At 37.8% G+C, this 72,089-nt stretch overlaps 1 non-coding gene and 1 pseudogene across 1 annotated transcript; one reads left to right on the forward strand and one right to left on the reverse strand.

Annotated features, from left to right (window-relative positions):
- Positions 1-17,313: 17,313 nt before the first annotated feature.
- Positions 17,314-17,395, reverse strand: TRNAS-GCU (transfer RNA serine (anticodon GCU)). The gene has a single exon. It is a non-coding gene; the product is annotated as a tRNA-Ser (tRNA).
- Positions 17,396-22,551: 5,156 nt separating this feature from the next.
- On the forward strand, positions 22,552-24,396 carry LOC114118706 (aurora kinase B-like; annotated as a pseudogene).
- The last annotated feature ends 47,693 nt before the right edge of the window (positions 24,397-72,089 follow it).

Below are 72,089 nucleotides of genomic sequence, written 5' to 3' on the forward strand. Positions count from 1 at the left end.
CACAGAATTCTTGGAAGGCAATTTGACAATTTCAAATGACATACTCCTTGATTCCTTTTCTACATATTTATTCCACATATTTTCACAAATTCAAACACATATTTATATTTGCACACCAATTATAGAAGTATTTTCATTATCAAGATAAAGATAAAATTATTTCTAAAAATTATCTAAAAATGATCAAATTAAAGAAAATATACATAAACAATGGAATAATTTAGAGCCATTAGGAAAAACATAGCTTGACTATGCTTAATGTAAAAACTTAATAAAAACACGATTACAACACAAATTCATAAATATGTTCCATGTTTTATGAAGGGTGAAGTGAAGTGAAGTGAAAGTCACTCAGTCATGTCCAACTCTTTGTGACCCCAAGGACTATACAGTCCATGGAATTCTCCAGGCCAGAATACTAGAGTGGGTTGCCTTTTCCTTCTCCAAGGGATCTTTCCAACCCAGGAATCAAACCAGGGTCTCCTGCATTGCAGGTAGATTCTTTACCAGCTGAACTACCAGGGAAGCCCTATTTAAGAAGGATACTAGTGCATCTGTAAACATACACACACATATATGACAAACACAGATAATAATTTTCAATTTGTATGTATAGAAAATATATAAAATTGAAACTGTTAATAGTGACTTCTTTGGATATGAGATTACATAGAAAAAAATTGTGTAACATTTCATATTCAATGAATGGTTTTGACTGATTCATGTATCATTTATGAAATTAAAAATAGAATACATTTTAAAATGGAAAAAAGACTTTGTAGTAGGTCAGGAGATGAGATAGAATGATAAATAGGGACTGTGCTCTGGAAGCAGAGAAAAAAAAAATGTTCGACCTGGAGGAGTTCATTATGGAAGGCTTCCTGCAGGAGAGGCCATTTGAATTGGTTTTAAGGACAAAAGTATTTATTCATGTAAAGAAGCGCTATTCCAATCAGATTTGCACTTTAAACAATGTCTCTAACTGAATGTGAACATTAAGTTAGATTAGAGAGGTTTTTCAGAGGTCATCCATGATAATAAAGTCCAAAATCGCTCACTCATGACTCTGTGACCCCAAGGACTGTAGCGTGCCAAGCTCCTCTGTCCATGGAATTCTCCAGGCCAGAACACTGGAGTGGGTAGCTGTTCCCTTCTCCAGGGATCATCCAAATTCATGGATCATACCCAGCTCTCCCGCATTGCAGGCGGATTCTCTACTGTCTGAGCCACCAGGGAAACTCAAGTAATTTCTTACCCTAGATGTATGACAATGGGAATAGAAAAGATACGTTATTTGAACCAATTCCTTGATGGAAATTGTGTTAGTTTTCCATTGTTACTATAACACATAACCATGAATTCAGCAACTTACACTACACCATGCATTATCTCATGGTTCTATAGATCTGAAATCCAGGTGCAGCTTGGCTCAGATGGGTCTTCTGCTTAGTCTCAAACAACCAAAATCAGTGTTAGAATTCCCTTCAGAGGTTCTGGGCTTGAATCTGCTTCCAAGCTCAGTTGTTGACAGAATTTATTTCCTTGCAGCTGGAGAAATGAAGTCCCAGTTTCCTTGCCAGCCATCAACCAAGGACAAGTCTTTAACCCTAGAGGCTGTCTGCATTCCTTCCCATGTTTTCTCTGTGTCTCTCTTCTCACCTCAGTGGATCTAGTCCTTCCCTTCCTTAGCATCTCTCCAATTTTTCCTTCTGCCTCATATTTTTGATTCTAGCCAGAGTTCATGTGATTAGATTTTCCCTATAAAATAATCCATAATTATTTATCTATTTGAAGGTCCAAACTTTAATTATATCTGCAAAGTCTCCTTCACTACACAATACATGTGATGAAACATGATATATTCACAAGATATACGAATAATATGGAGACATTTTGAGGTGGCCATTACTCAGGGGTTTTCCTGGTGGCTCAGACTGTGGCTCAGACAGTTAAGAATCTGTCGGCAATGCAGGGACCTGGGGTTTGATCCCTGGGTCTGGAAGATCCCCTAAAAAAAGGAACAGCTACCCACACTAGCATTTTTGCCTGGAGAAGTCCATGGACAAAGGAACCTGTCAGGCAATAGTTCATGGGGTCAGAAAGAGAAGGACACAACTGAGTAACTAACACTTTCATTACTCAGCCTACCACAGATGGGATGTTCTTGGCACATAGTGAATAACTGATAAATCTATGGCAAAGTCAATCACTTCTCACTGTCTCCACTGCTACCATTCTAATCTAAATCACTGTCATCTTTTACCTAGACTAATTCAAATACCTCTAAACTGATTTCGGTTTCCATCGTTAATTAAAATAAAATTTAAACATGTTGTTACCATGGAAGTGATCTGACCACTTTTGTCTGAGGTTTAACCTTTGCCTCCCCCTCAGTCACTAACCACAGGAGTTTTCTTTTTATTTTTTAAACCAAAGATTTTAAAGAATTTTAATTGTTTCATCATTTTACTTAGAATGCTTCCCTATTAGAACTTTCTTCATTTAGATCTCAGTTTAAATATTCCACTCTTAATGAAGACTTCTACAGTCTTATTATCTAAGCAAGGAAGCCTTCATCTTGTTTCTCCTAAGTCACTCTGTGTCCTATTTCCTGCCATATTTCTCTCATAATATTTACTATCAAAAATCCTCCCACTTATCTACTTATTTATATGTTCACTCCAGATGCCCATGATTAGAATATTAATGCTGAAGGAGCAAGGTCCTGGTCTATCTTGTCCACGACTTTACCATCAGCATCTAAACTAGTACCTGACACTATTTGTTCTATAAGTGAATAAATAGATGGATGAATTATTCTTTAAATTCCCCTTCTACTCTAAAGAAGAAATAAGAAATGGAAGTGACTTAGAGATTTAGGGGGTGCTGTGCATTGAATGATGTCCTCACAAAAGATACATTCAAGTCCTAAAGCCTTGGTACCTATGCAGATATGATCAAATTAATGTGAATTCACACTGGAGTAGAGTGACCCCTTAAGCCAAATGGCTGATGTTCTTTTAAAAAGAGGGGGAGATACATAGAGGTGGAGACACACAGGAAGAACGCAGGGTAATAGCAGAAGCCGAGATGAGTGATGTGTCTATAAACCCAGGGAGACTAAGAATTGCTGGTGACACCAGAAACTAAGAATAAGGCATAGAAGAGATTTCATCTGAGAGCTCTCAGCAAGAGCATGGCCGTGTCCACAGCTTAATATAGGACTTCCAGCTCAGAACTTTCAAAGAAAAAATTTCTATTGTATAAATCCACCTAGTTTGTGATATTTTGTTATGGCAGCCGTAAGAAATGAATACAAGGGCTATTTATCAAGATGCAGGTTTACAGGTCTGAAATTGTTGTTTCAATTGTAATGTGTCAGCTTTCAGATATTTGCAGGACCACCTGAAACACCGTAAAATGTTGCCTTATCCAAGCAGACTCATAGAAAGCATAGCTGTCACTCAATGCTAAATTTTACTAATGATTCACAGTGAATATAAGCAAACTCCAAGCATGGATGCGACATTGCTTTTGGAGGAATCCTGAATCTGTCAGATTCAGGTCCCTAATGTCCTTTGCTTACTTTGCTGTTGGAGTAATGGAACTAATAGTAGAGAACTGACAATATATCCGTGAATTACATGCTGGCCCAGAGAACACTGTTTGGATCCAGGCTTTCTTTGTTTTGTATATTCACTTACTAGGGCTGCCATAACAAAATACCACAGACGGGGTTACTTTAAGAGAAGCGAGAACTTATTTCTATTCTATGAGTTATGAACATGTATATGAATATTCATACTCTCATAGTTTTGAAGGTTGAAGTCCAAGATCAAGGTGTTGGCAGGTTCAGTTTCTCCACTGGCCTCTCTCCTGGGCACCGTTCACATGGACTTTTCTGTGTGTGCATCTCTGGTATCTTGTCCTCTTCTTCCGAGGACACAGTCCTACTGGATTAAGGCTTCACCCTTACAAGCTCATTTAACCTTAACTGCCTCTCTAAAGGCCTTGTTTTCAAACGCAGTCACAGTGGCTAGTGCTTAAACCTTGAACATATTAATTTTAAGAAGACTCAATTATATGTATCTATATATATAATGCTAATGTATTTATGTATATTAAAATATATATTATCCATTTAATCATTTTTAAGGAAAGTTTAATAGCTGCTCTCAATTTTTGTTCAGAATGTCATTTAATTCAGCTGATATATTTATTGAAATATAATTGACAAAATTGTGATACACTTAAAATATGTGTTATAATGATGGTTTGTTATAAATGTATATTATGAAAAAATTCTCTCCTTTGACTTCAGTAATAAATCTATCACCTCACCTATTTTCTTTTCTGTTTTCTTTTTTGATGATAATATTTAAGTGCTACTCTCTTAGGAGATTTCAGACATGCAATACAGTGTTATAAATTATAATCACCATATTATTCATTAAAACCTCAGACCTTATTCATCTTATAACTGAAAGTCTGTATCCTTTTGCCAGCATCACCCTATTTTTCCATCCTCCTCCAGCTCCTGGTGACCACTTTTCTACTCCCTGTTTCTACACGTATTACTTAAAAACATTTCCTGTATAAGAGATACCATACAGTTTTTGTCTCTCTGACATATTTCATTCATTGCACAATGTCCTCCATGTCCATCCATATTGTAACAAATAATAGAATTCTCTTCTCATTGAGTGCAGTATAATACTGTATTATATAAAGTTACACAATTTATCTTTTCTGTTTTATTTTTTAATTGGAGGAAAATTGCTTTGCAATGTTGTATTGGTTTCTGATGTACAACAATGTAAATCAGTCATAATTATACATATATACTCTCCTTCTTGAGCCCCCTGCCCCTTCCCCCATCCCATTCCTCAATGTCTTCACAGAGCACCAGGCTAGGCTCCCTGTGTTATACAGTAGGTTCACACTAGCTATCTGTTTTACACATGGTATTGTGTGTGTGTATATATATATTAATGCTACTTTCTCCATTCATCCCACTTTCTCCTTCCCCCACTGTGTACACAAGTCTGTTCTCTACATCTGTGTCTCCATTCCTTCCCTGCAAATAGGCTCAACAATACCATTTTTCTAGATTCCATATATATGTGTTAATATACAATATTTGTTCTCTTTCTGACTTACTTCATTCTGAATAACAGGTTCTAGGTTCATCCACCTCACTAGAACTGACTCAAAGTTATTCTTTTTATAGCTGAGTAATATTCAGTTGTATATATGTACCACATTTTCTTTGTCCATTCATCTGTGAATGGACATCTAGTTTGTTTCCATGTCCTAGCTATTGTAAACACGCACATTTTCTTGACCCATTCATCCATTGATGGACACAAATGTGTCAATGACTAATGAGGAAAGACATGTCCTATGCATTATCACATACAGAAAAAAGTAAGACAAGCCTTTTTTTTTCCCCCAAGAATTCAGGCTGTGAGATGAAAGAAATCATATAATACCTAACTCAGTAAACATGCCATAAAGGTATAAAGCAATGTGTAAATTTCAAAACAACAAACAAAAAATGTCCATCCAGCTGTTTGGAATCAGCGAGAGGTTTAGTAGAGGATCAGAGAAATCTTGGAATCTGGGAAGACACAGGTGTTACCAGTGGAAAGAGTGACTGCGTGAAAGTCTTCAGTCAGAATTAAGGTCATTTTTACATGCTTAAAAAATAGAATTTTAGACTACTCTATTATAATAAATCTCATAAGAGTTTTGGACCACTATAGCTTAAACTTCATATTTTTAAACAAAAACATAAAATGGTTTCAGAGTCTTTTTTTTTTTTTTCAATTCTTATAGTGTGATAAGGCCCATCAGGGCAATTTGTAAAGGAAATATCTAATTTTGTGAAGGCATAAGTTGAAGTATTCACAACAGTCTCCTCAAGTTCCAAAATTTATTGAACGCTAGGGAAGTAGAAGGACAAAGAATTGTCTTTACACACAACTAATTCTAATAAAAAGCTCATTTTCTCTAGGTTAAACTGTACGAAATTATCACTATCTGGATATTTTTTGACCTATCAAACCCAATCCCATGTGGTTCAACTTAACAAATAAAATTCCATTTATAAATTATAGTTCTGCCTCCAAATACTGCAATCAAGATATAAGTTCCATATGCAATTAATCTTGTCATCCAAATCAATAACAGAGCAATTATAACTTAAAAACTAAGTTTTAGAAGTCTTATATGCTGAGGTTAAAGTCATGTGGAAAATAATATGCTATGCATTTAATGCAAGATGATATCAACTTAGGTTTTGCTGTATTCTTCTAAAGGACAGAATTTAACAGCAAAAAAAAAAAGAAAAGTTACATTTTGGATAAATCATACACTGGCCCCAAAATTTTCATAAAAATAACTTTCTACCACTTTTGTTATAATTTTTAGCTAGCTTATGTAGTAACTAATTACATCTCAATAAAAAGATCCAATATGGCATTCAAAGTACATTAGTGTTGTTCTGTTATACTACTAGTCTCTTTCCTGGGTGCACATTAGATTTAAAGGATCATGCAGCTGGCAGAGAATAAGATGCTATTATGAAACAGCTATTTAAGTGTGAATTGTTCCTCAAGCTGCCACGGGTAATAAAGGACTTACAAGAAATTTTCTCCATTTCAGATTAACAGTCTGGGGAGAAATATTTTCAGAGTCACTTAAGATGTAGCGTACTTTCCTTTAGTTCATAAAAATTACCACACCTCCCAAAGCACATTAACCCAGGGAGGTATCCTTGAGCTTTATATCTCATAAACTTTATCAAAGTCATTGACTTCAAGATCTCTCGAAGTTCAGATTTTACATTTAATCTTTTTTTTTTTTTTTGGCCTCAGTGGAAGAAGGCGAGGGTGGGATGACTTGAGAGAATAGCACTGAAATATGTACATCGCCATATGTAAAATAGATGAAAAGGGCGTGTTCAGTGAACGAAGCAGGGCACAGAAAGCCTGTGCTCTGGGACAACCCAGAGGGATAGAGTAAGCAGGGAGGTGGAAGAGGGGTTCAGGAAGTGGGGGGACGGGTATACCTGTGGCTGACTCATGTTGATGTATGGCAAACACCATCATGATATTATAAAATAATTATCTTCCCATTAAAATAAATTAATTAATTTAAATCTTACATTCAATTTCTAAACCTTAAAAAAAAGGCATTTCTTTCCTTCCCTTTCACACCTAAACCTTTTATTGTGTTTGAATAATCTCTTCTTTATTAGTTTGGGCAAGAGAGAAAAAATATGAAAATACCACCTTTCCTGTAAGTGTTGAAAATTCTAGGTACTTGGTTTCCAACCTTCTCTGTACTTGAATTTGTGAGCATGTGACTTAGGCTTCTTCAAGCAGACGTAAATTGCCTGACATGGCGTCAGAGCTAATGACAAACATGGAAGGTGCTACTACTATCAATCTCTTTCTCTCTCTAAGTGTGTGTGTGTGTGTGTGTGTGTGTGTGTGTGTGTCCATTGGGTCAGAAAGAGTCAGACATAACGGAGTGACTAAGCATAGCACATGTGCAGACCTGCTAAGTCACTTCAGTTGTGTCCAACTCTTTGCGACCCTATGGACTGTAGCCCACCAGGCTCCTCTGCCCATGGGATTCTCCAGGAAAGAACACTGGAGTGGGTTGCCATGCCCTCCTCCAGGGGATTTCCTGTCCCAGGTATCAAACCAGCATCTCTTGTAACTCCTGCATTGGCAGGCTGATTCTTTATCACTAGCACTACCTGGGAAGCCCAATATATACACAGATGTTGATATATATCAATATAGCTATAGGTACCTGCTATCTATCTAATACATATTTCCATCTCCTAAAGACATCAGGTTTTCCTGGAGTAAAAGAAGCATTTTAGGATTTGCACAAAGCCACAGTATAAGCGAGGTCAAAGTGCATAAGAACTAGTTTTCTCTTTTTCTGATTAGGTTAGTTTCTTTGTTTCTACAGTTGATTCTCTGTTTTCTTATTTTGTGGAATGTACAATTGTGGACATTTCTCAAAATATTTTCTTCTGCTCTATTGTTATTAAATGGGCATTTTAGCTGACAGGAGAAATCTATGCCCATTTTTCCCACTCAAAGCTTGGGAATACCTAGTATCTGGAGCCTGGTAGGCTGCAGTTCATGGGGTAACTAAGAGTCGGGCACAACTGAGCGACTTCACTTTCACTTTTCACTTTTGTGCATTGGAGAAGGAAATGGCAACCCACTCCAGTGTTCTTGCCTGTAGAATCCCAGGGACAGAGGAGCCTAGTGGGCTGCCATCTATGGGGTCACACAGAGTCGGACACGACTGAAGTGACTTAGCAGCAGCAGAGCTAATAAAAAATAATCCTTTATCAGTGATCCTTTTGATAAGTCGCTTGTCTATGAAAGGTGTTAGAATCTTCTTTTGTGCCATCATGCTCTGAAATCTTACAAAAATATGTCTAATTGACAGTATTTTTATTCCATTTTATTTTTGATGCCCTTTCAACCTAAAAGCATTTGTCTTATCTCAGCTATCGAAGTTGTCCCCCTTTGTCTGATTTTGGTATCAGGGTGATGGTGGCCTTATAGAATGAGTTTGGAAGTGTTCCTTCCCCTGAAAGTTTTTGAAAGAGTTTTAGAGGATAAGCATTAGCTCTTCTCTAAATGTTTGATAGAATTCTCCTGTGAAGCCATCTGTTCCTGGGCTTTTGTTTTTTGGGAGATTTTTGATCATAGCTTCAATTTCAATGCTTGTGGTTGGGTTGTTAATAATTTCTATTCCTTCCTGTTCAGTCTTGGAAGATTGAACTTTTCTAAGAATCTGTCCATTTCTTCCAGGTTACCCATTTTTTTGCCACATAGTTGTTCATAATAGTCTCTTATAGTCCTTTCTTTTTCTGCATCGTCTGCTGTAACCTCTCCTTTTTCATGTCTAATTTTGTCAATTTGATTCTTCTCTTTTTTTCTTGCTGAGTCTGGCTAAAGGTTTGTCAATTTTGTTTCTCTTCTCAAATAACCAGCTTTTAGTTTTATTAGTTTTCATTATTATTTCTTTCATTTATTTCTGCTCAGATATTTATGATTTCTTTCCTTCTACTAATTTTGGGCATTTTTTGTTTTTTTTCTTTCCAGTTGTTTTAGGTGTAAAGTTAGGTTGTCTATTCAACATTTTCCTTGTTTCTTGAGGTAGGATTGTAATTCTATAAACTTCCCTCTTAGAACTGCTTTTGCTGCATCTCATAGGTTTTGAGTTGTTGTGTTTTCATTTTCATTTGTTTCTAGAATTTTTTTATTTCCCTTTTGATTTCTTCAGTAACCTGTTGGTTATTTAGAAATGTTTTGTTTAATATTCATGTGTTTGTGTTTCTAACAGTTTTTTTCTTGTAATTGATATCTAGTCTCACAGCATTGTGGTCAGAGAAGATGCTTGATAGGATTTTAATTTTCTTAAGTTTACTAAGATTTGATTTGTGACCCAAGATATGGTCTATCCTGGAGAATGTGCACTTGAGAAGAAGGTGTATTCTTCTGCATTTGGATGGAATGTCAAGAAGGTATCAATGAGATCCATCTCATCTAATGTATCATTTAATGTGTTTCCTTGTTAATTTTCTGTTTTGATGATCTGTCCATTGGTGTGAGTCAGGTGTTAAAGTCTCATACTATTATTGTGAAATTGTCAATTTTTTCCTTTTATGTCTGTTAGTGTTTGTCTTGTGTATTGAGGTGCTTCTATGTTGGGTGCATAGATATTTACATTTGAGGAAGACAAATGTCTTCCTCTTGGATTGACCCCTTGATCATTATGCAGTGTCCTTCCTTATCTGTTGTAATCTTTATATTAAGGTCTATTTTGTCTGTTGTGAGGATTGCTACTCCTGCTTTCTTTTGCTTCCTATTTTCATGGAATATATTTTCCCATCCTCTCACTTTCAGTCTATATGTGTTTTGAGGTTGAAGTGGGTTTCTTGTAGACAGCATAAACATGGGCCTTGTTTTTGTATCCATTCAGCCAGTCTGTGTCTTTTGGTTAGAGCATTTAATCCATTTACATTTAAAGTAATTATTGATATATATGTTCCTATTGTCATTTTCTTAATTGTTTGGGGTTAATTTTGTAGATCTTTTTTCTTCTCTTGTATTTCTTGACTATATAAGTCCCTTTAACATTTGTTATAAAGCTGCTTTGGTGGTACTGAATTCTCTTAACTTTTGCTTATCTGAAAAGCTTTTTATTTCTCCATCAATCTTGAATGGGATCCTTGCTGTAACCTACAAGTAATAAGTAACCCTGGTTGTAGATTTTTTCCCTTTCAGTATTTTACATATATCTTACCATTCCCTTCTGGCCTGCAGAACTGCTAGAAGATCAGCTGTTAAATGTATGGAGTTTCCCTTTATGTTACTTGTTGCTTTCTGCTTGCTGCTGTTAATATCCTTAGAAAACTAGGAATAAAAGCACCATATGAGCCAGCAACCCCACTCCTAGCCATATACCCTGAGGAAACCAAAATTGAAAAAGACACATGTATCCCATTGTTCATTGCAACACTATTTACAATAGCTAGAACATGGAAGCATCCTAGATTTCCATCAACAGATGAATGGATAAGGAAATTTCGGTACATATACACAATGGAGTATTATTCAGCCATAAAAAGGAATGCCTTTGAGTCTATTCTAATGAGGTGGATGAACCTAGAACCTATTATACAGAGTGAAGTAAGTCAGAAACAGAAAGATAAATATCATATTCTAATGCATATATATGGAATCTAGAAAAATGAAACTGAGGAATTTACTTACAGGACAGCAGTGGAGAATCAGACACAGAGAATAGGATTGTGGACATGGGGAGAGGGCAGGGGAGGGTGAGATGCATGGAGAGAGTAACATGGAAACTGAAATTGCCATATGTAAAATAGGTAGCCAACAGGAATTTGCTGTATGTCCAAGGAAACTCAAACAGGGGCTCTGTATCAACCTGGAGGGGTGGGATGGGGAGGGAGATGGGAAGGAAGCTCAAAAGGGAGGGGATATATGTCTACCTATGGCTGATTCATGTTGAGGTTTGACAGAAAGCAACAAAAGTCTATAAAGCAATTATCCTTCAAAAAATATAAATAAATTATTTAAAACATTGTCCTTATTCTTTACATTTTTGCTATATCTTGGATTACCTATGTTGATATTCCATTCTCATATTTTCCATCTCTTTTTTCTCAATTTCTGAGAGTTTTTTTTCTAAATTTGCCTTCCAGTTATTCTGCTCACTATTTTATCCCAGCATTTCTATTTCTGATTTCAGAATTCTTTCTTGTATTTTTTCAAAGTTGCTATATTTGATATATCATCTTGAACTTTTCTGTATATTAAATGGGAAGAAGATAGATTTCGTGCTCCATGAATATCAATTTAATTTGAATAATCTTGTCTCCATGTTTTTCTTGAGGCTGAACTTTTAAGCCATTTGTTTATTTTTCAAAATTCTGGATATCTTTGCTAATTGTTCATCTATATCAATGAAGAATACTGCCCTTGTACTGGTTTCTTTTGCTACAACACTTTTCCCCTGAAAAAGAGAATGAACTAAAGCTTTGTGTACTACAGGAAGGATGAGTCAATGAACAGGCTTTATGGCACCGTGCATCAGTTCAGTTCAGTTCAGTCACTCAGTCGTGTTCGACTCTTTGCGACCCCATGAATCACAGCACGCCAGGCCTCCCTGTCCATCACTATCTACCGGAGTTCACTCAGACTCACGTCCATCGAGTCCGTGATGCCATCCAGCCATCTCATCCTCGGTCGTCCCCTTCTCCTCCTACCCCCGATCCTTCCCAGCATCAGAGTCTTTTCCAATGAGCCAACTCTTCGCATGAGGTGGCCAAAGTACTGGAGTTTCAGCTTTAGCATCATCCCTTCCAAAGAAATCCCAGGGTTGATCTCCTTCAGAATGGACTGGTTGGATCTCCTTGCAGTCCAAGGGACTCTCAAGAGTCTTCTCCAACACCACAGTTCAAAAGCATCAATTCTTCAGCACTCAGCCTTCTTCACAGTCCAACTCTCACATCCATACATGACCACTGGAAAAACCATAGCCTTGGTTAGATGGACCTTAGTCGGAAAAGTAATGTCTCTTCTTTTAAATATACTCTCTAGGTTGGTCATAACTTTTCTTCCAAGGAGTAAGCATCTTTTAATTTCATGGCTGCAGTCACCATCTGCAGTGATTTTGGAGCCCCCAAAAATAAAGTCTGACACTGTTTCCACTGTTTCCCCATCTATTTCCCATGAACTGATGGGACCGGATGCCATGATCTTCGTTTTCTGAATGTTGAGCTTTAAGCCAACTTTTTCACTCTCCTCTTTCACTTTCATCAAGAGGCTTTTTAGTTCCTCTTCACTTTCTGCCATAAGGGTGGTGTCATCTGCATATCTGAGGTTATTGATATTTCTCCCGGCAATCTTGATTCCAGCTTGTGTTTCTTCCAGTCCAGCGTTTCTCATGATGGACTCTGCATAGAAGTTAAATAAGCAGGGTGACAATATACAGCCTTGACGTACTCCTTTTCCTATTTGGAACCAGTCTGTTGTTCCAGGTCCAGTTCTAACTGTTGCTTCCTGACCTGCATATAAATTTCTCAAGAGGCAAGTCAGGTGGTCTAGTATTCCCATCTCTTTCAGAATTTTCCACAGTTTATTGTGATCCACACAGTCAAAGGCTTTGGAATAGTCAATAAAGCAAAAATAGATGTTTTTCTGGAACTCTCTTGCTTTTTCCGTGATCCAGTGGATGTTGGCAATTTGACCTCTGGTTCCTATGCCTTTTCTAAAACCAGCTTGAACATCAGGGAGTTCACGGTTCACGTATTGCTGAAGCCTGGCTTGGAGAATTTTTAGCATTACTTTACTAGCATCTGAGATGAGTGCAATTGTGCAGTAGTTTGAGCATTCTTTGGCATTGCTTTTCTTTGGGATTGGAATGAAAACTGATCTTTTCCAATCCTGTGGCCACTGCTGAGTTTTCCAAATTTGCTGGCATATTGAGTACAGCACTTTCGCAGCATCATCTTCCAGGATTTGAAATAGCTCAACTGGAATTCCATCACCTCCACTGGCTCTGTTCGTAGTGATGCTTTCTAAGGCCCACTTGACTTCACATTCCAAGATGTCTGGCTCTAGATGAGTGATCACATCATCATGATTATCTGGGTCGTGAAGATCTTTTTTGTACAGTTCTTCTGTGTATTCTTGCCATCTCTTCTTAATATCTTCTGCTTCTGTTAGGTCCATACCATTTCTGTTCTTTATCGAGCCCATCTTTGCATGAAATGTTCCCTTGGTATCTCTAATTTTCTTAAGGAGATCTCTAGTCTTTCCCTTTCTGTTATTTTCCTACAATGATTGCTGGAGAAGGCTTTCTTATCTCTTCTTGCTATTCTTTGGAACTCTGCATTGTGCATAGCTAGGGTCAAACCAGTATGGGTGTGCCATCTGGGAAATATGAAATCAAGAAAGGCCTTAGCTTGGAGTGCTAGCCACCATAGTATGATTTCCTATTCTTCCTAGAGTATTGATTAGATTTCTTTTTGTAACCACACTCAAGCTAATGGCAGGATAAACAGTGATGACAGACCATGACTTATTATACCTGGGAGAGTTCGTCATATTCAATAGGCTATCCTTTAACTAAGCATTCTGATAACTTGCTATAATCCCATACTTCTCCCAGTCTCTCCCACTTTAAAGCTGGACTCATTCTATGATTCTTCCAACAAAAATGTCTACATTATGAGGCCTTGTCTTTTGAATATTCTGGACTGTGTTTGGCTTTTTTTAAAATGTCAAATCTATTAATGTTATCTCATTAGTTTTTTGCCTTCTAGAAATGTATCCACATGTGTAGTGATTTGATGGCCTTCTTCCTGATCTATGTTGCAATAGTTCTTTTCCATTTTTAAGTCATTGAAATAGTCCTTGGTAAAAGAGGGAAGATGAGAATAATGCTTAGTTTGACATCTTGAATGGAAAGTAGTAAGATAGTTTTGTAAGTCATGACAAAAGCTGAGTTTCCAGAGGTAATTGGTACTTTGAAAAAGCAAGACGCCTTTGTGCAACAGAAAGAAGAATGGATTGTATTACAAAAGTGGAACCTTGAGCTTAGGGAACACAAATCTTTTGTAATAGACTGCAAGAAATGGTTGGGCATTACCTTAGAAGGGGATATATTATCTTTCTTACATCAGACAGTAAAGAAACTTGCTCTCTGCTCCTAAGGTAGACTCTGTCTTCCAAAGCTGTTTTCATCACACCAGCATCTTTGAAAAGATGGTCCAGAGTAAAGGCCTTCATGCCTCTGCTCTGAAGGCATGCAGACACATAAAGGATAACCAATTCCCAGTAGTGTTTTGACCTAAATAATAGAAGAGTCTCCTGCTGAAACAGATTGAACACAAGTACCCACTGGGCCCCTTGTAGCAAGAGGGCCTGGACTTAAAATCAATACAGATTTAGCAATCCATCTGGACCCTTGCCCCCAGACCAAGGCTTTGATAGTTTTGCTATACCACTTCACAAGGATAAAAAGTCATGTTCAAATATAAACCTTTCATGAAAATAACAGAATAACCAAGATATTTGCCCTAAAAGGCTTATCTACACCCTCCTATTAATGTTCTACCACCTTGAGCTTTAACTGCACCTATGAACAATTCTCTTCATGGAATACATGAAAGTGTGACAAGAAGAAAGGATTCCTCCAGAAGCTAGCTTTTTTGCCCAGGCCTTCAAGAGTACTGCAGTTTTGTCTTTGTACCATCAGTTCAGTTCAGTTACTCAGTCGTGTCTGACTTCAGGACCCCATGGACCACAGCACACCAGGCCTCCCCGTCCATCACCAACTCCTAGAGTTTACTCAGACTCATCTCCATTGGGTCAGTAATGCCATCCAACCATCTCATCCTCTGTCATCCCTTTCTCCTCCTGCCTTCAATCCTTCCCAGCATCAGGGTCTTTTCAAATGAGTCAGCTCTTCGCATCAGGTGGCCAAAGCATTGGAGTTTCAGCTTCAACATCAGTCCTTCCAATGAACACTCAGGACTGACCTCCTTTAGGATGGACTGGTTGGATCTTCTTGCAGTCCAAGGAACTCTCAAGAGTTCAACACCACAGTTCAAAGCATCAATTCTTTGGCACTCAGCTTTTTTATAGCCCAAGTCTCACATCCATACATGACCACTGGGAAAACCATAGCCTTGACTAGACAGACCTTTGTTGGCAAAGTAATGTCTCTATTTTTTAATAGACTCTCTAGGTTGGTCATAACTTTCCTTCCAAGGAGTAAGCATCTTTTAATTTCATGGCTGCAGTCACCATCTGCAGTGATTTTGGAGCCCCCCAAAATAAAGTCTGCCACTGTTTCCACTGTTTCCCCATCTATTTGCCATGAAATGATGGGACTGGATGCCATGATCTTTGTTTTCTGAATGTTGAGCTTTAAGCCAGCTTTTTCACTTTCCTCTTTCATTTTCATCAAGAGGCTCTTTAGTTCTTCTTCACTTTCTGCCATAAGGGTGGTGTCATCTGCATATCTGAGGTTACTGCTATTTCTCCCGGCAATCTTTGTACCATATATCTGGGCAAATGCTTTATATCCTCTGATTTCTTAGTGTCTTAAAAATAGGAATTCTATCAGCCACAAAATGCTTAGTCACTCAGTCATGTCCAACTCTTTTCTACCCAATGGACTGTAGCCCACCAGGCTCCTCTGTCCATGGGATTTTTTCAGTCAAGAATACTGGAGTGGGTTGCCATTTCCTCCTCCAGGGAATCTTCCCAAACCAGGGATTGAACCTCCGTCTCCTGTGTCTCCTGCATTAACAGATGAATTCTTTACCACAGAGCCACTTGTGAAACCTCTATCTGTGAGAAATGTGTGCTAAAAGGTGGTTTAAAAATAATTTATTAAAATTAAAGGAAAAAATGCATTTCAGAACAATAAGTGATCTGTAATGAAAGACATGTTTTAAAAACTTGTACTGGCAATAAGATTACATTCACTTTCAATATATTCCAATATGAAAAATGACATTAAAATAACATTTTATCCTGCCTATATAACATTTCATTCCACTGAGATAAACACATTGTTGTTGAAGTTCCATTCTTTTTTTACCATACAGAAAGTAAAATTTTATGGAAATTCCATAAACTTGGCTGCATCTCAGAATGGAATATTGATTTTATATCAGTGTATGGCTAAGATTAAATATATTATGCTTTAGTGAATCATATTGCAAAATTTGAAAAGAATAATAAAACCTAATATAGTTTTCTGAACAAAACATACAATAAATTCAATGATATGATTTGATGTTTATGCACAAAAATAACTTACAACATTCATGGTTTTGCATTGCTTTTTTCAAAAATAAAACTGTAAACCAACCCACAAAGAGAATTACAGGATTTCAGAAAAGAGGAGGCACTTCAGTTTGCCTAATTCAGCCACACTGCTTTGGAACAAGGACCAGAAAAGCCAAGACTGGGCCGTGGTCACCATACAGGGACCTGGTAAAATTAAGACAATAATCCTTTTTCTTTTAACTCCTAATGAATTATTTCTCCACTGCACCAAGAAGTCTGTTTCATAACTAGTGAATTTAAACAGTTTTGGCTCAACTTTCAAAAAAAAGGAAGGGTAAAGGGAAAGGTTTTGTAAGTTACAAATATGGTGAGGTCTAGGTTTGATACAGGATACAGGATGCATGGGGCTGGTGCACTGGGATGAGCCAGAGAGATGATATGGGGAGGGTGGTGGGAGGGGGGTTCAGGGTTGGGAACTCATGTACACCTGTGGTGGATTCATGTCAATGTATGGCAAAACCAATACAGTATTGTAAAGTAAAAAAATAAAATTTAAATTAAAAAAAGAAGAAGAAGAAGAAGAAAAAAAAGTAGAAAGAAAGTGAAGTCACTCAGTTGTGTCTGACATTTTGCGATGCCATGGACTGTAGCTCACCAGTCTCCTCCTTCCATGGGATTCTCCAGGCAAAAATACTGGAGTGAGTTGCCATTGCCTTTTCCAGGGGATCTTCCAGACCCAGGGATCAAACTCAGGTCTCCCATATTGCAGGCAGATGTTTTAACCTCTGAGCCACCAGGGCTGACCCCCCAAAACAGAGGCATGGATATCCAGAGTGGATATCCTCCCCACACAGGGATCGAATCCAAGTCTCTCACATTGCAGGTGGTGGTTTCTTCACCAGCTGAGCCACAACAGAAGGCCGTAAACTCAACCGGATGTCGAGGATGGGATTCGAACCCACACGTGCAGAGCACAATGGATTAGCAGTCCATCACCTTAACTACTCGGCCACCTCGTCGCACAGTGGAATAGCTATCAAAAGTAGAAACATAAAAAAAGAACAAAATAATGCCATTTGCAGCGACATGGATGGGCCTAGAGATTGTCATACTGAGTGAAGTAAGTCAGAGAAAGACAAATGTCATGATATCGCTTATATGTGGGATATAAGAAAAGGGTACAGATGAACTTATCTGCAAAAAAAGGTAGAGTCACAAATGTAGAAACAAACTTAGGTTACCATGGAGTTAGGGGAGGTGGAATAAATTGGGAGATTGAGACCGACCTATACACACTACTGTATATAAATTGATAACTAGTAAGAACCTGCTCCTCTACTCAGTAATCTGTATTAGCCTATATAGGAAAAGAATTTTTAATAAAACAGTGGATATATGTATATGTATAACTGATTTACTTTGCTGTACACCTGAAACTACACAATGTTGCAAATCAATTATAATTTAAAGAAAGTAGGAGCATAGGACACCATATGCTTCTTGAAACAGCATACTAGGGTCTAAGGCAGAACAATACCAGGTTTCACAGTGCATCTATTTTAAAGCAAAACATGAGAATTGTCAATAGACATCCTCTTGCTATGTTATTTACGTAGGTCTTTCAGTGTAAAGAGTGCTTCTCTTTAATACAAGCAGGAGAAGTAGTGTTTCCCACATTAAAAATTAAGATGAGATTCAAAGAGGTGAAAGACATACCAAGACAACCAGTTAGTATATGCATGGAAAATCTAAATTTCAGGGCGCCTTGTGTATGCGATTCTGGTCCTTCTTTTGCATTCAGTTCAGTTCAGTTCAGTCGCTCAGTCATGTCTGACTCTTCGCGACCCCATGAATTACAGCACTCCAGGCCTCTCTATCGATCACCAACACCCAGGGTCCACCCAAACCCATGTCCATCGAATCAGTGGTGCCATCCAGCCGTCTCATCCTCTGTCGTCCCCTTCTCCTCCTGCCCTCAATCTTTCCCAGCATCAGGGTCTTTTCAAATGAGTCAGCTCTTCACATCAGGTGGCCAAAATATTGTAGTTTCAGCTTCAACATCATTCCTTCCAATGAACACCCAAGACTGATCTCCTTTAGGATGGACTGGTTGGATCTTCTTGCAGTCCAAGCAACTCTCAAGAGTCTTCTCCAACACCACAGCTCAAAAGCATCAATTCTTCAGTGCTCAGCTTTCTATATAGTCCAACTCTCGCATCCACACATGACTACTGGAAAAACCATAGCCTTGGCTAGACAGACCTTTGTTGACAAAGTAATGTCTCTGCATTTTAATATGTTGTCTACATTGGTCATAACTTTCCTTCCAAGGAGTAAGTGTCTTTTAATTTCATTGCTGCAATCATCATCTGCAGTGATTTTGGAGCCCAGAAAAATACTGCCTCCATGGAAAGCCATTCTCTCAAATAAAATCATTACAATAATAAACAAAATAGTTTGTTCTATGAAAACACAACCATTTTTAAAATTTATACTATAAAAAATTTTTTGAGCAAAAATAAATGATAATCAAAATAGATTCTTTATCTTACTATATGTATATATCAATGGCTATTTAAATATCTATGATGTTACCTTATAAAAGCTGTTGAGTTTGCTTTTATGTTACTATATGCCCTCTCTTATATTTGGAACTTTGTTAGATTTTCTTCATTGACCTTGTTGCAGTCACAAGCCCCACAATCTTTACCACTGTTTTAGAATAAAAATAGAATCAGCAAACATCATTTGTTAAAATGAAGCCCTCCTAATTCCCAATATTGACCCTGTCTTGAGTAACTGAAAGCCATGTGTCCTTCATCATGTGTTGGTTTTTGTCTAGAGAAGCCTGTCTCCATGGCACTGCACGTTAATTTACCTGGAAGCCTGAAAAAAGTATAAAAAAAAAAAGCCATACTAGAACCTAAAACCAGAAAAGTCAGATGTCTGAGGATATATTTTTGAGCCTCCTCATTTGATTCTGATGCATGATGAGGGCTGAGAACCAGGGGCAGGGGGGCTACTAGATGCTCTCCTCAAGAAAAAAAAAAATATGTAACCTCTTAACTTTCTATCTTCTTAGGCATAAAGATCTGATCTCTCCGATATTGTCCAGTCAGCCTAGACCAAACACACTGCTGGCTCTACAGTCCCCATTCTCATTCTTCACTTTTATTCAACAAACTAAATTTTCATTTTGCACATACATCCATACCAACTCCCACACTCAAAATCTCACATTCAAAGACAGAAGCTTTGGAGTCAGCAGTGACATTCTATAAAAAGACACTTCAATATTTCCTAAAAGAGGAATGTGTACACCATGTATAATTTTTGATTGGTGAAGAATAGACATTCAGTAAATAAATATTGACTAAGGGAAGAAATAAACATACTGACGAATAAAGAACAGACTAATATGTCAGTCAATAAGAGGTTCATACTACTACTTTAATTTGATGAGAAATATGAGATGTAGGATGGGATACAGGTCAGGAAAATGGTTTGGGGAAAGAGCTTCATTAGCAACATTTTATTTAGACTGAGATAGATTGGAGAAGGAAACGGCAACCCACTCCAGTATTCAAGCCTGGGAAATCCCATGGACAGAGGAGCCTGGTAGGCTATAGTCCATGGGATCGCAAAGAGTCAGACATGATTTAGCGACTGAGTACTGAGCAATAATTAGATTGAACCATAAGAAAGCAATGGCATTTGACTATATTTAACCACCCAAAAAATGGCAATTTAATCTACAACCTAATAATTTCCTATTGATAGCACAGTATATCATATCATTGTCATTTTCACTTACTTGATTTCTGATGGTTTTTCTTAATTGCATTTGTCAAAATCCTATGAAAATCCCACAAAGAAATGGAACTTAAAACACAGAGATAAAATTATTTATTGTAAATTAAAAAAAATTTCTATGCATACAATATTTCAATATTAAAGCAATATATTTAAAGGAGTACATCTAAGGTTGTGTTCCTTAGGGCTAAAGCCTCAGCTTATTTTTGATATATGATAGTGACATAGCCTCAGAACATGTGTCACATTTTTCTATGACTACATGAATTTCTCAAACTAAATGGCTATAATAGCCAAGTCACAGCTTTTGGGTAATTAGAAGAAAAAGTTACTTTCTTTGGAGGACATAACTTTACAAGGGCAAATGGCTTGAAGAGTAAATCCCAAGATGACTATCAGTCCCCACATGGCTTCTTGTCCAAGTACACATGTGCAGTGAACAACCTACACAACCATACATGGAGAACCTGTACATATTATTTTTCTAAATCAAAGATGATTTATTCTCCTTACTTGTTATAAATTCAGTGCCTAACTATAAGGAATGAGGCAGATATTACAGGGCAAGAATATACCTAAAAACCAGTCAAAAGTTTGCTAGTCATTTATTATATAAAATTATACTAAATAACATTCAGATAGTAAGACAATGAACTTAGTTGAAAAAATTGCTTTTTTGTCATCTGCCCAACATGTCTAGAAACAGATCTCACTTTTTGGTATGTATGGTGTGGCTAAGCAGAAGAGTTTTACCTAAAACTTGGAATCAACTTCAAAGATCCCCTTTATAATGTCTCAGGGAAAAATTTAATTGCAATAATGAGATTCAATAACCACCTCATTTGAAGCCAATTAAATAGGCAAGTCCCTACATTCAATTCAACAGAAGTATTGGGGGAAAAAAAAAAACACAAACTCTAGGCAGTTGTTTTTTTACCAGAGAAGACTCAACAGAAATTCCATGGGAACTGCATAAAATCTATCCATTTGAGAGTGGGGTAGAGAGATTTCAGTTCTGAATGCATGAGGGCAATAGTGAATGGGTACAGCTTCTTACTGTCGAGTTTTTCCAAAGAGAAGAGAAATAAATAAGTAAATAAATAGTTAAATAAGTAATTGTATAAGTATGCAGGAGCCTCAGGCATAGAAAAAGAGGGCCTGGGAATCAGCTGAAACACCATAAAGCAAGGGTTCATATCCATGACCTTGAATGTTGAAAGACTTCTAATTTTGGAAGTCCTAATGTGTTTTGAAAATTAATTATTTCAATTTTATTAAAAGCAATGTATCATTCAGAAACTATAAACACTTGCCTCCTGATATCAGTGTTAATCTATTTTCTTAATGATACTTAATAGCCCAATATCTCATTCAACTAAATGAGCTCTATAAACTTGAATAGTGTTTTTGTAAAAAAGAATTATGCTATTTAAAGAAATACTAAATATGCAGAGGAAAAGCCACCATTCCAGAAACTTTCTGTGATTTTAATTATTATACTTTATGAGGATAATATTGTTATGCACATTTATAGCAGACAAACAGGTTTCTAAGGGGAAACTGCCTTATGTTTAATTTTAGGACTGACAGAAGGCACCTGCTTTTCTGCAAGGGGAAAACAATGCAGTCCTACCCAATGTTAATCCTGGAAGTGTTTCTATGTTTAAATTATCTTTTTATTACAAATCACAGCTTTACAGAATAAGTAGTAAATGAAAGTGAAAGTGTTAGTCGCTCAGTCCTGTCCGACTCTTTGTGACCCCATGGACTGTAGCCCACCAGGCTGTTCTGTCCATGGGATTTTTCCAGACAGGAATACTGGAATCGACTGCCATTTTCTTCTCCAGGGGATCTTTCCGACCCAGGGATCAAACCCAGGTCTCAAGCATTGCAGGCAGACTCTTCACGATCTGAGCTACCAGATCCTTTGCAATAAAAAGTATATGTAGGGGGAAACATTTCAAATGCCTTTGAGTAGGGATGTCTGGTTATTACGTTTTAGGCTTTCTAGAAGGCTTCCAGTCCACTTACTAACATTCTGGTACAAAAGGAACTGAATAGTCAAACTAACTTTGTTCTTTCCTGAAAACATTTACTAAGGGACAAGCTTTCAGTCCAGGAAAAGTTTTAGGAAGCTAGGAGAAGGAAGGTGGGTATAAAAAATAGTGTTAAAAACATAACTATGCCTAAGAAATGATTTTACATTTTTAATAAATAAAGTTTCAAAACAGTCTATGTAAATAAATGTTTGTTTCTGGATCAAGTTCACTAAAACAAGAAAGCCTAAAATAATTCCAAACTACAAGTTTAAAAATATTTATAAAACTGCCTGTGGAGAAGTTCAGTCATTTGCTAGCAACCAATGTGGAGGTTGTACCATGGGCTCCAGTTCTCACACCTTTTCCCTCTAAGGACTGCCAGGAAGGAAAACACCTACCCTAATCTCTACGGCCAGCAGACAGGTCAGCCTGGTCAGAACACCTGCCCCAGAGAGGTTCTCCGGAGAAGCTTGTCATCCCATCTCTTCTGTCCCCTTGAGCTGCTCCAATGTCCAGCCCACAGCTGCTCCCTGGCCAGAAGGTGGTAGAGAACAGCAGGGGGACCCCCAACTTCTCAACACGTTTCTTCGCAATCCATGACTTTGAGACTGGGTGTCCTCTGGGCAAAAGAAAGTTTGAAAATGTGTACCTGGCTCAGAAGAAGAAAAACCATTTCATCGTGAAAGCCCTCTTCAAGTCTCAGGTAGGGAAGGAGGGTGAAGAGTACCAGCTTCACAGGGAGATTGGCAGCCTCTCAACATCTTGCTTCTCAACAATTTCTCTAACCAGGGAAGAATCTGTTTGATTCTGGGTTTGCCCCTCACCGGGTCGAGGAGGAAGGGGGAAGCTCAACAAGGAGCTACGGAAGGGCAGCACTTCTGAGGAGCAGCGAACAGCCAGGATGATGGAGGGGCTGGCAGATGTTCTGATGTACTGCTGCGGGACACAGGTGATTTGCAGAGACTTAAAGCCAGAGAATCTGCTCTTGCAGCTCCAAAGAGAGCTGATAAGCCGGCCGATGTGATAGCTTATGGTGAATGGTGTCGGATCCGTGATCTCCGAAGATTTAGCTTCGGGACCAGGGACCAGGCTTGATCACTCAAGAGATTTTGTGTAGCAGAGCTTTATTCAAGTAAGAAAAGGCACAGAGAAAGCTTCTGCCATAGACATCAGAAGGGGGATGGAGAGTGCCCCTCCCCCCCCCGCTAGTGTTAGCAATGGAGTTATATACTTTTTAAATTAACTATTATAGTAAATCAAAAGACTGTCTCAAGGTTGTCAAGATCTTACTAGACCCACTCCCATAATTTACCTTTTAAGATAACAGGATTAGCCAGAAGGTTTTCAGGAAGGAGAAACTGTCCTCAAGCAGGATACATTGTTTTTATATAATTCTTGAAAGTGAAAGAAAGTGAAGCTGCTCAGTCTTCACTCTTTGCAACCCCGTGGACTGTAGCCTTCCAGGCTCCTCTGTCCATGGGATTTTCTAGGCAAGAGTACTGGAGTGGGTTGCCATTTCCTTAGTTCAGAGTTTAAACTGAGTTTTTTGTTGTGTAATCATCAGTTCCGGGGTTAAAGACACACAGAGGAAAAAAAAAGTTTTATGTGACTAAGACTAAGGAAGGTAGAGGAAAAAAAGATGTTTGTCCTTTCTTCCTCCTTGAGAACTCCAGCCCCCTATCTCCTCGGGGACCCCTGGACTTCTTATCAACCTGCCTAGGAACTGACTCTCTCAGGTGCATGCCCTATCCTTGAGGAGGAAGACAATGTTTGGCACCTGGTCCCCCTTTCTGCAGAGATGATTGAGGGGCACACACACACACAGGGAGAAGGTGGATCTGGGGTGCACTGGAGCGCTCTCCTACCAGCTGTTGGTGGACAACCTGACGTTCCTGAGTGCCTCCCACAAGGAACGAGATGTATCTGCGCATCGTCAAGGTGGTACTGAAGTTCCCCGTTCTGTGCCCACAGGAGCCTAGGACCTCATCTCCAAGCTACTCAAGCATAACCTCTCAGAACACCTGCCACTGACCCAGGTCTGAACCCACCCTTGGGTCCAGGACCATTCTCGAAGGGTGCTGCCTCTCTCTGCCCTTCAGTCTGTCCCCGGAATTGTCCCTGTCCTTTTCTCAGTCGCTTCTGTGTTTACGTCCGTATATTGTAATTAGGAGGAGGGGTCCCTGGCCTCTTCCACCATCTGTCTTCTACCTCTGCTTTATTTAATAAAAGCAGATGCTTTTTGTACTGATGACTGTAAATGTTTGCAGGTGGAGACTGCTGTGGAGGAAGCCGTGGGAGGAGGCTGAGGAGTTACCCACGCTGGGTGCCAGGGTTGGCACCGCATCACCATGCCTAGGAGGCACCCAGCCCTCTCAGCTCTAGCCCCCACCTGGTCAGCTGCCAGCCACCCCACCCCCTACGTCTTTTCTGTCCGCTGCTCTGACTCCCAGGCCTGGAGATGCTGGGGACCTCGGCTCCACTCTGCTATGCCTGCACACCAGCCATCTCTGCCACTTGCTCTTAACTACTCGCTCTTAGTTGACCTCTCGTCTTTCTGTCTCCTGCTAAAGCTCTACTGACCCAGGAGCAATGAACGCTGCTGTACCCAGAAGCTGTCTTTTTGGTTTGTTTTCCTTCTCTGGTGAGGCTCTAGTACAGGAGTGAATAGAAGCAGTACTGATGGTACCTTGTTCCTGACTTACGTTTTCACTGCCAAGTATGATGCTTTGTGAAGGTTTTGCTGTTTGGTTTTGTTTTGACTGCCTTGTGCAGCCTGCAGGATCCTGCAGGATCTTAGTTAAAAGAACAGGTGCACTCTGCACTGGAAGTGCAGAGTCCTAACCATTGGACTGCCAGGGAATTCCCTTGCTGTAGATACATCTCTTTTATCAGATTAGGGAAGGCTTGGTCTCTTACTAGTTTGTCAAGGATTTGGGGTTTTCTGAATCATGAATATATGTTGACTTTCACCTAGTGCTTTTTTTGCATTTGCTAATGATTTGTTCTTTTGAGCCATGTGATGACAAATATCAATATATGCTTATTTTCATTAAAAAAATATACTGCCTATTGAGAGAAGGAATGTTATCTCCATAGAGGCTCATGTATTGGAGTTCTTCATGTATTGGCATTAGAATGTTTTTTCTTCAAAAGAAGAAAACATAATGTTCTCTCATGTTAACTATTCATAAAACTTTTAAGACAATTTTAACTTTTCTCTTGATAGAGTGTCCAGATTTGAGGCCAAATACTTATAAAATGCATATAACTAGTGCCTGAAAGAAAAAAAAAGGCAAGTTTTAACATTGATTTACAATTATTTTTAGATAATAATTTATGTTTATGCGTGCTATTGAGCTTATATGCTAATGTTGTTGTTTAGGCACTAAGTCCTTTCTGACTCATTTGTGACCCCAATGTGCTGTCTATGGAATTTTTCAGGCAAGAATACTGGAGTGGGTTGCCATTTCCTACTCCAGGGGATCTTCCCAACCCAGGGATGGAAATTGTAGCTCCTAATATGTCTCTTACACTGTGTGTGCTATGTTGCTTCAGTTGTATCCGACTCTTTGCAACGCTGTGGACTTTAACCCACCCATCTCTTGGCTCCTCTGTTCATGGGATTCTCCAGGCAAGAATATTAGAGTGGGTTGCCATGTCCTCCTCCAGGAGATCTTCCCCACCCAAGGATCAAACCCAGGGCCTCATATACACAAAGGCTGTGCTTTACCAGTGAGCTGTATCAACCTTTCCTGCATTGCATGTGGGTTCTTTACCGCTGAGAAAAAATAATGCAAGGATGAAAAATTCAAGCTTCATAGAATAAGAATTTTAAATATATTTCAATATATGTTACTAAAATTAAATACAGTAACAAAATGTTATTAGAACAATAAATCATAGTGATTTTTTTTAGTATGCCTGGCAAAGGCAGTTTTAAGAGTCAGTTATATCAAACTATCTTGGAAAAATATTTCAATTTTGTTGATAGAATTCCACATCATAAGGAAAAAATGCTTCAAAACTATTTTACAGATCTTTGATATTATAGTTTATATAACTAACATTGAAATCCAATGAAAGCCCCAAATATAGACTTAAATCTTATTTATGACTAGAAGTAAAAAAAAAAAATCATAGGTAAAACGTAAACTAAAAGTATATTAAAAGATAAATACTCCATGATCCGAAAGGATACATTCCAGAAATGCAAAAGTGAAGTAATATTAGAAAGTCTAACCATATGATTCATCACATTTCTAGACTTTTAATTTTTAAATAGTGTTTTAAAATACAGTAAAAGACATCTAAAACATGAAAATACACTTCTATTTGGCTTTTTCTTTTAAGTTGCTCAGTCTTGTCCAACTCCGTGTGACCCCATGGACTGTTGCCTACCATGCTCCTCTGTCCATGAAATTCTCCAGGCAAGAATACTGAAGTGTGTTGCCTTCTCCAGGGGATCTTCCTGACCCAGAGACTGAACCCAGGTCTCCTGTATTGCAGACAGATTCTTTAAACTACAAATTTCTCAGAGTTGATATGTTGATTTCTGATGTTTCAAATGACACAGGACCAACCCAATGCAGAAATTATTTCTGAGTCACTCTGTATCCTGCCCTTGGCATCCCAGATTACTACCTCTTCTACACGGTGCACCCTTGATATTTATTCATGTGCATATAATTTTTAAAATAAGAATATTGTAGGTGAGGAATAATGTGAAAGGTAAGATAAAGATAATTTGGCAGCTTCTACTTTGTTTCCTTTGGAATAGCCAAAGGAAAGAAAAGAAAAGAATGATGAAAGAATGGGGGAAGATATCTCCTAAACTGACATAGGGCATTTCTTCTGACAGCCCATTAGTTGTAATTCAGTCATTTGACCGCATCCACCATCACTTCATGGCAAATAGATGGGGAAACAGTGGAAACAGTGTCAGACTTTATTTTTTGGGGCTCCAAAATCACTGCAGATGATTAGATTGCAGCCATGAAATTAAAAGACACTAACTCCTTGAAAGGAAGGTTATGACCAATCTAGATAGCATATTTAAAAGCAAAGATATCACTTTGCCAACAAAGGTCCATCTAGTCAAGACTATGGTTTTCCCAGTGGCCATGTATGGATGTGAGAGTTGGACTGTGAAGAAAGCTGAGCGCCAAAGAACTGATGCTTTTGAACTGTGGTGTTGGAGAAGACTCTTGAGAGCCCCTTGGACTGCAAGGAGATCCAACCAGTCCATCCTAAACGAGATCAGTCCTGGGTGTTCATTGGAAGGACTGATGCTGAAGCTGAAACTCCAATACTTTGGCCACCTCATGAGAAGAGTGGACTCAATGGAAAAGACTGTGATGCTGGGAGGGATTGAGGGCAGGAGGAGAAGCGGACGATAGAGGATGAGATGGCTGGATGGCATCACTGACTCGATGGACATGAATTTGGGTGAACTTCGGGGTTGGTGATGGACAGGGAGGCCTGCAGTGCTGTGATTCATGGGGTCGCAAAGAGTCGGACACGTCTGTGCAACTGAAATGAAATGAATGAATGAACAGGCAAGGAAAGATTTAGAAATTTATTTTATGTTTCAGTGTTTATCTGCTTAGCTAAAAGTTCTATTAAAATGAAATGAGGGAAAAATTAGGGTGAAGGCAAATTATCAACCTGCCTCACTGTCTCACTTTTATTTCCAGGACTTAAAATGTTGGGTCAACCTACTTACTCAGTGATCCATCCTGACCTATTTCATGATGTCTCATTTATTTCAGTTTGATGTGGTCTGGTATGTGGTTGTTTCTGTACTAGACCTCTTAAAGATTTATTATTACATTATTATTATTATTAAGCTTCTTGAATCTCATTCCTTCTTTGTTGAATCAGAATTTCTTAGGATGTGGCCTCATTTTACATTTTTAATGGTAAATAGCATGATTCTTGTGGGGGCTTACTTGGCACTTGTCCATATAATAACCACTGATCTAGACATCACATAGTTAGGCCCGGCTTGATGAAAAAAAAAAATCATCACAAATATATCATAATAGTAAAGAAAATAAAACCTCACATTGCCATCTTTACATCAGTAAATCATGTCTACTTTGGGTAAAAACATGTTTCCTAAGTTCCCTTATTTTGTTCTATCTCTATGGGCTTCTCAGTCTCCTACTTCCAAATCAAAACTTGAACACAGGAATTTATGCTTATGTGAATTACTTCTCCAAAGACATCACTTTCTAAGAGTTCTCTTTAGTTAGCTAGTGATTCAGGGTTGGCCTCTCTCCAAGTTATTGCAGGTACTGACTCAAACACGCAGAAACACTGACATCTGGGCTATCCTAGGGACCCTAAAACTCTATCAGAAATGATGCTTGCAATCATGTCAACATGGAGAATATTTTGAGGACTCTCCCCTCAAAGTCCAGTATATCATGGATGTAGATGTTTTAGGTTGTCAACTCTCAACACAAGGAAATGTCATTAGATGACTGTTCAACTGTTTAGTTTTAAGCGAGACTGAATGCTGTTTGAATAGACTTAATTCATCTCTTCCCAAAATTCAGGCAAAAAAAGAATGGTTTCTGGAAGATGGGCTAGATTTTCACTAGGATATTCACCATGAATAATTCAGTCTGAAGATAAATAAATGTACATGAAGAACAGATACCTTTTGCTATGCTAGTACCATAAACCCAAATAAAATTTAGTATATTTTTATGCGGTCTTTCATACTGAGCTGAATTCACATTGTTCTTCTCAAGTTCAAATGAGGAACAGCTCTAGCTCATGCAAAATTGGCATTAACTTTTACCAACCTACTGCACCTACTGAGCTATACTAAGTCCTTGATTGAGAAAGCTATAGGAATAAAGAAAAAAGTTTGAAAAAAACACGTTTTAACTAGGTCAAGGAATCTATTTTCTTCATTTTATTTATACCTCATTCTGGGGTTTATTTAAAACCCTCTGTGGTCCTCCTTTTATTATATGATTTTTCAGAAATAAAAAGCAGCAGGGCATCATCTTCAGACTTTATTTCTGTTTATTTAATTTTTTAAAAAAGATTTTCTTCAGTGAATTGCTTCTGGGCCCAAATACTTAGCTAAATAACAAACTATAAAAGCATAAATATTTTAAAAGAATAATACTAATGGCGATAATAAAGAAGATATCATTTTTATTTAAATTGCTAACCAAACTCATCACTGGTATTCTATTCTCTACCCAATACATTTTTTCTTCTCTACAGTTTTCTTGTATATCAGTTGCACGCTAAATAATATCTAGAGCCCTAGAAAAAGGGTGTACATAAATTATATGAGGAAATATACTGTATCTTTAAAATGTTGGTTTTGTACATTTTAAAACAGTGAGAAAATGATTTTGACTGTTTTAATGAGAAACACAAACTTGTATAAAGAAAATGTATTTATACATGTCATATGTGTACTTACATGTATTTTCATATATATACATATATAATGCTGCATATTCACACATCTATGTGTATTATATATATAATGTATATATATATATCCATATGTGTATTTTCATACATATAGCTTTGCATAATAAATACTAGAAAGCATGTAAAAATTGTAATGCTAATTTTGTTTGAAAGAAATAAATATTTCAAGTACTATTCTGCCATTCTGCCAGTTTAAACCTATATGCCTACACAGTTATTTTCTTCGATCTTCAACATTTCTAAAAAATATTATTTAGTCCCTCCCTGTGAGTATGGTAAGTAGAATAAGGTAAATTCTCAAAAGTTAGAACAAATGTGGTATGCTCTTCCACTTGGTTGCTGTAATTTAGAGAAATATTTAATTCTGCTATTGTCAAGAATTTGCATGTATAAATTTTGTGGCAATAAGAAATGACCTTTCCACGTTATAAGTTAACTTTTTAAGAAATATACTAGGATTAACTAAGGCCTAGATTGTTTTTCTAAGATTAAAAAAAGTATGTATTTCTGAAGATGCAAGCTGCATTAGTAAAAACTCATAACTCAACTATGTGACATTTGGTTTAAAAAAAGAAAGAGAAAAATATGTGGGATTCAATCAAGTTTGCATATGCTGCTGTCTAGATAGTGTGGAAGCTCAAATGCCAAATATAGATTAGAAGATATAAATGGGATTTTTTTTTCTCCTGACAACAAAATACTTCTGATACATGATATTTAAGGGGGAAATATATACAAATCCTCTGGAACTTCTAGAAGTCCAGGGATTGAAAGTATTTTCTTTTGAAGAAATATATTTGACAGGTTACAGTGAATGACTTCCCCAAATAACCAAGGAATTAGGTTAGTTTATATACTCCAGAATTAATTTTAGCAGCACTATTAGAAAATGGGGGGGGGGCATTGTTATTTGTAAATTTGGTAATATTAGATTACACAAAGACAAAAAAAAACTGGGAGACTTCTCAGTACTTTTAATATAATAAATAACAGCTCACATTATTGAGTGCCTGCTCTGAATTAGGTCACTATGACAATCTACGTATGATCATGAAAAGAGTCTTTTGAGGTAAGTATTATTATCATCACTCGTATTTTAGAGCTGAAGACCTTTAGGCTTATATCAAATAATTTGGGTGGATTTACATGGACAGCAACTGCTGAAGAAGCTGTCTGAACCAAATCAGACCAAAGCGAAAGTCTGGATTCTGAGCTATCGTAAAATATGCAACACGTTTCCTCATCAGCCGATGTCCACTGATGGTCTCCAGTAACAGAACAGCGCCCTGTGTTTGGGGGGACTTCCCTGATGGCTCAGGCACAGTGTACTGTGTTTCTCAAACGTATGGGGTCTCAGACCTTATACTTTGGTCCAAATGATCTGTGTCCTTCTGGGTTAAACAATCCATTTTGTAAATATTCAAGTTTTATGCCTTAGCTACAATGTCTCAGTACATTATTAAAACGTCTTTGTTTTAAATAGTTCTTTTGTTGTTTTTTTTTTTTAATCAGAGAAGGGTGTTGCATGGAAGAAAGAAAATCTGAAGGTAGGGCATGGGAAAACCAGATAGTATTGTGTTTCATTCCATTTGGGTCAGTGCCCCTGTGGGTATTGCTCCCTACGCATTTTCACCCTACATTCTGCCCCAGGAGGTTGTACCCTGGAATTGCATCCCCTGGGCCACAACATTCCCGGTTCCGGTTGAGTTTGGCCAAAGGGAGCAAATGAGAGGGCAGGTGGGGAGAGAAATTCGAGCATTTCTTTGCTGGCTTACTTCCATGGTGTGCCATGGCGCACCAGAGACTGTGCGCCTTTACTGTTAGCCGGGTTGGTTTTTCTGCACTACAGTCCTGAATAAGGTGAGCCCATTCTTTCGGCTTCTTTGGCCTTCTGCATATTAGCAGATAATGTCAATAGGTAGCAGGAGATTTCCTGCGGCTGCTGGCCCTGGACAGCTGCCCTCTGATAGTTCCCATTAATCATTCAGACAGACTTTGTTGGCTCCCATTAATCCTGTCCAAGCCTTTTTCGAAAGTGTTTTGTGTTTATATTCAATGTCTCTCACTCTCGGGAATATTGGTTGATCCCATATGGCCTGTTTCCGTTTACTTAATGGGAACCACCTCATTCTCTTTTATAATCCCTAGTTTCTGAAGGTGGATACTTTTCACAGCCAGAGTTCGATCTAGTCATTTGTGGTTTTTCTGAAGTAAAACAATAGATTCAATGGAGGATGCTTTTACCTAATTTCGGAAAACTATTTTTAGAGGTCAAAAGTTAACTTATCCCAGGAAAAAGTATGTTTGGACCTAAACGAATTAGGTATTATCCAGAAGAGTCAATGGGTACCGACACCAGTGGCCTTATTTGATTGGCTGACATGGCAAAAAAATAAAGGAAAAAAAAAAAGCACGTTATGCTTTTACTTGTCTCTTTTGATGTCTGGTATTAATTGTATTTTCAAATTCCTGAACTCTGTCTATGTTTATCTCTAGAGTATGTTTCTCTTCAGGTTTTTTTTTCCAGACTTATTAAGATATAACATTTAACATTGTGCAAGTTTAAGATGATGATTTGATACTTATGTATATTGCAAAATGATCAGCACAGTCGGGTTAGCTAACACCAGCATAACTTCACATAATTACCATTTTCTTTTCATTTTGGTGAGCAAATTCATGATCTGTTATCCTAGTAAGTTTCAAGTCTATAGGACAGTGTTGTTAACCATAGTTACTCTGTTGTACATTAGATCCTCAGAACATGCTCATCATTTAACTGCTTGTTGTTGTTCAGTCACTAAGTTGTATCTGACTGCTTGTGACCCCATGGACATAGCACACCAGGCTTCCCTGTCCTCCACTATCTCCTCACTATTTGAGCATCAGTTTGCTCAAATTCATGTCCATTGAGTTGATACTGCTATCACACCATCTCATCCTCTTCCACGCCCTACTCCTATTGCTTTTGATCTTTTAAATATCAGGGTCTTTTCCAATGAGTAACTGGTAACCTATATCGTTTGATTGACATGTCTTCAGTTCCCTGACCCACAGTCCTTGATAACCACCATTTTACTTGTCTCTATGAGTTTGGCTTTTTTAGATCCCAGATATAAATGATATTACACAAAATTTGTCTTCTATATTATGTTTTAAAATGCGTTTCAGAAATTGTTTAAAGACAAGCAAGAAGTTGTTGCTCATGGTGTTGGATTAATGGTACTTCCTTGACTCATTTTATTCCATGCAATGTTGAAGGATAAAAGAAATATAGAAAAAATTGCTTATTAGGCAAGTGTCCACTCTATTCAAATTATCCACAACTAATTTACATTTGTGTAGCTGGCTCAGCTTTAAAGAATCCACCTGCAATGTAGGAGATTTAGGAGATGCAGTTTTGATCCCTAGGTCAGGAAGATCCCCTGGAGGTGGGCATGGTAACCCACTCCAGTGTTCTTGGAGAATCCCATGGACTGAGGAGCCCGACAGTCTACAGTCCATAGGGTCACAAAGAGCCCAAGAGACAGAAGCAATTGAGCACATTTGCAGCTGGATTACAATAGATTCATCTATTTAAAGTGAAATGTTGTGTAGAAAAATCATGAGTTAATATTGAAAAGGTTTAAGACCAACATATAGCAAGTTATGAGTCCAGTTTAAGGAGCTGAATTTCTTTTTCCAAGAGAAAATACTTTTGGTTTTTTTTCTCTACTTGGAATTATCGAGATGCAGTTTTCAAGATGCAGGTGGTTAAAAAAGAAGCAATTGGATGCATGAATAAAAGTTAGAAGAATGGACAAGATTGGGCTATATAAAAAGGAAGTGATGTTAGTTGAACCTGGGAAAATATAATCTGTAAATTGATGAAAAACTATAATAGCATACCATTCTGATAGAAAGTTTACACTAATGCCTTCTTTAATGTTTTTTCAAGGAATTTGAAAATTTACATTTCTCTTGTGGCACTTAAAGTATTAAGTGTTCTATTTTTGTGTAAATAATTATTTTCTAAGAAAGTAACCACCCCATGAAGCAAGACTACATCTAAATCATCTTTATATCTTGTAAATGTAACAACTGACTTATAAAAGTTTCTAAAAATGCGATAGGCATACATAATTTTAGAAATGGAATTAGGAGTTTCTAATCCCTTCATACTGAGATTGAAAAATTGAGCCTCAGAGAATGTTAATGTCTTATTCAAGGTCACAGAACAACAATAGTTACCAAACTGGAATTTGATATCAAGTTTTCTAATTCCTGGACTTCCCTGGTGGCTCAGATGGTAAAGCGTCTGTCTACAACGCAGGAGACCTGGGTTAGATCCCTGGGTCGGGAAGATTCCCTGGAGAAAGAAATAGCAACCCACTCCAATACTCTTGCCTAGAAAATCCCATGGACAGAGGAGCCTGGTGCAGGCTATTGTCCATGGGGTCGCAAAGAGTTGGACATGACTGAGGGACTTCATTTTCACTTTCACTTTTACTTTTCTAATTCCTAGGAGAAATCAATTTCAGTTATAGCATGCTGGATTATTAACTGAGAGAAATAAATTAATAAGTAAAATAAAAATAGTGTAAAACTATAAATTATAAAACATTTTCTAAAGTCTGGATATTTGACTAAAACAAATAGACTTATAACTAATCATAGCATTAAAGTAACTTCAAATATTTCAGCTATGGGCGATCTCAATTCATATTAATGCAAATATAGTCAAAATAATATTTTTAAATATAGTCATATTAATGCAAATATAGGTAAAAAACTTACTATATAGCAAAAAAATAATTCTACAGTTAAAGATGGAAAAATATGCAAGTTGAAATTCCAGCAGACAAAATTATCTGGGAAAAAATACCATTGTTGATTTCACATTTATCCATTCATTTTTTTAAATGGCATATAATATAGACCATTTTGAGGGAAATAGAAAATACATCTATATTAGGTGCCTTTCTAGGATATTAATCATTTTTTAAAAAGGTTTTCTTAGCATTTATCCATTTAGTGTACCTAATTCTATAACATCATTTGACTATCAAGTTGTATTTCATCATTTTAAAAGCTCCTTCAAACATAGTAATTAGTGCCAAGAATGTTTAATGTTTGCTTTAATGTTCATTTTTAATGCCACATTTTATAATAAAAATGTAAGTGATATAAATCAACAAATGCATTTGTGAGGTCACAATTATTACATTTGACATATTTATGAGGAATGCTACAGAGATATAGTGCCACTAATCCAAATGCCATATTTTAAAGTTCAAGAACATTAAATGATTCCTGTAACCCCCTAAGGGTATATATATTTAAAATGGTCAAGTTAGGTGGAAATGTTAATCTCATGAAGTTACAGACAAAAGATTTGAACGTATGTTCCAAAGCTTTTTTATTAAGATATACTCACAAAGTGGATATTTTACCACAGTGTAATTTTACATGCCAGCTATGCATGCATACATTTTAATCACAAAGCAATTTTGAAGACTATATTTTAACACAACTTTGAATAGAAAATAAGAATTATTACTAGGCATAGTAAAATCAACCTGCTATTTCTCAAAAGAGAAGACAGGAGGTTGCCAATTGCTGTCCCAACTCATTCTCCATAAGAAATTGCTTGCCTCCCTTTTCATTCTTCTTCTCTTGAAGGCCAGAACTTGGGAAAGAGATAGGACCTTAGAGAACAAAAGAGCAGCAAGAGAGAAGGAGCCTGGATGACTGGATGATCATGTAGAATCCAGCTGCCTGCCCACCCACACTGGACCACTTACCTTGCTTTGAACTGTGACTTAAGGAAAAGGTCACCTTCTAACTTATTTGAGATGTTATACATTGTGATTTTCTTAAGTAATACAAACAACATACAAAATTGAAAGTGTCAGGAAGTTTGACAAACTGAGTATGGGATAACTGACATCACAAAAAGACATAAAATATATCTGTTTCCTTGTGAGCAGGTAATAGATCATAAATATCTAGACCACATTTATGAAAAACCAGTAGTATGTTTCAAGTTGATCAGCAGGCATTTGGTCCCATCCAAAATGTCCTTGAGACGTTTAGTCCACACCAAAAGGTCCTTGAGATTTAGTCCTGTCTGAAACCATTTGGCATAGACCAAATATACTTATGAACATGGGAGATTGCGCCAAATCTCAAGGAACTTTTGGTGTGGACCAAAGTTTTACAGACCAAATATCTCATGGATGCTTTGGAGAAGACCAAAATGTCCTGAAAAGTTCGAATCAGGTCATCAAATTTAAGACTTCTTCGGACTTGCCTGGTAGACAAGTGCTAAGACTCCCACTACAGGGGACCTGGGTTCTATCAGACAGCTAGGTCCCACATGCCACAACTAAAGTGTTTGCAGCCAAATCTAAAGATCTCACATGCTGCAACTAAAAACATCCAGCATGGAACATCCCATGTGCCTCAACTAAGGCCCAGTGCAGTGAAATAAGTAAATTAATTACCTTAAAAAAAGAAGAAGAAAATACGTCTTAAGACTACTTCTTCACAAGTAAGAAGGCTCAAGTTGAATATATTTAAACTGAGCAAAAACAAAAATTTTATTCTTATGATGATGGATTTCACTGCTGCAAAATTCAAGGCAGATCTGTCAGCGAGTACCATTAAAAGCTACCTAATAGCAATGTAAGTGACTAAGTGAAATTCATTATTTCTTCCTTAAACTATACTCACAAGAGATAGGGGGAGAAAAGGTCAAACTTTCATAATGAGCATAGTCACAGCAAACTTTTTAGATGTGAATCATTTGCAAGTCCCTAAACTTGTTTTATTTTAATGTGACAGGCAAAAATATGCACCATAAAAGTGTAATAATGTATTCATTAGTCTTTTTTATTAGTTTGAGCATATATTTTGAGGAAGTAGACATACTCTTATTGCCTATAAACTGAGATGCACTCCTTTTTAAAGTCATTCATTTGCAGAAAATTTATTATAATAAAATTAGAAAAGCATGAAAACAATTCAACATGTGCTCCCACATAGCTAACAAGTTCTAACTAATCCATTTAGTTAAACAATTAGTTTCAGTTTGTAAAATACGTAGTGGTTAAGCAATTTTTTGCCAATGTGTCATTTCAGACGTGTAAAGATGCATTAATAGTGTCATAAAACATGCATAACTAACATCTCCATGGAATGCTTTATGCTCTTCTAATTTGCATAAGGTATAAACAGAATGTGTAAGGAGAATGAATATAATAAATGTTAGCTCTTGAGGACTGAGGTCACTTAAAGCATAGCAAATAAAAAGTGGTTTGTCTCATATCCAAGTTTCAACTTTCCTCACGGGTTATTAATTATATTGTAAGCCATTAAAAAATAAAATTAGGATGCTAAGGAATGCATAGTCATAAAGTAGAAAGCTAAGTAAGTTAGGATAATGTGTGTTTTCTGTTAATATATGAATATTTTTGAAGGGTTGCTTGTGTGTACTTGCTCAGTGATGTCTGACTCTTTGCAACCCTGTAGACTGTAGCCACCAGGCTCCTCTGTCCATGGGATTTTCCAGGCAAAAATACTGGAGTTGGTTGCATTTCTTCCTTGAGGGGATCTTCCAAACTTAGGGATCAAGCCTGAGTTTTCTGCACTGCAGGAGGATTCTTTATTGCTTGGCCATTGGGAAGGCCCTTTTGAATGTTTATTATAGAATATTACATAGGACAATATGTATATGTAAGGTACATAAAACTGGATTAAATTGCTTAAACAGTGATATGATATCCTTAAGCTAGGGCAGCCCAGAGGTGTCATTATTAGAACGTTTCTGCTCAGTAAAAGCTCTAGTTTCACCTTTGGCAGGGGCTATCGTTTTATTTTCGCTACCAAAAAATTAGCACAACAAAACAGCTCCACTCAGCAGCTTAACAGACACTAAAATGTGGGTAAGAGAAAAAAGGAAAGCTGTCGATCAAAAACATAGGAGCTATAAGTGATTTCCAAGTTTTAAGTGTTTAGAAGTAGGCTATTGAGACCATTTAGATAATTTCCTTGGGAATTTTTGTATGAAAACTTAGTATTTATAGTAGACATTGAGCAACTGCAAAAGAGATATAAAAATTGCTGTGAGTGCCTTAATAAGGGTGTCTGCTCCTCTTTGGGATGTTAGATGTTCAGGAAAATCTTTTATCTAGACTGTGACCCAGAGCTGGCTGCTTTTATGGCTGTGCACACAGTGTTTTGATAAACAAAAGAAATATGGTTCAAATGAAAGGGAGACCAAAAAGCAGAAACTGGTTTCTAAGCAATGGCACAAAAATCACAGACTTCTTATCTTTGGAGGATTGAGAGGAGAAAGAGTTTGGGAGTGCCCCCTAAGACGCTGACCCATAAAAGCAAGCAGAGTTGTATCAGCCATTTACAAGTCATTGCCCAGGTGGAGATTTCATGGTGTCTAGTCAGTTCAGACAGAAAAGGCAAAGAAGAGTTCTTGCTTCATGGGATAACAATGGAGTGGGATACAAGAAAATTAGCAAAACTTGCACTATGAAAAAAATAAGAATTCAAGAGGAATCAAATCATACCAAAATTATGAATATCCTAAATGTCTTAGCTAGCGAACCTTTAAAAATGATCTCTAGAAAGAAAAGAACATCATGAAAGGTTCTAGTCACGGAATGAAAGGACCTAGAATCTAGAAAATGCAAACCAGATAAGCAGTATCTTCTGTGCAGTGCTTCTTTCTGAAAGTGTGGTTCTCAGGAGGACCACCAGCATAAGTTTTGCTGGAAACCCATTAGAAATGAAAATCTCAGCAGAACTCAGAACCTGCCAAGTAACTGGGAGTGGGCTCCCATAATCTGCATTTTAATGAGCCTTACAGGTGATTCTAATGTACGCAAAGTTTAAGGACCATTGGTCTATGGAATACTGCCTTAATCTTTCTGGGCTGGTAACAAAATGTACAAAGTATTTCCTTTCAGTGCTCTGTTTCAAAGCTTTCTGTTCTCATGAAAATGCAATTCTCATCTAATAAAATAAAAAATTATTCAGATTGAAATGAAATGCACATAATATGATTCCTAGTAATTTCCAAGAAACATTGAAAGTCTTTAATAAACCTAGGAACCCTCATTATGAGATTATTGACATTGTTGCCTCATGATGATTCAGAGAGAGACTGCCCAGTTTAAGACTTAATTAACAAACACCATGGACCTTAATCTACTAAAGCTGATCTAGCACTGATCCTGCTGAAAAACCAGGCTGCCAGTCACAGGGACCAAAACTGAGTCCCTGTTATGATGGAACCATACTTACAAAGAGCAACCAGTCACTTGGTAGCCAGTTGGCAGGTGATATTCCAGGAGGGTGGCACACTTTGCAAGGATCTGCTTCTGTTCTTCAGAATGGAGGATGGGCAGTTGATCATAGACCTCTGTATGGCATTGTCTCCCAATCAGAAAAATTCGTGAGTCTACTAACCAACGGGTAAATGTAAAAGTAGTCACATGTAGAGTCTATACACAGCACCCCTGGGGGAATTAGTGCTTCCCATTCATACAATGCTTGGATCCTGTTACTGAATAGGACAGAGAGACACAGCAAAAATCCCATTTATTAAAAGCTATAGCTGTTACCTGGGTGCTTTAAGCTCCTTATGTTCAGGGAACAGTAGGCAAGAATGGAGTTGCTATCTTGCCAGGGATAAGGGATCCTGAGAGTTGAGGGAAGAATGCACCTGATATAGGCAGGAAGCGAAAAAAAGATAGAACCAAGTGACTTGCTTGGTGCTGCTTTGAAACCCTTGTCTAGTTGTGACTGTATATCAGGTACAATAACCATAATCTTAGGAAGATATGGTGATCAGGGTTGAGATTCCTTATGAGATTCCCTATTCCTATCTCTCCATAGGTGGGATCATGAGGTGTTAATAAAATTTAAAAAGAAGACATAAAACATTAAGGAAATGTAAAAAGACATGAGACATAAGACAAAAGAAAAGGAAATAACCAAGAAGACACAAATAAAATTGGAAAGAAATCTAAGACAATATTTCATAAGTAATGAAAGCATCTAACAAATTGATAAATTCCTAGATAAAAGTGATTCAAGAAGAAACAGAAAATAAGAATCTATCGAAAACAGTTACAAAAATAGAAATACTAAACAATGAAAAACTGAAGATTTAATTCAACACATATGTTCTATGAAACATTCACAGAAATGTCAGTATTTAACTTATGTGTATATTATTCTGAGATATAGAAAAAGAGAGAAATTGTCATTCATTTAATGAAGCATTCAAATCAAAGATGGTATGACAAAATTTCAACCAGTTTCACTTATGGCAAAGATGTTGTCCATTAATAAAATATGAGCAAATTAAATTCAGCAATGTATTTTTAATTGGGATTTTAAATGTTTGTTTAATAGCTGGAATGGGAGGATATTTTACTGTAGTAAAACATTAATGTAATTTATAATGTTAATCAATTAAAAGAGAAATATAAACATAAAAATAAATCAGATGTGATAATAAAGAACATTATAAAATCAAATACACATTTGTATCATTTTAAACTCAGAAAACTTAAGAATATGAGAACATTTTTAAATTTGAAAATAGGGATATATCAAACACATATGTCAAAAAATTCTGTGAAACTTAATAAATAAAAAAAGAATTATAATCATCATCATTACTCTATAATTTTATGAAAACTTAAGGCAGTGTAAATAAGATAAAACAAAAAGATTTGGGACAAAGAAATAAAAAATATAAATATATAATTGTTATATTTGTCTACACAGAAATTAAAGAGACTCTATAAACCATTAACAGTAAGTAAACTTAGAAAGTTTACCTGGTATAGATCAACGTAGAAAGTCAGTAACATATCTATACACAGCCAAAAACATTTTGATAATGCAATTAAAAATGTAATCGCAGCACGCCAGGCCTCCCTGTACATCAACAAATCCAGGAGTTCACCCAAATCCACTGAGTCCATGATGCCATCCAACCATCTCATCCTCTGTTGTTCCATTCTCCTCCTGTCCTCAATCTTTCCCAGCATCAGGGTCTTTTCAAATGAGTCATCTCTTTGTATCAGGTGGCCAAAATATTGGAGTTTCAGCTTCAACATCATTCCTTCCAATGAACACCCAGGACTGACCTCCTTTAGGATGGACTGGTTGGATCTCCTTGCTGTCCAAGGGACTCTCAAGAGTCTTCTCCAACACCATAGCTCAAAAGCATCAATTCTTCAGCACTCAGCTTTCTTTATAGTCCAACTCTCACATCCATACATGACCACTGGAAAATCTATAGCCTTGACTAGATGGACCTTTGTTGGTAAGGTAATGTCTCTGCTTTTTAATATGCCATCTAGGTTGGTCATAACTTTCCTTCCAAGGAGTAAGCGTCTTTTAATTTAATGGCTGCAATCACCATCTACAGTGATTTTGGAGCCCCCCAAAATAAAGTCTGACATTGTTTCCACTGTTTCCCCATCTATTTCCCATGGAGTGTTGGGACCGGATGCCATGATCTTCATTTTCTGAAAGTTGAGCTTTAAGCCAACTTTTTCACTCTCCACTCTCACTTTCATTAAGAGGCTTTTTAGTTCCTCTTCACTTTCTGCCTTAAGGGTGGTGTCATCTGCATATCTGAGGTTACTGATATTTCTCCTGGCAATCTTGATTCCAGCTTGTGTTTCTTCCAGCCAGGCATTTCTTATGATGTACTCTGCATATAAGTTAAATAAGCAGGGTGACAATATACAGCCTTGATGGACTCCTTTTCCTATTAGGAGCCAGTCTCTTGTTTCATGCCCAGTTCTAACTGTTGCTTCCTGACCTGCATACAGGTTTCTTAAGAGGCAGGTCAGCTGGTCTGGTATCCCCATCTCTTTCAGAATTTTCCACAGTTTATTGTGATCCACACAGTCAAAGGCTTTGGTATAGTCAATAAAGCAGAAATAGATGTTTTTCTGGAACTCTCTTGCTTTTTCCATGATCCAGCGGATGTTGGCAATTTGATCTCTGGTTCCTCTGCCTTTCCTAAAACCAGCTTGAACATCTGGATGTTCACGGTTCACGTATTGCTGAAGCCTGGCTTGGAAAAATTTTGAGCGTTACTTTATTAGCATGTGAGATTAAGATCATAGTAGCTGTGAAAAAATGTAAAATACCATATGATATCACTTACACATAGAATCAAAAAATAAAAGATATGAATGAACTTATTTGCAAAACATAGACTCACATACATAAAAAAGAAAACTGTGGCTTTCAAAGGGGAATGCTGTGGGGAGGGATAAATTAAAAGTTTGGGATTAACACTATTGTATATAAAGTAGAAAACAACAAGGGCCTGCTGTATAGCACAGGGAACTACATTAAATATCATAATAACCTTTAATGGAAAAGAATCTGAAAAATAATATATATATATATGAATCATTTGTTATACATCTAAAACTCAAACAGCATTGTAAATCAACTATACTTCTATAAAAAAAAAAGAAAAACAAAAACCAACAAAATATAAAACAAAACCCACATGGAGAACAATTTCTTTTCATGAAAGGAAGTTAGGATTCTGAAGATGATAGTTCTTGGTCACATGAACTACCAATGCAGTACAGTATTTAAAATTTCTAATTTTTTTCCTTTTAAATAAAACTTAGCCAACTGGTCCTAAAACATAGAGGTATGAGCAGATGTGAAAATAATAACCAAGGAGAACTTAAGATTAAAAAGAAGGATTTCCTTACCAGTTGATAAGATTTACTATGGTTATTAACTGCATATTATAATGATAGTAAGCATAAAACAGTCAAGAGTTAAAAATTATGGAAACTTTATTTATGATAATTTGACAACCCTACAAGACATTCAGTTCAGTTCAGTTCAGTCGCTCAGTCGTGTCCAACTCTTTTGGTACTATTAAATGTTGTTGTAGCAAATTTTTTTAAAGATAAAATTATTCCATGGACAGAGGAGCCTAGCAGGCAACCGTCCATAGGGTCCTAGAATTGAATATGACTGAGCATGCACTTTCATGCATTGGAGAAGGAAATGGCAACCCACTCCAGTGTTCTTGCCTGGAGAATCCCAGAGACAGTGGGCCCCCGTTTATGGGGTCACACAGAGTCGGACACGACTGAAGCGACTTAGCAGCAGCAGCAGAGCATGCATGCATGCTTGCATACCTATATCTAATGCCATATCCTTTAATATCAATTTCAAATCATTTTGAGACACAGAAAGGCAAAATGGAAAAGAGGAAGCTGAAAGGTTTTTAGAAGATAATATAGATGAATGTTCTTATAATATTAGGTAAAATGATTGCTAAATTTGACTACATTAAAATTTGAAATGTTTGACTGTTTTAAGATGTCATAAGTTCATTTAAAAGTTAAACCACAATTTAACAATATTGTAATGGACATATGTATAAGCATTACTAGTCACAATATATAATAAACCTCAGCAAATTAATAAGAAAAGACAAATGACATTTAAAAAACCCTGGAAAAAGTCTATGAATTGGCAATGCAAACCATAGAAGCCAGTCTGGGCAATTAACAGAGAAAATATGCTAATTCTCAATAGTAATCAACAAAAAGCAAATCAACAGAACTGTGGTAGGTGTGGCTCAGCTGGTAAAGAATCCACCTGCAATGCAGGAGACCTGGGTTCGATCCCTGGGTTGGGAAGATCCCCTGGAGAAGGGAAAGGCCACCCACTCCAGTATTCTGGCCTGGAGAATTCCATGAACTGTATAGTCCATGGGGTCGCAAAGAGTCAGACACAACTGAACGACTTTCACTTCACTTCAAACATGAGAAGGCCCCAGTCCGTAGAATCTCTTTGCATTACATGCGAAAAGGACTTAGCAGATGTGATTAAGGGTATGGGCCTCACGATAGTGACAGCAGTTTGGATTATCTAGGTAGGTTCAACCCAATCAAATGAGTCCTCAAAGCAGAGAACCTCTCTAGCTGGAACAAGAGAGGTAAGGTCTAAAGAGAAGTCTGAGAAATTCTAAGTGAGCTGGGATGGCCCCATCATTGCTGAGGGGAAAGCACATGGGGCAACTGAGAGGAAAGGCAGGCAACCTCTCAGAGCAAAGCCTGGTCCCTGGCTCACAGCCAGGAAGGAAAAAAGAAATCTGAATTAGGCTAACACCATGACTGAGTTTGCAAATGGAATCATCCAGAGAATCTAGGGGAAAAAAAGAAAACGCAGACGTGCATAGTGAAAGTGAAGCCGCTCCGTCATGTCCGACTCTTTGCGATCCCACGGACTGTAGTCTACTAGGCTTCTCTGTCCATGGGATTTTCCAGACAAGAGTACTGGAGTAGGTTGCTGCTTCCTTCTCCAGGGAATCTTCCTGACCCAGGGATCGAACCCAGGTCTCCTGCATTACAGGCAGACGCTTTACCCTCTGAGCCACCAGGGAAGCTCAAGAAAAAAAAAAAAAAAAGTGAAGTTGCTCAGTCGTGTCTGACTCTGCGATCCCATGGACTGTAGCCCACCAGGTTCCTCTGTCCATGGGATTTCCCAGGCAAGAATACAGGAGTGGGTTGCCATTTCCCTCTCCAGGGGCAGACGGGCATACACCTCGTTTTTTCCCATGAATGACTTTAAACACAAAACAAGCTTAGGCACATTATTCCCAGACTTCTGATCTACGAAACTGTGACACAATAAATGGTTGTTATTTTAACCCGCTAGATTTGTGGTAATTTGTTATGGTAGCAATATAGAACCAATATTGATATATGCATACTTCCATGTGTAACATACATAGTAGTGGGAAGTTGCTGTATAGTACAGAGAGCTCAGCTTGGTGCTCTGTAATGATCTAGAGGGGTTGGATGGGGAAATGGGAGGGAGAGAGGCTCAAAGAGGAAAGGATATTTGCATACTTATAACTGATTCACTTTGTTGTACAGCAGAAACTAACGAAACATTGTAAAGTGATTATACTCCAACTAAAAAATTGAATACTAATACAGCAGCAATGAAATATTTCCTACCCATTAGTATGGCCAAGATCAAACAAGTATTGATGGAGATGTGAGAAGCAGGAACATATCCACAACTAGTGTGTCAGTAGGAGTGTAAGTTGTTATGGTGGTCCTGTGGAAAACAACTGGTCTCTATCTGGTTAGATTGAACCCGTGCATACCTTTGGACCCACAGATTCTACTTCTATGCATCTGTCCTAGAGATGAGTGCTCATGGAGACCTACATTAGAATGCAGTTTTAATTTGCAATAATTATAAAGATAAAAATGGATATAAACCTAATGATCATTTTTCAAAACATAATGAAGGGCTACCCTAGTGGCTTGGCAGTTGTGAATCTGCCTGCCCATGCAGGAGACATGGGTTCAATCCCTGGTCCAGAAAGATGTGCCACGGAGCAGCTAAGTCTGTGTGCCCCAACTACTGAGCCTGTGCTCTGAAGCCTGGGAGCTGCAACTACTGAGTCATGTGTCACAAGTGCTAAAGCCTGCAAGCCCAGAGCCCTTTCTCTGGAACAAGAGAAGTCACAACAATGAGAAGTCTGCACACCACAGCTAGAGAAAAAGCCTGAGCAGCAACAAAGACCCAACACAGCCAAACATAAATAAATAAATAAAGTTATTTCTTTAAAAAATTAATAAAAAAGTTAATGGTTTATTCATTTAATGGAATCCTAGGCAAAAATTGTGACTTGTTTCATCTCATATAATAATAATAATTAGAAGATTAAAAAATATTTAACAGTTTTAGTTCTTACTCCACAGAAGGCAGTATTCTATGTACCTAACATATAATACCTCTTTTTGTCTTCACAGCTATTTGATGTAGGAACACTAGTTATCCTGATGAAAAGATGGGAAAACCAAGACGAACAGAGATCATCAGCAGTAAGGACTCCAGGTTAATCATTTATATTGTAGCTCATGTGAATGATACCCCATAGCCTAGAGCAGTATATGAAATGTGTTATGCTATGCAGATGACTTGAAAGTAAATATAGTTTATCAATATTAGAACTGGGACTCTATCCCAAGAGCATGACTTCTGAATTCTTGCTCCTAGCTATTATATTACAATTGCTTTCAGTATCCAGCTATTAAGGCTCTACTATATTACAGGCATCGTGTGAATGCCTCACAACATCATAGCAAGTGGGTCAGTAAGGACTTTGCATGTTCAAATATGTAGTCCAGGGCAGGAGTGGGATAAATACATGGTTATAGCGTAATGTGATGATGTTCAGAAAGGGATGCACTGGGCATGATGGCAGAGGAGGGACCCCAAGTTAGGCACAAGTGGAGGAATGAAGAAAGCCTGAAACAAAAGATGCTGAAAACAGTGTCAGTGAAAAGGTGGTTTCATAGCAGATGAAAAAATGCCCAGGAAGTGTCCATTCTCAGAGACAGAGAAACAGAGAACCATGAAAGTTTGTGTTCCTTATAGAATGCTTTATATACATCAAATGCTTTCATTAAAAATTAAACTCTCATCAGATCCTTGCCTACAGATGTCACAACAAATAGCACAGAATATCAAAAGGCAATATATTGGAATTCAAATGGGATGCCTCCTGAAGACCTACAGAAAGGCTACAATCTCAAAGTTGGCCATTACCAAGGCTCTTTTTTATTAGTAGTAGTGTTTTAAACCAATGTTCATTGCTTTTTCCACCATTGGAGTTGAAATGTGTGAATGTGGAGGTGAGAGGTGGCAATTTCACAAAGAAGCAAAGGTACTTTTTTCCTAATTCACAAGGAAAAGAGAGTCTATGGAAAGAAAAACTTGTCATGTGTGGTAAGTATGCTGAATGGTTGCCTAAGCCCACTCCCACATATATGTATATATGCTCAGCCTGGCCGACTCTTTGTGACCCCATAAACTGTAGCCCTCTAGGCTCCTCTGTCCATTGAATTTTATGGGTAAGAATACTGGAGTGGGTTGCCATTTCCTACTCCAGGGGATCTTCCCAACCCAGGGATTGGCCTGACATCTCTTGTGTCTCATGCATTAGCAGATGGTTTCTTTACACTAGGACCACCTGGAAAGTCCCCACTTCCACCTATATGCCTCAGCAGAATTATGAAAGAATATAGGTAATCATCAGTATCTCTCATGAAAAATTAAAGTCTCAAATATTAAACCTGTGAATGCCAATAGACTGTTGAACATTATTTTGGACTTTTAGGGGAAAACTGACTTTTTAAAAATATAATTATAAATAAGAGATCTGACATTGTTTCACAAGAGAAAAGAAGAAACAAAATTTCATATTTTCTAACAGTGGGAAATTAATCTTTCACTGCCTAAGATAGGTGCTAATGTTTAACAACATTCCAAAAATACTTATACAAAATTATATCACTTCATATATTTGTTTCGGGGGGATTTTGTTTGTTTTGATTGTGAATGTCAGAAAAAGGCGAGCTAAAGCTTTAGGGCTATGATTTTCTTCCATTGCCTAGCAACATGCGCAAATATAGATGTGCAGAAGCAAAAGTAGTGACCTTTCTTCTGTTCCTGCCTCTAATGTTTACAAAGGATCTTTTGACTATTTCGGTATTGCTCATAAATTTGGAGGTAACTCAGGATGCAGACATTGTATTATTTTTCACTGTATATTTTTCATGAGCAAGAAGACTTCTGCATCTCAGGAAACAAAATGGAAAAATAAAACCAAAAATATAGTGGCTACATGTTAAGAATTAGTATCTTTAATTATTATTTTAGTAATATTTCTAATTTTTAGAATGCAGTTATACACTATGCAATGTGACAGACACATCTACCCTATTGCATTCTTAAAAAAAATGTGTTAATAATATTCTATTATGCTAGGAACCTGTGTTAGTAAAGGGCTTTCCCAGAAGAATGAAGTATCACAGAGGAGTTTTGGTTATATGATGGATAATTTGAAAATTACTTCTTCACCTGAGAAAGTCAGCTGCTATTTTATATATGAAAGTGAAAGTCGCTCAGTCATGTCCGACTCTTTGCGACCCCATGGACAATACAGTCCATGGAATTCTCTAGGACAGAATACTGGAGTGGGTAGTCTTTCCCTTCTCCAGAGGATCTTCCCAACCGAGGACTCCCATATTGCAGGAGGATTCTTTACCAGCTGAGCCACAAGAGAAGCCCAGGAATACTGGAGTGGGTAGTCTATCCCTTCTCCAGTGGATATTCCTGACCCAGGAGTCCAACTAAGGTCTCCTGCATTGCAGGTGGGTTCTTTGCCAACTGAATGAGGGAAGCCATTTTATACATAGTTGGTAATAAGATTTACCTCTATGGAACCATTTAGCACTGTCTGGCAAAGTTAAACACATACAGCCTACATCTTTGCAAACAGAGCTCACAGTACATAACTAAGAGACTCACTCATGCAAGTGTACAAGGAAATATATAGCAAAAATATATAGCTGCTATTCATCTGGCATGCTCAGTCAGGTCTGACTCTTTGTGACCCTGTGGATTCTAGCCTGCCAAGCTCCTTTGTCCACAGAATTTTTCCAGGCAAGAAAACTGGAGTGCATTGCCATTTCCTCCTCCAGGGGATCTTCCCAACCTAAGGATCAAACTCACATTTCCTGTGTCTCCTGCATTGGCAGGCAGATTCTTTACTATTGAGCCACCTGGGAAGTCTGGTATTAATTTTCTATTGCTGTGTAACAAATCACCACAAACTTGGTGGATTAAGTTAATACAAATTATCTTGCAGTTTCCAGAAGTCAGGAGCTGGGTCCTCTGCTCAGGGCCTCCCAAGACTAAAATCCCAGTGTTGGCCAGAGCTGAGATTCCATCTGAGACTGGAGATCCTCTCCCAAGCTCATTTAGATTGTTGGGAGGAAGCAATTCCTTGTGACTGTAAGCCTGTTTATTTGCTTATTTAAAGCCAGTGTGAGTATATTTTTCATATTTTGGATCTTTTCCTATAGGTAATATCTGGCCCCTTTTAAGGGCTCACAGATTAGTTAAGCCCACCTAGCACAACCTCCCACTTGATTCAGTTCAGTTCAGTCTCTCAGTCATGTCCAACTCTTTGCGACCCCATGAATCGCAGCACGCTAGGCCTCCCTGTCCATCACCAATTCCTGGAGTCCACCATCCAGTCAGTGATGCCATCCAGCCATCTCATCCTCTGTCGTCCCCTTTTCCTCCTGCCCCCAATTCCTCCCAGCATCAGAATCTTTTCCAATGAGTCAACTCTTTGCATGAGGTAGCCAAAAGTACTGGAGTTTCAGTTTTAGCATCATTCCTTTCAAAGAAATCCCAGGGTTGATCTCCTTCAGAATGGACTGGCTGGATCTCCTTGCAGTCCAAGGGACTATCAAGAGTCTTCTCCAACACCACAGTTCAAAAGCATCAATTCTTCAGTGTTCAGCCTTCTTCACAGTCCAACTCTCACATCCATACATGACCACAGGAAAAACCACAGCCTTGACTAGACGTACCTTAGTCGACAAAGTAATGTTTCTGCTTTAGAATATGTTATCTAGGTTGGTCATAACTTTTCTTCCAAGGAGTAAGCGTTTTTTAATTTCTTGGCTGCAATCACCATCTGCAGTGATTTTGGAGCCCCCAAAAATAAAGTCTGGCACTGTTTCCACTGTTTCCCCATCTATTTCCCATGAACTGATGGGATCGGATGCCATGATCTTCGTTTTCTGAATGTTGAGCTTTAAGCCAACTTTTTCACTCTCCTCTTTCACTTTCATCAAGAGGCTTTTAGTTCCTCTTCACTTTCTGCCATAAGGGTGGTATCATCTGCATATCTGAGGTTATTGATATTTCTCCCAGCAAGCTTGATGCCAGCTTGTTTCTTCCAGTCCAGTGTTTCTCATGATGTACTCTGCATGTGTTAAATAAGCAGGGTGACAATATTCAGGCTTGACATACTCCTTTTCCTATTTGGAACCAGTCTGTTGTTCCATGTCCAGTTCTAACTGTTGCTTCCTGACCTGCATACAGATTTCTCAAGAGGCAGGTCAGGTGGTCTGTATTCCCATCTCTTTCAGAATTTTCCACAGTTTATTGTGATCCACACTTGATTAACTCAAAGTAAGTTGATTTTTAACCTCAAGTTCATTTCCAAACCACCTCAGCTTTGGCTTAGAATGTAACTTAGTTTTTTAAAGTTAAATCTATCATATAAACAGTCTTGCCCACAGCTACTAGTAGGGAATTATACACGATGTGTAGAACAGAGGTTAGAAATCTTGGGAGCCAGCTCAGATTTCTGCCTACCATACTGCTTTATTAAAATTAAGGGAAAAAGTGTGAAATCAATGTGACAGTTAATTGTAAGTTTTATTAGTTTCAAAAAATGAAGTAGTAGTCAATACTGAAAATGAATAAAATAAAGCTAATTTTGTTAACATGGATAGATCCCATAAAATAAACTGAATGAAAACAGCAAGATGCAGACAAAAAAAATGGTATAAACTATATAAAGTTTAAATTTAGTATACTGTGAGAATGTACACAGTGGCATGATAATATCCAAATTTAGTTTAAAAGTCACCTCTGGGAGGAAGGATGAAGTAAAATCTAAAAGAAGTCTCTGCTCATAATTGTGGAATTTTCTCTTTTAAAATAGGTTCAGTTCAGTCACTCAGTCATGTCTGACTCTTTGCGACCCCATGGACCGCAGCACACCAGGCTTCCCTGTCCATCACCAATTCTAGAGCTTGCTCAAACTCATGTCCATTGAGTCAGTAATGCCATCCAACCGTCTCATCTTCTGCCATCCCCTTCTCCTCCTGACCACAGTCTTTCCCAGCATCAGGGTCTTTTCCAATTAGTCAGTTTTTCACATCAGGTGGCCAAAGTATTGGAGCTTCAGCATCAGTCCTTCCAATGAATATTGAGGACTAATTTCCTTTAGGAGTGAGGTAGTAGATACATTGGGGCCTAGTATAGTATTTTTATTAATATTTACTCATTCAATATATTTTGCAATAAATATTAAAATATAGAATTACCCAAGGAAACTTTGCAGGATCTACATCCGTAGCATTCAGGAAGAATCAGTGACTTCTCTTAGCTGTGTGATCTTGAAACAACAGTCTTTATTTTTGCTGGCTATTGCATTCTTTCTCTAAACAAACTGAAGGTAGAATTTGAAAGTATAAACCGTTAAAAGCACAATCCACTGGTCGAACCAGTGGAAAGAGGCTGTGTAAGAGGGAACAGAAAGGGTGAAGAGCCCAGACATCCATTCTTTTGCCCTTTCCACAAAAAGCATCTGAGTGTTTAACTCACAATCCACAGACTGCAAACCACTGCTCTGTAACTTTATGTCACTTACATATGCCTTCATTATGACCGTAACCATCCTAAATATTGATTTTCATGGTTTTGTCTGCACTGACAGAGGTTGAGCATCTTTCCACCTCCACAACTAGCTTTCTATTTATAGCTATGCTTAGTATCAGTGAATATTTCTTAAATGTGTTACTGATGGTTTCTTGGTGAAATTAGAATTCAAGATACACAGAACACCTTGAACAGTTCAATAGGAAAAGAAGTAATACCTTTTATTAATTCAGCATTCTTAGTGCTTTTTAGCCATGCTTGGGTCAAGTGGATGGTGTGATGCAAGAATTCTGATATTTGAAGGGAGGACTTTAGAAAGTCTTTCCCACTAGAATGGTTGTTTAAGTGAACAAAGGTCCAACAAAACTCCATCTCAGAACACCTCATGGCCCTCTTTTAGTGTCACATTTTCTTACCTGATTCCTCTGTCTCCTCAATTCAGCTCCTTCAGTTTAATGGTAATAGGTCATTTTCTCTGTTCCTCCCAGGGTTTGATTCCACCGACGTCAACACCCTCCCTCTTTCCAATTTTCAGCTATATTGATTTAAAACATCTGCTTTTATTTAACTACCATCTACAAAATGAAGAAATGAAGGAAGTAGTCTATTCACATAAGAGCCACTTAGTGAAACGACTTACACTCGACCATTACGACCACTTCAGTGCACTATGCCTACGAGCAAACTCTGGGAAAAAAAAAAAAATTTAGGGAGTAAGATTTTAAAATATTAGAAAAACAACACATATCTTAAAATTCACCCAGGAAAGTACACTTCCCAAAGAATCAATAGGAAAGTGTGTGTGTAACTTGTCAACACTATGGGATACTAATAGCTATTAGTAAAGATTAGGACTGGGGAAAGATATTGCTTACTTAAAAATGCTGACTTAGTTGCTCCTGTATCTCTGCTCCCCTTTGCAATATGTTTATCCGTTCATCATAGCATTTACAACATTGGATTTTAAATATCGGATTTTTCCTGAGCTTGAGTCTCCCTAGACACACTATACTAGCCTTGCTCTTCCAGCTTGTAACTTAGTTCTGGATCATGAAATAAGAGCAACAGTCACATCAAAGTTATTCTGTCCATGGACTGTACCATGATGTGATTCTAGAAAGCTCTCTCACCCATGTGACTAAGATCAAAGGATATATCCTGAAGGATGCTTACCCTGTGATTAAATCAACCACGTGCCCTGACTCTTCCTTAAATACCTGTGGTTAGAACATCTTAGTCAGTGTTGTCAGCAAAATGAACTCTAAAATCTTTTTTTTTTTTCCTCTTCCTTTATCAACTTCATTAATGGTAACTGTGGGCTTCTCTGGCTTTCACTGGTAATGAATCCATTTGCCAAGAAAGGAGACATTGTTTTGATCCCAGAGTCAGGAAGATCCCCTGGAGAAGGAAATGGCAACATACTCCAGTGTTCTTGCCTGAAAATTCCATGCATAGAAGCCTGGCAGGCTACAGTCCACAGGGTTGCAAAAGAGTCACACATGACTTAGTAAACAACAACAATAATGGTTACAGTGAGTCAGGACATAAACATCAGATATAATCTTTGTCAGCTAAAATTGTAGAAGCAATTTTGAAGGCAATCAGGAAATATTAAGACTATAGAGTCAGACACCATGCCAAAACTTTATTATATACAGCATGCTGTGTAACAGTTGAAACAGCACTATCAAGTTGATACTCTTGTCCTGATTTTAAGGGAAATAAAAACAGACTGCAACAACCTGTGTCTTTGATGTTACAGATAATAAAAAATACTGAAGACACTATTCAGAAAAAGAAATTATGACTTTAAAATTCCAAAGAGCACATAATTTTCCACTGTATGACTCACAGCTTTCTCCTAACAGTAGATGTTTACAGAGAAACATACTTGTCTACTGTTACCTTTTTCCCAGTTGCCCTTATTAGATGGCTTCCCAGAAGATCTTCAGAATTCTCAAAACTCCAGTCAGCTATTACACCATCTCTGTGTGAACAGCTCACTCCTCATATTGACAAATTACTCTGAATTATGTTTGGTTTGACCCAAATAAGATGCGCAAAGGTGTTGCAAGAGGGCATCAGAGGGCAGACACACTGAAACCATACTCACAGAAAACTAGTCAATCTAATCACACTAGGCCGACAGCCTTGTCTAACTCAATGAAACTAAGCCATGCCTGCGGGGCAACCAAGACGAGCGGGTCGTGGTGGAGAGGTCTGACAGAATGTGGGCCACTGGAGAAGGGAATGGAAAACCACTTCAGTATTCTTGCCTTGAGAACCCCATGAACAGTATGAAAAGGCAAAATGATGGGATACTGAAAGAGGAACTCCCCAGGTCAGTAGGTGCCCAATATGCTACTGCAGATCAGTGGAGAAATAACTCCAGAAAGAATAAAGGGATGGAGCCAAAGCAAAAACAATGCCCAGCTGTGGATGTGACAGGTGACAGAAGCAAGGCCTGATGCCAAAAAGAGCAATATTGCATAGGAACCTGGAATGTCAGGTCCATGAATCAAGGCAAATTGGAAGTGGTCAAACAAGAGATGGCAAGAGTGAACGTCGACATTCTAGGAATCAGCAAACTAAAATGGACTGGAATGGGTGAATTTAACTCAGATGACCATTATATCTACTACTGCAGGCAGGAATCCCTCAGAAGAAATGGAGTAGCCATCATGGTCAACAAAAGAGTCCAAAATGCAGTACTTGGATGCAATCTCAAAAATGACAGAATGACCTCTGTTCTTCTCCAAGGCAAACCATTCAATATCACGGTAATTCAAGTCTAAGCCTCAACCAGTAATGCTGAAGAAGCTGAAGTTGAATGGTTCTATGAAGACTTACAAGACCTTTTATAACTAACACCTAAAAAAAGATGTCCTTTTCATTATAGGGGACTGGAATGTAAAAGTAGGAAGTCAAGAAATACCTGAGGTAACAGGCATATTTGACCTTGGAATGTGGAATGAAGCAGGGCAAAGACTAACAGAGTTTTGCCAAGAAAATGCACTGGTCATAGCAAACACCCTCTTGCAACAACACAAGAGAAGACTTTACACATGGACATCACCAGATGGTCAATACCAAAATCAGATTGATTATCTTCTTTGCAGCCAAAGATGGAGAAGCTCTATACAGTCAACAAAAACAAGACCAGGAGCTGACTGTGGCTCAGATCATGAACTCCTTATTACCAAATTCAGACTTAAATTGAAGAAAGTAGGGAAAACTGCTAGACCATTCAGGTATGACCTAAATCAAATCCCTTATGATTATACAGTGGAAGTGAGAAATAGATTTAAGGCCCTAGATCTGAAAGATAGAGTGCCTGATGAACTATGAAATGAGGTTCGTGACATTGTACAGGAGACAGGGATCAAGACCATCCTCATGGAAAAGAAATGCAAAAAAGCAATATGGCTGTCTGGGGAGGGCTTACAGATAACTGTGAAAAGAAAAGAAGTGAAAAGCAAAGGAGAAAAGGAAAGATATAAGCATCTGAATGCAGAATTCCAAAGAATAGCAAGAAGATTTAAGAAAGCCTTCTTCAGCGATCAATGCAAAGAAATCAAGGAAAAGAACAGAATGGGAAAGACTAGAGATCTCTTCAAGAAAATTAGAGATACCAAAGGAATATTTCATGCAAAGATGGGCTTGATAAAGGACAGAAATGGTCTGGACCTAACAGAAGCAGAAGATATTAAGAAGAGGTGGCAAGAATACACAGAAGAACTATACAAAAAAGATCTTCATGACCCAGATAATCACAATGGTGTGATCACTCATCTAGAGCCAGACATACTGGAATGTGAAGTCAAGTGGGCCTTAGAAAGCATCACTACGAACGGACCTAGTGGAGGTGATGGCATTCCAGTTGAGCTATTTCAAATCCTGAAGATGATGCTGTGAAATTGCTGCACTCAATATGCCAGCAAATTTGGAAAACTCAGCAGTGGCCACAGGACTGGAAAAGATCAGTTTTCATTCCAATCCCAAAGAAAGACAATGCCAAAGAATGCTCAAACTACTGCACAATTGCACTCATCTCACATGTTAGTAAAGTAATGCTCAAAATTCTCCAAGCCAGGCTTCAACAATACGTGAACTGTGAACTTCCTGGTGTTCAAGATGGTTTTAGAAAAGGCAGAGGAACCAGAGATCAAATTGCCAACATCTGCTGGATCATGGAAAAAGCAAGAGAGTTCCAGAAAAACATCTATTTCTGCTTTATTGACTATGCCAAAGCCTTTGAGTGTGAGGATCACAATAAACTGTGGAAAATTCTGAAAGAGATGGGAATACCAGACCACCTGACTTGCCTCTTGAGAAATCTGTATGCAGGTCAGGAAGCAACAGTTAAAACTGGACAGGGAACAACAGACTGGTTCCAAATAGGAAAAGGAGTATGTCAAGCCTGTATATTGTCACCCTGCTTATTTAACTTCTATGCAGAATCCATCATGAGAAACGCTGGACTGGAAGAAACACAAGCTGGAATCCAGATTGCCGGGAGAAATCTCAATAACCTCAGATATGCAAATGACACCACCCTTATGGCAGAAAGTGAAGAGGAACTAAAAAGCCTCTTGAAGAAAGTGAAAGAGGAGAGTGAAAAAGTTGGCTTAAAGCTCAACATTCAGAAAACGAAGATCATGGCATCTGATCCCATCAGTTCATGGGAAATAGATGGGGAAACAGTGGAAACAGTGTCAGACTTATTTTTGGGGGCTCCAAAATCACTGCAGATGGTGATTGCAGCCATGAAATTAAAAGACGTTTACTCCTTGGAAGGAAAGTTATGAACAACCTAGATAGCATATTCAAAAGCAGAAACATTACTTTGCCAACTAAAGTCCATTTAGTCAAGGCTGTGGTTTTTCCAGTGGTCATGTGTCAATGTGAAAATTGGACTGTGAAGAAAGCTGAGTGCTGAAGAATTGATGCTTTTGAACTGTGGTGTTGGAGAAGACTCTTGAGAGTCCCTTGGACTGCAAGGAGATCCAACCAGTCCATTCTGAAGAAGATCAGCCCTGGGATTTCTTTGGAAGGAATGATGCTAAAGCTGAAGCTCCAGTACTCTGGCCACCTCATGCGAAGAGTTGACTCATTGGAAAAGACTCTGATGCTGGGAGAGATTGGGGGCAGGAGGAGAAGGGGACGACAGAGGATGAGATGGCTGGATGGCATCACGGACTTGATGGACGTGAGTCTGAGTGAACTCCGGGAGTTGGTGATGGACAGGGAGGCCTGGCGTGCTGGGATTGATGGGGTCGCAAAGAGTCGGACACGACTGAGAGACTGAACTGAACTGGACTGGACTGAACTGCTGTTTGGTTTTTCAAAGCTCAATGACAGAATGAGGTCCATGATCGCTTTCCAAATCTAGACATCAGTTTAATCTTTGGATGTGGATTCCTGAGTAATATTCTGATCCTCCAGGAGGCAAAGCCACTTATACGCCCAGGGCAATCATGTTCTGCCTTTGTTGTTTCTGTTCCCTCTACTTTTCCTTTGCTGGCTCCTTTATCTATTTTGAAAGTTTGAAAATTCTGACACCTGAAAAGTGCATCTTTACTTTTGGTCCATTGCATGAAAGCAGTAAAGACGCAGAGTCTGGAGCTTCTAGAGTCAGGATCTTTGTTCTACTGGATCCACCATATACTCTGTGTGACTTTGAGCAAGTTACCTCTCTTTGACTCAGCTTCCTCATCTGTAAAATGGAGTTATGGAGACATATGTAACTCTTCATATTAGTAAGAATGAAACTGATTAATCATGTACAATAGTCAGAAGAGTGCCTCACACTTAGTCAACACCAATCTTGTTAAGGCATTAACTCTCTTAACAGCAGACCCCATGTTTCTCTTTTTCCAAAAATGTGTTCCTATTAGACATTAAAGTCTCAGTTCATTTTTATGTTTTAATCAATTGTTTTCCTCCTATTTGAGGCAGATTTTTCTCATTCTTCATTTCTCTGTGCTATGCCCCCCCCATTTTCATATCCTTACAGAAAGAAGTCACTTAAAATAACAAACCACCAAATACACAGATGAAATGAGAACTATTATAAGTTCCAACTCAGGAAGAGCAGATCCATTCTGTAATACATGTCTTTTAACAGAGCTGAAATAATCAACTTTGCTTTTCTTGCTTGAATTCTTACTTTCTGTCCAAATTAGTATTGCTAGAAAGGGAAAGCAGACAATTAAAACATAAATGTTTACCTCACCTCGTAGCATCCTTATAATCCTAAGAGGTTCACATTGCTACCTAGATCCAGCTGTCTCTATATTCTAATAGTAAAATGTTGTACGTGGTCTGTAAGGATTCTCCAAGCAAGAACACTGAAGTAGGTTGCCATTTCCTTCTCCAATGCATGAAAGTGAAAAGTGAAAGGGAAGTCACTCAGTCGTGTCTGACTTTTCGCGACCCCATGGACTGCAGCCTACCAGGCTCCTCCGTCCATGGGATTTTCCAGGCAACAGTAGTGGAGTGGGGTGCCATCACCTTCTCTGAATAGTGCTTGAAAGGTTCACATAATCTCTAGTATAATTCAAATGGGCTTACCAGTTGGCACAGTAGTAAAAAGAATCTGCCCACCAATGCAGGCAATGCAAGAGAAGTGAGGTTGATCACTGGAATAGAAAATGGCAACCCACTCCAGTATTCTCACCTGGAAAATTCCGTGGACAAAGGAGCCTGGAGAGTTACAGTCCATGGGGTCACAAAGAGATGGACACGACTGAGCATACATGTACCCATCCATATTCAAATATTTGTTTTGTTGTATCTCCTTTGTTTCTTTGAAACACATACCATATATTAATGCCACGATACTCTGAGGCAGGCAGAGATAATTTTTTAAATTCTTATGTATTCAAAGAATTTTAAATACCCAGAAGCTAACTCAATCTTTCATGACCATAATTATCAAAAAGACAGTTATACCAAACATATTTATTTTGCACAAAAGAACAGACTATAAACACTATGAATTTATAGTGATTGACATCTTAGGGAAATCAAACAGTCAAGAAACTCAAGTTATGATTTAACATGTAGTATATAATTAGGGCTTCCGTGGTGGCTCAGACAGTAAAGAATCATCCTGCAATGCAGGAAACCTGGGTTAGATCCCTAAATCCCTGAATTGGGAAGATCCCTTGGGGGAGGGATGGCAGCCCACTCCAGTATTCCTGCCTGGAGAATCCTCACAGAAAAAGTAGCCTGGTGGGCTACCATCCATGGGGTTGCAAAGAGTTGGACATGACTGAGTTGACTAAGTACACATAATTAGTACTACTAGGTTTTGTTTTTCTTTTCTTAAAAAAAGAGATACCCTTATAACTCAGAATCAAAATATGTCGCTATTTTTAAATGTCTGTAAATCATGTATATGTTATCGTTATTCTGTTTATTTCATAGTACCCAGTTTTTTTCAATGTCAGACATTATTGATAGAAAATAAACAGTGAGACTTCTCACCACTTAGTTTCTTCAGAGTTTACTCTAGCTTTACACGCTATAGTGTTAATGTTAATGTGTGTGTGTTCAGCTACTCAGTTGTGTCCGACTCTTTGTGAACCCATGGCCTGCAAAACGCAGGTTTCCCTGTCCCTCATCCTCTCCTGGAGTTTGCCCATGTTCATGTCCATTGAGTTAGTGATGCTCTCTAACCATCTCTTCTTCTGCTGCCCCTTCTCCTTCTGCCTTCAATCTCTCCCAGAATCAGAGTTTTTTCCAATAAGTCCACTCTTTGTATAAGATGGCCAAAATATTGAGGCTTCAACTTTAGCATCAGTCCTCCAATGCATATTCAGGGTTGATTTCCTTTAGGATTGACTAGTTTGATCTTCTTGGTATCCAAGAGACTCTCAGGAGTCTTCTCCAGTCCCACAATTCAAAAGCATCTCTTCTTCAGTGCTCAGCCTTCTTTATGGTCCAACTCTCACATCTGTACATGACTCTTAGAAAGAACAGTTAATATTAACAGCACATTTATATATTATAATCATTACAAGGACATGGAAACCTGGCATGCTGCAGTCCGTGAGGTTGCAAAGAGTTGGACACAACTGAGCAACTGAACAACAACAAATTATTACAAGAATAGTCTTCAAAAATAGCATATTTTATTGTCTTGGTACATTCAGGCTGCTGTAACAAAAATGCCATGGACTGGCTTACAAACAACAAATAAGTATTTCCCACACTTCTGGAGGCTGGGAAGCCTGGGATAAAGGCACCCACAGATTCAGTGTCTGATGAGCGCTCTATCCCTGCTGCACACATGACTGTCTTCTCATTGTGTCCTCACATGGTGGAAGGGACAGGGGCTTCCTAGGGTCTCATCCATAAGGGCATTAATCCCATTGATGAGGGCTAATGTCCTCCATAATAGCCCACCTCCAAATTCTATCACATTGGGTGTTAGGATTTTAGCATATGAATTTAAAAGAAATGCAAACATTCCAACCATAGCATATATCAACAATTTTTTTTAAATGTTTATGTTTAAATAAAACACATACACTACTTATACTTTATTAAATATATGTGTTCAAATAATCATTATGGGCATAGTAGTTTCTCAGTTTTGAATACCAAAAAATTTTTGTAAATGTGAGCTGCAGTGTACAGGGTTACAAAGAGCCGGACATGACTGAAGCAGCTTGGTATGTGATGTGGTAGAAAACGCAAACTGACTGGCTATATATAATACACAGAAATGTGGTTATAGACTACTTATTACTATTGAGACAGACGAATAGTTGTCAGCTTACAGCTATCCTCTATAATAGTGGGCTCCAGTTTTACCTAAAAATACAACTGTTTATCCTATTCTTTCATGTACATGGATATAACCAAATGACTAAGTTCTGGCCATTTAGAGTAACTATAAATGATATGACAAGCTTACAAAAACGTTTGTAAAGAGTGTGCTTGTCTTCTTCCTTTTATCTTTCCTGATGTCCAGAATGTAGAGGTAATGGCTGGAGCAAAAGAAATCACCTGAGATCATAGGGTAAACTTTAGGAAAGAAAATAGTTTATAGCAAAGCAACAAGAAAGAAACCAGTACCACTGATTTGGAATACCATACTAATTTTGGAATTCTTTATATTTCCATTATCAATAGGATATGAAAAATAATTTTGGTATATTGATAGAATGGAACCATGAATAGCAATAAAAATGAATAAATTACAACTATGTATAAACATGAACTTTATTCACTAACATTACATTGAACAAAATAAACAAAAAAGTCTAATATTATATGACCTAATTTCATATGTAATTTCTAGAGTATTCAAAATATAAAAGAAATAGGATTACTAACATATAAAATAAATACAAAAACAAAGTAAATATGATAATTACAAAAATGTGGAAAGAGGAAAGAGTTTCATTTGTAAGTAACACATAGTACGTAACAAAGCCTGGTGCAATTATTAAAAAGAAATAGATACATTTTGCAAAATCATTTTTTATAAAAGTCAGAGATCTGTGGAGACAAGAAGAGTAAAACTAAAATTCCAGATACAGAAGAGTCATTCATAAGTCAGATGATGCCTACAGGCTGTTTTCATGCCTTGTAGCCTTAACTACTGTGGTACCCAAGTGGTGAGGATAAAGCTTAGCCCTGGCAGACAGCCTTTAACAGAGGAAAGGAGAAACAGACCATAGTTAATTGCATGGGGCTTAAATGACACATTACAAACTAAAAGAACTCTAAAGGAATAGCCAGTTTTCTCTATAGAGCACGTGGTATTTCTCAGGAAAGTAGGAGACTAGGGGAGAAATGAAAAATTTTTTAAAGGGAGAAATACCTCAAATCCCACAATGTGTAGGAGAAATGTTACACAGAAGGTAAAAGTCCACCATAAATATGTAACTGATATCATCTTAATATGTAAACTATCAATTGAAGCAAGCTGGGAAGGAAAACTAAAGAACCCAGCCAACAACCCACAAAAGGGCAGAAGCAACTCTTCTTCAGATATTCAGGACTGAGAAGAAAGAGACCAGCCAAACTTTCAGTCAAAATCTTGATGGCCATAGCTGGGGAGAGACTGAGAGAAGAGAGAAGAATTGTATTACTCAAAGAGCAACAAAACATAAACCTAGCCCAAACTACATGTTGCCCTCCATGGTTCTTTTAAATATTATCTTGAAAACAATCACAATGTTCTAGTTTTTTAAAGTGCAAGATAATGTGGCTAATAATTTTGTTTTAAAAAATGAATAATTTAAATTGACTTGTAGATTGCCTATTTTTGATATTGAATAGTGAAAAGCTTAATGTAATTGTTATTGATATATGCAAGACAATGAAAAACAGACCAAATGGACAAAAGATGGCCATTTTAACAGACATCCATATGAAAGAATCAAATGGATGCTCTAAAAATCTTAATATGAATGAAAAAATAGAACCCAAATTTGTGCTTTAAATACATGCCTTTTTGAGGTTAATTTGTGCTTTTGTTTACCAGTATAACTTAACTACAGTGACCTGAAAACGTTTTTAATTAAAAAATATATTTTATATCACAGCACAATAAACACACAGTTATATAATATTTGTACATATATAAGTGAAGCAAACAAAAGTTTTGCCAAAAAATATCTACCCTGAGTGTTATTTTTTAAACTTTTATTAAATTGGAGGATAATTGCTTTACAAAGTTGTGTTGGTTTCTGCCATACAATAACTCGAATCAGCCATATATGCACATATACACATATATATTACTTCCCTGGTGGCTCAGATGGTAAGGTATCTGCCTACAATGTGGGAGACCCAAGTTCAATCCCTGAGTTAGGAATATCTCCTGGAGAAGGAAATGGCAACTCACCGAGTACTCTTGCCCGGAAAATCCCATAGACAAAAGAGCCTGGTAGGCTACTGTCCATGGGGTTGCAAAGAGTCAGACAAGACTGAGTGACTTCACTTTCTTTCTTTCTATACGTATATATACGTATCCCCTCCCTTCTGAGTCTTCCTCCCATCCCCATCATCTCACCCCTGTAGGCCATCACAGAGCACCAAGTTGGGCTTCCTATGTTACACAGCAGCTTTAAATGCAAAAACACAGATAATTTAAAAAAAAAAATTATGGGAAATGTTGTATCATGTAATTATGTAAAAATAACATGAACAAAAAGGACTGACTTAGCTGAATTCATATCAGACAAAATAAATTTCAATCCAAAGGATATTACAAAAGATAATGATGAACATGATCAGTCCTCCAGGAAGGCATAATAATATAAATATATTTGCACCTCATAATATAACTTCCAAATTTCTCAAGAGGCAGGTCAGGTGGTCTGGTATTCCCATCTCTTTCAGAATTTTCCACAGTTTATTGTGATCCTCACAGTCAAAGGCTTTGGCATAGTCAATAAAGCAGAAGTGGATGTTTTTCTGGAACTTTCTTGCTTTTTCAATGACCCAGTGGATGTTGGCAATTTGATCTCTGGTTCCTCTGCCTTTTCTAAATCTAGCTTGAACATCTGGAAGTTCACAGTTCACCTACTGTTGAAGCCTGGCTTGGAGAATTTTGAGCATTACTTTGCTAGCATGTGATATGAGTGCAAGTGTGTGCTAGTTTGAACATTTTTTGGCATTGCCTTTCTTTGGGACTGGAATGAAAACTGACCTTTTCCAGTCCTGTGGCCACTGCTGAGTTTTCCAAATTTGCTGACATATTGAGTGCAGCACTTTCACAGCATCATTTTTTAGAATTTGAAATAGCTCAACTGGAATTCCATCACCTCCACTACTTAGTTTGTAGTGATGCTTCCTAAGACCCATTTGACTTTGTATTCCAGGATGTCTGGCTCTAGGTGAGTGATCATACCATCATGATTATCTGGGTTGTGAAGATCATTTTTGTATAGTTCTTCTGTGTATTCTTGCCACATGGAACAACAGACTGGTTATAAATAGGGAAAGGAGTATGTCAAGGCTGTATATTGTCACCCTGCTTATTTAACTTCTATGCAGAGTACATCATGAGAAACGCTGGGCTGGAGGGAGCAAAAGCTGGAATCGAGATTACCAGGAGAAATATCAATAACCACAGATGTGCAGATGACATCACCCTTATGGCAGAAAGCAAAGAACTAAAGAGCCTCTTGATGAAAGTGAAAGAGGAGAGTGAAAAAGTTGGCTTAAAACTCAACATTCAGAAAACTAAGATCATGGCCAGTCCATTCTGAAGGAGATCAACCCTGGGATTTCTTTGGAAGGAATGATGCTAAAGCTGAAACTCCAGTACTTTGGCCACCTCATGTGAAGAGTTGACTCATTGGAAAAGACTCTGATGCTGGGAGGGATTGGGGGCAAGGAGGAAAAGGGGATGACAGAGGATGAGATGGCTGGATGGCATCACGGACTTGATGAACGTGAGTCTGAGTGAACTCTGGGAGATGGTGATGAACAGGGAGGCTTGGTGTGCTGGGATTCATGGGGTCGCAAAGAGTCGGACACGACTGAGCGACTGAACTGAACTGAAGATCATGGCATTCGGTCCCATCACTTCATGGCAAATAGATGGGGAAACAGTGGAAACAGTGTCAGACTTTACTTTTTGGGCTCCAAAATCACTGCAGATGGTGACTGCAGCCATGAATTTAAAAGATAATTGCTCCTTGGAAGAAAGGCTATGACCAACCTAGACAGCATATTAAAAAGCAGAGACGTTGCTTTGCCAACAAAGGTCCATCTTGTCAAAGGCCCATCATAGTCATCTATGGTTTTTCCAGTGGTCATGTATGGATGTGAGAGTTGGGCTATAAAGAAAGCCGAGCACTGAAGAATTGATTCTTTTGAAGAGTGGTGTTGAAGAAGACTCTTCAGAGTCACTTGAATTGCAAGGAGATCCAACCAGTCAATCCTAAAGGAAATCAGTCCTGAATATTCATTGGAAGGACTGATGTTGAAGCTGAAACTCCAATATTTTTGTCCACCTTATGTGAAAAGCTGACTCATTTGAAAAGACCCTGATATTGGGAAAGATTGAAGGCAGGAGGAGAAGGGGACAACAGAGGATGAGATGGTTAGATGGCATCATCGAATCAATGAATATGAGTTTGGGTAAACTCCAGGAGTTGGTGATGGACAAGGAGGCCTGGTCTGCGGTTCATGGAGTCGCAAAGAGTCGGACATGACTGAGTAACTAACCTGAACTGAACTGAATTGACGAGAATTAAAGCCAAACACCATTTTTTAGAAGTATATTGCTTAAAATGAAGAAGTAACAAACAGAATCAGAGGAATCAAGGACCTAACATGAGAAAAATAAATGAAGAGAATTTCCAGAATGATTTCCTTGTAGCACACCTTGAAAGCAGGCAGTGCTCACACAGAATCCAAGCATGAAGATATAGTATATACGAGGTGATATTGTAAGACAATAAAAAGGACTGGATATGTTGTCAGACAAGTTATTGGAAAAAGTTTTTGTTTTTTGGTTTTTTGTGAATCAGATTGCAGAGGTAACAGGATAGAACGACTTATTCAAAGACTCAAAGAAGTTGAAAAGTCTCATAACATAAATTTCTAAAGGAAAGAAAATATACAATCATAATTTTTACCTAATCAAAATAATGAAAAAATTTAACAAAAATTAACCTTAAATGGCATGTAAATGGATTGGGGAAAGGGAGAAAACAAAGTAGTTTAATTGCTTAAAACTCTTATTGACCATTAGGAAAAGTCAGTAATATTCACAACTTACAATTCTTTAGTGTTAGTGTTTTAGTCACTCAGTTGTGTCCCAGTCTTTGTGACCCCATGGATGGTAGCCCTCCAGATTCCTCTGTCTATGGAATTCTCCAGGCAAGAATACTGGAGTGGGTAGCCATTCCCTTCTCCAGGGGATCTTCCCAACCCAGGGATCCAACCTGAGTCTCCTGCAATGAAGGCAGATTCTTTCCATCTGAGCCAATAGGGAAGCCCATTCTTTATATTATACAATGTATGTTATATTTTGAAAAAATGAAGCTAAATATGGGGAAAAGATCCTAAATACTTTTTTAAGTTATTTCCATGAGAATCAGTATGTAAATTGCTATATATGACCACTTGAAAAAAAAAAGGCATCTATTTTGATAAAATAGTTAATTTTTTAAATGAGATTCCTTACCTCCCTATACCTTATTTCTTGCCTTTTCTTTTTGGTTTGCTGTAGTTGTAACTCAATGGCACAGACACCATGCTATTTATGGTTATTTCAAGCATCAGTGACATGAACGTTGCTCTCATATAAATGAACTACCTCGTACATACTTCTTAGGTAATATATTACCTAGTTGTGTTATGCTTTGAGCTAAAGGTTGTGATTGGTTTCAGTGGATGTTTTTATCATTTTGAACCTGAGGTTCACAGTGCAAGGGGATGACATGGATGGGTGAGTAGGGTAGCTGTCAGGCTTTATGGAATATTGGGTCTACACTCCTAAATTTCATAAAATGTGCCCATTCCTCCAAGTCAGAGTTCTATGTTTCTCCCATGTTGCAAAATATTTGAACTTCAAATTGTTCCCACAAGCCTTTAGAATGTGCTAAAAAACTATGTTCCCCCTAGTAGTTCTTTCTTCTCTTGCAGGATTTTGACACTGGTTATAAACTTGTACTCTAAAAAATTTTACTAAGCTACTTGCTGCCTACCTCTTTCCAACTTTGTTCAAATTAAAAGGTTTGAGAAGCAATAGTAGGAATCTTGTTAATTCCCTGACTTAAAATCTACGTTCGTATCTAGAAGGTAGAGACAGAATGAGAAGTTGTGCCATAGCATTCTTTAATTTTCTCTTTGTTTGAGAAAACTACTTTGGCTGCTAATTTTTAGCATGGCCTGATGACTGAAGATTTATTCCTTCTTCCTTTTATTTTTATTGCTGCTTTTGCTCTTGCGTTTATTTCTAGATTTCACTTTCCATTATTTTTATTTTTCTATTAATTTATGAAATAAGTTCATCATTCTTCAACCTTTCTGTAGAAATGAAACATTTCTTAAAGTCTAAGCTACTAAATATTATTTGGGTATCTAGAAGTCAACAACGGATATGATTGGTTATTGTATCAGTTCACTTCAGTTTAGTTCAGTCAGTCCTATCCAGCTCTTCGCAACCTCATAGACTGCAGCACGCCAGGCTTCCCTGACCATCAGCAGCTCTCAGTGGTTGCTCAAACTCATGTCCATCAAGTCAGTGATGCCATCCAACCATCTCATCCTCTGTCAGCCCCTTCTCCCCTTGCTTTTAATTGTTCCCAGCATCAGAGTCTTTTCCAATGAGTCAGTTCCTCACATCAGGTGGCCAAAGTATTGGAGTTTCAACTTCAGCATAACTCCTTCCAATGAATATTCAGAATTGATTTCCTTTAGAATTGACTGATTTGATTTCAGCCCAAGGGACTCTCAAGAGTCTTCTCCAACACCACATTTCAAAAGCATCAATTCTTTGGCGCTAAGCTTTCCTTATAGTCCAGCTCTCACATCCATACATGACTACTGGAAAAGCCATAGCTTTCACTAGACAGACCTTTGTTGGTAAAGTAGTGATTCTGCTGTATAATATGCACTGTAGGATTGACATAGCTCTTCTTCCAAGGAGCAAGCATCTTTTAATTTCATGGTTGCAGTCACCGTCTGCAGTGATTTTGAAGCCCAAGAAAATAAAGTCTCTCATTGTTTCTGTTGTTTGCCCATCTATTTGCCATGACATGATGGGACCAGATGCCATGATCTTCGTTTTCTAAATGTTGAGTTTAAGCCAGTGTTTTCACTCTCCTCTTTTACTTTCATCAAGAGGCTCTTTTGTTGCTCTTCACTTTCTGCCTTAAGAGTGGTGTCATCTGCATATCTGAGGTGATTGATATTTCTCCCGGCAATCTTGATTCCAGCTTCTGCTTCATCCAGCTCAGCATTTCGCATCATGTATTTTGCATATAAGTTAAAATGCAGGGTGACAATATACAACCTCGACGTACTCCTTTCCCAATTTGGAATCAGTCTGTTGTTCCATGTCCAGTTCTAACTGTTGCTTCTTGACCTGCATACAGGTTTCACAGGAGGCAAGTAAGGTGTTCTGTTACTCCCATCTCTTGAAGAATTTTCCACAGTTTGTTGTGACCCACACAGTGAAAGGCTTTGGCATAGTCAATAAAGCAGAAGTAGATGTTTTTCTGGAACTCTCTTGCTTTTTCGATGATCCAGCAGATGTTGGCTATTTGATGTCTGGTTCCTCTGCCTTTTCTAAATCCAATTTGAACACCTGGAAGTTTTTGGTTCACTTACTGTTGAAGCCTAGCTTGGACAATTTTGTGTATTACTTTGCTAGCAATATAAAAGAGTTATTGTATATTGTCATAATTGGAAGGAATTTCATCTCTAGCTAAGGTTTGAGTTAGGGGTGTTTCAGTTCCATTCTATTTGGCTTATTCAAATTTAGATACACTTGATAATTAATAAAGACACTAGGGGAGGAGAGGGTGAGATGTATGGAAAGAGTAACATGGAAACTTACATTACCATGTGTAAAAGAGATAGCCAACGGAAATTTGCCGTTTGGCTTAGGAAACTCAAACAGAGGCTCTGTATCAATCTAGAGGTATGGGATGGGGAGGGAGGTGGGAGGGAGGTTCAAAAGGGAGGGGATATATGTGTCCTTATGGTTGATTCATGTTGAGGTTTGACAGAAAGCAACAAAATTCTGTAAAGCAATTGCCCTTCAATTAAAAAAACAAACACATTGAAACAATAATATATGAGGAGTATTGTGCAGTGCACAGTAAAGCATATCATCAATCGCGGTATTGTGGACTATATGGAAGTGGCTTGTAGTTATCTCTGTGTGTGTTTGTGTTAGCCACTCAGTCGTGTCTGACTCTTTGTGACCCATGAACTGTAGCCTGCCAGGCATCTCTCTCCATGGAATTTCCCAGGCAAAAATACTTTAGTGGGTTGCCATTCCCTTTGCTAAAAGATCTTCCCAACACAGGAATCGAATCCAGGTCTCCTGCATTAGCAAGCAGAATATTTACCATCTGTTCCATCTCTATATTTGCCTAAGTAATTGCTGGTGACCCCACAGGAAGCATGATTCTGGTAGCACTCTTACTGCTTCCTGTGCCAAATTACCCAGAATCATGAGCTGAAAGTTCAAGTCCAGAGGTCATAATGCATGGTGAGATATCTAATTCAGTGTTTTTACTTTTCATAAAGTCAACCTCAAAATTCTCTCTGCTTCAGGTTTTGCAAAACCCAGAACTGTTCTTGTTGTTGTTTAGTTGCTAAGTCCCGCCTAACTCTCTTGCAAGCCCATGGATTGTAGCCTGCCAAGCTCCTTTTGTCCCAGGCAAAAATACTGAAGTGGATTGCCATTTCCTCCTCCAGGGGATCTTACTGACCCAGGGATTGAGCCCATGTCTTCTGCATTCACAGGTGTAGTCTTCATCACTGAGCCACCAGGGAAGCCCACAACCATCCATAAGTGTGGCCTAATTGCTTTGCCTTCAGTCTCAATTGAAATCCAATTTTACAGTATATTGCCCATGGAGACTTGGGCAGCACCCTTAATTCACCTAAGATTCCATTTTCTCATCTGCAAAATAAAGATCAAATGATCAAACCACAGGGTTAAAGAGACTTCTAGCGCTTAGATTAATGCCTTTCAACATGAAGTAATTGAAAATTATAGTTACTTTAACTATTACTAAACAAATAAAGAACACTGATACATATGATGACTGATGCTAAACGTGTACTTTCATTATTTTCTTCCTTAGTTTTTCCTGTTGTGATATGATTTCTTTAAAACTTTGAAAATAACCATTCATATCCCTGTGCATTAAAGTTCAATAATTTCTTTTCAGAGTTAGACTAAAAAAAGTACATGATATTGTCAGGAAACTACTTCAGAATTCCACATAATATAGAGCAAGGATAAACCTTGTTAACTTGGATATGTAAAAAATGTCATCTGTTCCAACTGGTATTCTCAGAATGTTTGTTCTACTTTAGATAATTAATCTAGAAGAAAAGTGTTTGTATTAATAAAATCAGTATGCAAATAGAGATGTGTTCATTCATTTTCCATGGCTGAGACAGGGTCAAATATCTGAAAAGACCTAGAAATGTATTTCCTATCCTTTTGCATGATTTATCCTCTCCTGAGTATTACTCAGTGTGCAATTAAAGTGCTCCAATATTGTAAAGTCTATTATTCTATTAAAGACTTTTAAATTCTAACTATAAAATAAGTTATTCATTTCCGATAGTTGGACTACTCAACACATTTTTGGCTTTCAAAATTTTAACTACACGTAGAATGTTTATGGATCATCTCTTTCAATGAGGCTAATTTGAATTTTTGAAATTATATTAGAATTTGCATGCTGAAATCTGGCAAAGAGTTAGTTCAAAATATTTGCTGAAGGAGTGGATGATTTAATGCCTAGAAAAATATACATATGGAATAAATCGATTTAGATATACTTTTCCATTAAATTGTATAAAATGAAAATTTTACTCTCCCACACTTCTGTGTCAAATATTTGGTTCAGATGTGCTTTTCTGCTTTCATTTTATGGAGAATTTCAGACCTATTTTTACTCTAAAAGAGAATTATGCAAATCACATTTAATCACTCAATAAAATAGTTCTGAATGAAGTGTTTCCAGTTATCCACAATTAGTTTGATAGCTGAGGTTATTAAACCAGTTTTCATGCTTATTTCATCTTGTAATTTTATTCATTCATTTGCAATTTTGATATTTGCATAGTAATTATAGAGGAGGAAAATTATTTACGATATATTGAAATACTCATAGATAAAGTAATTTCTTACTACTGTCTATATTTGCCTCAAAAATAGACAGACAAATAAAACTTCTCTGGATAATTTTAATTAGTATCTTTTGAGGCATAAATGCCTAATTCAGAGAGGCTTTGGTACAAAAAAAATGGAAAAATAATTGGTCCTTTATTTTGTTAAACTTTAGGCATTTTATGAGTTTAGCTATAAATTAGAGCACTTGGATCTCTATAATTGTCCCATAACTGATGCAAGTGGGGATTTCCCACAACCTTTACAGAGAAAATGAAAATAAATAAGTTTTACTCTTGAGTATGTGAAACAGGAACTTCCAGATGTTCAAGCTGGATTTAGAAAAGGCAGAGGAACCAGAGATCAAATTGCCAACATCTGTCGGATCATAGAAAAAGCAAGAGAATTCCAGAAGAACAACTACTTCTGCTTCATTGACTATATTAAAGCTTTTGACTGAATGGATCACAACAAACTGTGGAAAACTCTTTAAGAGATGGGAATACCAGACTACCTTACCTAGCTCCTGAGAAAGCCTGTAAGTAGGTCAAGAAGCAACAGTTAGAACTGAAAATGAAACAACTGGATCCAAACTGGGAAAGGAGTATGTCAAGGCCATATATTGTCACCCTGCTTATTTAAATTCTATGCAGAGTACATCATACTAAATGCTAGGCTGTATAAAGCAGAAGCTGGATCAAGATTGCCAGGAGAAATATCAATGACCTCAGATATGCAGATGACACCGCCCTTATGGCAGAAAGCGAAGAGCAACAAAAGAGCCTCTTGATGAAAGTGAAAGAAGAGAGTGAAAAAGTTGGCTTAAAACTCAGCATTCAGAAAACTAAGATCACAGCATCCAGTCCTATCACTTCATGGCAAATAGATGGGGAAACCATGGAAACAGTGAGAGACTTTTATTTTTCGGGCCTCCAAAATCGCTGAAGATGGTGACTGAAACCATGAAATTAAAAGACACTTGCTCCTTGGAAGAAAAACCTTGCCAAACATAGACAGAGTATTTAAAAGTAGAGACAGCACTTTGCCAACAAAGGTCCGGCTAGTCAAAGCTATAGCTTTTCCGGTAGTCATGTATGGATGGGAGAGCTGGACTATACAGAAAGCTGAGTGCTGAAAAATTGATGCTTTTGAACTGTGGTGTTGGAGAAGACTCTTGAGAGTCCCTTGGACTGCAAGGAGATCAAACCAGTCAATCCTAAAGGAAATCAGTACTGAACATTCATTGGCGGGACTAATTCTGAAGCTGAAGCTCCAATACTTTGGCCACCGGATGTGAAGAACTGACTCATTGGAAAAGACCCTGATGCTGGGAAAGATTAAAGGCAAGAGGAAAAGGGGCTGACAGAGGATGATATGGTTGGATTGCATCCCCGACTCGATGAACATGAGCTTGAGCAAGCTCTGGGAGGTGGTGAAGGACAGGGAAGCCTGGCGTGCTGCACTCCGTGGGGTTGCAAAGACTCAGGCATGACTGAGTGACTGAACAGAAACAAACTAATGCTTGAGTATTCTAATGTTATTTCATCATTTTTCCCCATCATCATCTTCACACACACACACACACACACACACACACACACACACACATTCACACATACACACAAACTCCAAGACTGAAAAATTCCCTTCCTCTTTGCTTTCAAAATTTAAATTTTCCAGTCATATGTATACTTTCCTTAAGTAACCTTTCTTTCCTTATATATCATTTATGCTTTGATTCTGGGATATTCACTTACTTTTGTTCTTGTTCAGCCACTAAGTTGTGTTGGACTCTTTGCAACCCCATGAACTGCAACATGCTAGGTTCCTCTATTCTCCAATATCTTCCAGAGTTTGCTCAAATTCACATCCTTTGAGTCAGGGAATGCTATCTAATCATCGCATCCTCTGCTGTCCCTTCTTTTGCCTTCAATATTTTCTAGGATCAGAGTCTTTTCTAATGAGTTGGCTGTGATTAGACGGCCAAAGCATTAGAGCATCAGCTTCAGCATCATTACTTCCAATGAATATTCAGGGTTGATCTCCTTTAGGATTGACTAGTTGGATCTCCTTGCAGTCCAAGGGACTCTCAAGTCTCTCCAGCACCACTCACTTAGGTAATATATTTTATTTAAATACATTTAACCAGGTTTCTAAAAAGAGAAAGCCTCAATGAGTACTTGTCCTTCTGGGAGTGTCTCAGCCCTTAGAACA

This window comes from Ovis aries, chromosome 16, assembly GCF_016772045.2.
Source record: "Ovis aries strain OAR_USU_Benz2616 breed Rambouillet chromosome 16, ARS-UI_Ramb_v3.0, whole genome shotgun sequence".
NCBI classification, from domain to species: domain Eukaryota; kingdom Metazoa; phylum Chordata; class Mammalia; order Artiodactyla; family Bovidae; genus Ovis; species Ovis aries.